The 56,947-nt window shown below is 36.1% G+C and overlaps 1 protein-coding gene across 1 annotated transcript; it reads right to left on the reverse strand.

Annotated features, from left to right (window-relative positions):
- Positions 1 to 320: 320 nt before the first annotated feature.
- Positions 321 to 52,815, reverse strand: DHX36 (DEAH-box helicase 36). Its single transcript, XM_041734054.1, has 25 exons — positions 52,514 to 52,815; positions 45,295 to 45,419; positions 44,344 to 44,575; positions 41,238 to 41,276; positions 39,098 to 39,268; positions 37,277 to 37,356; positions 36,424 to 36,498; positions 36,112 to 36,278; positions 34,661 to 34,742; positions 30,854 to 30,994; positions 30,524 to 30,626; positions 30,074 to 30,161; positions 26,459 to 26,514; positions 24,171 to 24,235; positions 23,324 to 23,467; positions 21,344 to 21,461; positions 20,497 to 20,595; positions 10,689 to 10,862; positions 10,440 to 10,526; positions 9,482 to 9,565; positions 6,392 to 6,491; positions 6,199 to 6,289; positions 4,016 to 4,136; positions 2,961 to 3,113; positions 321 to 2,555 (listed from the first exon to the last, which is right to left on the reverse strand). The coding sequence occupies exons 1-25, from the start codon at positions 52,751 to 52,753 to the stop codon at positions 2,370 to 2,372; spliced, it is 3,021 nt and encodes a 1,006-aa protein (XP_041589988.1). The 5' UTR covers positions 52,754 to 52,815; the 3' UTR covers positions 321 to 2,369.
- Between the last annotated feature and the right edge of the window lie 4,132 nt (positions 52,816 to 56,947).

Below are 56,947 nucleotides of genomic sequence, written 5' to 3' on the forward strand. Positions count from 1 at the left end.
TTAACGTCTTAAAATAACTACTACTAAATAACAAATAGTTCTTAGACTGGGAATAAATTCTCCACTCAGTAATACACTATTTTGTAAACAAAAGAAACAACACAAATAGCACCTTCAATCAAGATTTCCGTCCGGATCGGCTATACAGAAGAAAGAAACTGGGGGTGACAGGGACTGCTTTAATCGCTCTCAGGAGTTCCTAATTTAAACAATTCTTCAGGAACATTTTCCTCATTCTTCTGGAGGTTAAATACTGGTTTGGGAACATAGAACCAATTAACTAATAATCCCCCCCCCCATTTTTTTTTTTTTTAAGTTTCTTTAAAGGCTATCTTCTAAGAACAGTCTGGCCCACTGTGAATTTAAACTGGAGAGTAAAGGGAAGAAAACACACAAACAGACACATACTTACAGAGCAAGCAGGACCCAATGATCACCTTGAGTTTAGGGACAAAGCCACAATATCGTGATATGACTTGATTCAAGAATTCAGCGAGAGATCACTTTTGGGAGACTAGCTAAGAGAATGGACTTAGGACACACAGTACATTCAAAACCTTTAGAAGGCAAGGATAGGTTGACATACATTCCCAGAAGTGGGAGCAGTACCTGAACCAGTGCTGTTACATAAGATCATCATAGCATCATCAATATATCCCAGTCATTGTTTGACACTCTTCCTTTGGTTTCTTTGCATTGTTGGAAGGCACAAGAAAATCTGTATTTTTAAGGAGGCAGCAGGATGTTCTCTTCCTACATTTCTTTTTTGCAGTACGTTCAGGACTATTTTTATACCTTTTGTCAGACATGTGAGTCAAAACGTTAGATCACAAAAGAAATGGTAGAAACAGGTCTCAGCAAACACTCAATGATGGAGCTGATGTTCAGTTAATATGCTTTCTGCCAAGTTAAAACAAAACACACTACCCAAAAGTGGCCAACTCAATAAAGGAGGGTTTATTGTATCAAAACAAGTCCATGTGCAAAGCAGGTTTGGAACTGCGTAATTCAGCAGCTCACTAGCATTATCAAGGACCCTGGTGATTTACATCTTTCCACTGAGCCAACATCATTATCCTCTGTAATCCTAAAGTGGCTACAGCAGTGCCAGATTCAGAGAAGACAATGTCCAAAGGAGAAAAACTTGCTCCTCTGAATCTACTAGTGAAGAAAATCTTTCTCAGATGTCCTCTTGCAGAGCTCTTGTCAGTTGCAATCGACAACACACGTTCACATCCTGGTGCCTCAACAGTTACTTGTAAGGAGAGAAGACCATGCACGACTGGCTTAGAACAATCTGATTCACCCTTGGGGTAGAGTCCAATATCCCTGGGCACCAGGCTACACAGAGGAGGAACACTTGAATAATCAAGCAAATGAGGAGAGACAAATGGCTACTGGATAGCAACCAACAAACAATTTGTCAGTCTGATAAGCCTGAAAACACTAGCCTATTGCTCACTAGCCCCAAAATCACACTAACTTCCATTGTCTGTAGAGTAAAACAGAGCATGGAAATGAATATAATGGACTATTATAAAAAAATAAAAATTCAGCGACAAATAAAAACTATGATTTAGTGAGTACACTTTGTGTGCCAGACACTAGTCTACACATTTTACATCTATCAACATATTTAATCCTCACAATTGTTACCTATATTTTACAGATAAAGAAATCAGAAGCTGGGTAACTTGCCCATGGGAGCTGTTAAGTCATAGCTGAAATCTGAACTTAGGTGGTCAAGTCTGGACTCATTTTTTTCAACTGCTACATTATGCTGCACAGGGAAATGCAAAAGGGGTACAAATATATTCTAAAAAGATTTTAAAAAATCAAATAAGCCAAAGGATAGAGATGTAGAAACCAAGCCAAAAAGTTAGCTGACATTTATACACTGTACATTTTATTAAATACTGGGCTTTATTACAACAAATTAATTTACTTCTGATAGAAGTTTCATTTAAAAATGTGGCTGTGTTCAAATTTTTAACTTGACACTGCCTTTTGCCTAACCATTCTCTTTTTACTGGTTTCTATACTCAGTCACTGTGGGCAGAAAGATTAACTTCTCAGAACAAAGGCATTTCTCCAGTGGTACAACACTCAATGGATGTAAGAGCAGTCCTCCCAAACTGTGGACATGGCCACAACAGAATATATGATCAGAGAACATATTGCTTTTTATGGTATATTTATGATAGCTACAGATAACATTGTTAAATCATGCACATTACGTCTTTACTACTTACTGAAGGTTTCTACCTTACATATGGAAATTATTCATGTCCCATGGTTTGGCATCTAGCCCCAAATTAAACTATGATAGAAAATGGCTGTCAAATTGTCAGACCACCACAGAAAAGTTGTCAGCTGTAATATCCATCCTGGATTCGTGGCGGTAAGTTCCTGGGACTTGCTTTTTCCTGTGTTTTGATCAAGTCTATAATAGCTGACAGTACTGCGCAGTCTCTGGATTTAGTGTCCTTCCAATCTACAGGATGCGGACTTTCGATCTTCTCTTGCAGAAGGGTATCTAGCTCCTTTCTTAATTCCTAAGGTTGGGAAAAACCACATATGTTCAACAAAGACAGATATACTATTAAGCATCATAATAAATAAAAGTGACTTTAGCTGTTACAAAGAAATTTCATAAGCTATTATACACTGAAATATCTAGTGAGCAACTAACTAAAGTGTGGTTAAGAGAGTAGCCAACTCAAGGGTAGTAAAGTTAAAAAATTCAAACTTTAATCACACTGAGCCATTTAGAATGGGTGGTCTATAAATCCCTCAAAAAAAAATTTGAAAAAACTACACACAAATTTCTCAATACTTTTTGCTCCGCTGAAATAGAGCAAGAAATGTTCCATATAACATACATAACACTTGGCACAAAACCACAAGACTATATGCTAACTTGCATGTAGATTCAAAGACAATCATGTAAAGTCAGTCACCTTAACAAGATGGGCAATTCTTGCTGGAGACTGAAAGACAATCCATTCATCTACAGCAATAGTTTCCTGATCGTTATCCTTCTGGATGGAAATATCACCTCCAAAGAACAAGAGACAGTATGGAGAAACCTCTGTGCAGTCATACAAGTATATCTGTAATGAGAATTAAAGCAAATTAATACATTCACAAATCTGAAAGGATTATTGCCACATTAATTCACTAGCACCAGTGTTCATCTATCATTAGTGCTTTCCTTCTAAATTAGGTATTATCCTCCTACTATTGCAACTACGGAGACTGATTTTAAAGATAGACCATTTCATGTTTTTTTAAGATTTTTATTTATTTATGTGTGTGTGTGTATGAGAGAGAGAGAGAGAGAGCACACACAAGCAGGGGAAAGGGGTAGAGGGAGAAGCAGATTCCCCATTGAGCAAGGAGCCAGATATGGGGCTCAAGCCCAGGACCCTGTGATCCTGAGTGAAGGAAGACCTTAACCAAGACTTAGTCACCCAGGTGCCTCCAAAAATATGCCATTTTATTTATTATTTTTTTTTAAATATACCATTTTAAACTAGCCTGTATTCATTAATTCAGAGAACAAAGGAGTTTTATATTTTTGTTTCAAACAGCATTGTTCTTCAAACAAAATATTTTGATTGACAAAGCAAAAACACTAATGTATCTGCAAATTACTTTTATCTATACATAAACAGAATCTTAGTGTTCTCACCAGTACTAGTAAGGTACATTGACATATCCACAAAATTCTCCATATGGTGTAAACTCCTGTATACCCTAAATGCCAGTATTTCTTGAAAGCAGGCTCTGAAGGAAAACCAGGCAAATCAAATAACTGTCCCAATTAATTAAAATACAAAGATCCATCATCATGGACCAGCTGCACATTAAAAGTATAGATTTACTTCAAGAAGTTATAATTCATATCAGAAAAAAATACTTCAGGACAAATTTTAATTGTGAAAAGTATGTAACAGCAAAAATACATCAATACTGATGTTTAGATTCTGGATTACTTAAAATATTCACTTACACTACTTGTTCTCATCTTCAGATGATAGATAAGCCAGTTGTAGTGAAATTCTGTTTGCTCCACATTAACAGATTTAGGATGAATAGCAACTAGTCCATCAGTTTTTGTGTAAACCTTGACCCTTAAAAAAAAGGCAAAATGTAGTTTGTCAAAAAAAAAAATTCCAGGAGATTCCAAACCAATCCTAGAATCTAAAAAAACCTCCCCAGTTGAAGTCAGTTAATTTTTGTGAAATAAATGTACAAATCTGTATTTGAGAACAAAAAAATTTACTTCAGTTTGTAGGAGTCTTTAATTAATATAATTCAGCAGAGATGTTTGATTGTTTAAATAGTCCATGGTAATTACCTGTACTAAGTGACAGCATAAAGGCTGGTAATCTGTTAACCCTTTCTACATTTCTAAGAGCATCTTTTCCATAGTTCTAGGAATTCATAAATGCTTCTAACCAAAATCATGAATCAGGGTCATGAGTCATTATGCAGAATAAAATCATAAATTATTTTTCCTCGCCACAGTCTATTTAACCAATGCCACCCTAGAATCCTACATCACTTAGAGCGGCATCACTTGGAGGGTTTGGCAAACACTTTCCGTATCGGACCACAGAGAAAATACTTTGTGGGCGGGCTGTCACCGAGATCTGTCACAGCTACCCAACTCTGCTGGCGTAGCAGAAAAGGACACACAGACATGTAAATGAATAGGTGTGGCTGTGTTCCAATAAAAATTTGCACAAACAATATTTTGGCCAAGCACAGTAAAATTTGCTGAATCCTGGTCTAGACCAAAATAAAGCAACAAATACAAACAAAACTACATTTTTCCCATAAATCCTTCCTAGAAGTCAGAGAGACATATAATACATATTTCAAAGTCTCCCTGTTATACTACCTGTAAAGTCAGGGAATAGATACAAAAAGAAATGTGACAAGGACTGGTATCAGAGAAGTATCTGGATCACTTAGAATGAGGATAATCCAGCCACCATGATTAAAATTCAGGTAACCCACAATTTCATATGTTTAATAGGGTTTCTCGACCTCTGCACTTTTGACATATTAAACTGAGTAATCTTTGTTGTGGGTGCTGTCCTCATTACTGAAGGTTTGATAGCATCTCTGGCCTCTTATCTACTAGACGCTAACAGTACTGCCCCAGCTGTAACCACCACAGGATCTCCAGACAGAGCCAAATAAAATGTCCCTTGGCAGGTAAAGTCACCCCAGTTGAGAAACACCGCCCTAAAACATTGTCTGCACTTAGCTTATCTGAGATCTTGTACTTTTTCATGTTTATAATCATAGGGTATCCAAACTTTTTCATTTAATGAAAAATGAAATTACTTTGCTGAAATTATTTTGAAATTATTTTGTAAAACTATTCTGTTACTACTATACAGTAACTTTCATAAGCCTATGAGCTTAAATGCCATATGATATTATCAAATAATCTCCCCACTGCTACTGGACATCCATGTTCTTTATAGTACAGCTTTTAAAAAAACATTTGGAATTACTTCCTTAGGACAGAGTGCTCAAATTAACATACTCACTTATGACTCCATTGAGCCACAATTTAATGACTTGACAACTGATTCTATCTAGTGTGCCTCTAAAAGGGTGGTACCAATTCACATACTACTAGTCATTTGTGACTTCTAGTTTCTCTGTTCCCTCACCAGAATGAACTCATTTGTTAGGCAAAAACATGCCTTATACTCTCCAATTACTACTAAGGCTGATTATCTATATATACAGTAAAAGTTACAGCTTATTTCTCAAAATAGTGAAATCACCACAATTTTCATCAAAGGGTAAATTACAAAATTATGTCTTAGAAGACAAGAAATCCTTTAAAAAAAAAAAAAAAAAACTTCTCTAAGTAATATCCATCCACCTCTGATTTTTTTGATAGTTGGCTTACTTTCCTAATATTTACCTTAGTATTATATTTTACTAACATTTTGTGTGAATAATAGCTGATGCCAGGTATGCGCTATGAGGGGAAGTGATGCCTATATTAAAGAGTCGGCCTTCTCTTAAGTGATCAAAAGTAAAGAACAAAGAATAGGGTCCAAATATAAATAAGAACAGTTTACAATGTAAGTTCTGTTGCATTAAGAGTATTTCAAAAGCTTAAGGAGAGGAATTAAGTAACTCATAATAATCTTCAATGCTTACATTTTTCTTTTTTTACCCAAGTTTAGTCGGATTTTAGCAACTTTGGGATATAAACCAGCACAGATGACCGCTTTAATTATCTTCTCATTATCTATTAGGGGGTAGGAAGATTAAAAAAAAAAAAAAAAAGTAAAGTACAGATGCAACAATGGCAAATGGCAACAAGCTTTTTACACTGAATTTTCTGCTTTACCTGAATTTATATTAGATTTTGGATCTTTAGGATTTCTACTGCTTACAAATCCAGCTCCAAGAAGATGCTCAGCAAACTGTCCTTTCATGTTGTGCAGCATCTAGGGATCAATGGTAACAGACGGAACTAGAAGATCTTTCACACAGATTTATAGAGGCATATACTCATCAATAGCTAGTTCTCCTTGCTTTATAAACAATTGTAAAAATGTGTTTTTAGAGCAGAGGTTGCAAAAACCTGTTTTTGTCAATAAAGTATTATTGGACAAAGTCACATTTACCTATTACATATGCTTATTTTACACTATAAAGGCAGAAGTGAGTGGCTGTAATAGAGACTATATGGGCTATAAGCCTAAGATATTTACTGTCTGATTTCCTTTCAGAAAAGATCTACCTGCTATAGGGAATAACCACTGGTGTTTAACTATTTTTGCCAATTTTTGCAAAAAAAGAGCCACTAATTTTAAAAGTTGTTCTCCAATATTTTGAAACAAAAAATACAGAAAAGCATAAATAAAATAACATCTGTATTTCTACTGCTGAGAATGAACTACTGTTACACACTGGCACAAAGGCTTAAGGTCTGTTTGTTTTGAAGGAGAATTGTAATTTGAGTACAAATGATGCATTGCTCATAAAGCACATAAGCAATGCAGAAATGTACATATGAAATTTCCCTGAACTCAGTACTGTCAGAAGTAACCATTAACTAAGTAAATACTGTAGACACTTACACATATTTACTGACAGAAGAACTGAACAGAAATGCTACGGTAACAACGGGATAACAGTATAAAAGCTGTTTTAATAAAAGTATGAAAATTAATTTAGTTCAATTTGGGGGGGTGCCAGGTAATTTTAGTTCAATTTAAAGTTTGTTTTTTTCTTACGGGTGCCTGGGTGGCTCAGTCAGTTAAGCCCCTCCCTTCAGCTCAGGTCATGATCCCAGCGTCCTGGGATTGGGCTCCATGCTCAGTGGGGAGTCTGCTTCTCCTTCTCCCTCTGGCTCCTCCTGCGTGTGTGCTCTCTCACTCTCTCTCAAATAATTTTTAAAAAATACTCATTTTATCTTTTTTAAAGATTTTATTCATTTATCTGGGTCAGAGAGAAAGAGTGCGAGCACGAGCACAAATGAGTAGGAGAGGGAGAAGCAGGTTCCCCGCTGAGCAGTGAGCCCAATGTAGCAGACTCCTGGACCACAACTTGAGCCTACAACTTGAGCCTAAGGCTGACACTTAATCCACTAAGCCACCCAGGCACCCAATTTTAGTTCAATTAAAAAAAAAAAAGAAAAAAAAGGAAAACTAAATAGGGATAGAAATTAAATTGATGAATCCTAAATTTTCATAATTATAGTATAATAAAGGATCCCTGTAAACTTAAGAAATGATGAAACATAGTCGGTCTTATTTAAGTGTATGCCCCTTTTAAGAACTGTGTGACTTTAGCTTCCTCAACTAATTTCCTATCACTGACTCTCTAGACCACCTCATTTTTTTATTATATTGTTCAAGATAATCTTTATATTCTATTCTGGATCTATAATCCCCAATACTGTTTTGTATTCATTTTGTGTTTAAACAATATTAACACACTTCGCTCAGATTTAGCATGCACTCTCCATTCCTGAAATTCTTTTGATTTACCTCTCAATAGGCAGCATTTCACTGCTGGTGAGTTTTTCAACATCAGTTCATGGGTCTAGAATTTCAAGTGCTTGACCTGACCTGACCTCTGTCTTTATAGTTGAATTAATATGCTGACTGGATGTAATATTCTCAACACTTAAATTAGGCCACCTTTTCATACCTGTAGTTCATTTTATCTTTTCTATTTCAGGGAAATGTTCTTGCACGTATCTCTATGTACACATTTGTAAATACACCCGAATTTTCTTTGGAGAAACATCTATTATCTTCATGATGGATCAGTCCAATCTTCCTGTCTACAATTTTTTCTTTTGCAGCTGAACCTACAAATTGTGATTATCTAAAGCCTTTCTTCTATGCCAATATTTTAAAGGGACTTCCACTTTGCACCTTGTGATTCTCTTGGTCATTGTGTCTTCTTAGGTCTACCTGCAGTCTTTATATCCATTCTATTGGTTTTTTTTCTTTGTTTTACTGAATTCGGAATCTTCTTAAACTGGTTCCTACTATGAGAGAGTTGAAAGGTATTTTCTGTTACGATATGTCCTATTTCATTCTTTTCCCCCTCTGATTGTAGTAACTTTCAGAATTTTCTAACTCTTCAGTCTGTTCATCTTTGAGCAGTTTTGATCAGATTTGCTAGTTTCTTGATTATTTTACCTCCTTGGGAATTTGTTCAATGTCCAGTACCAGGGTTCATGCCACACAGCTGGAACGTACACGTAATAGGGGAAGGTGAGGAATTCCTATTCTTACACTTCTCCAATTCAGTATAGCCTTAAGTCTGATAGCTATCTGTCCTATTGATTATCTTCTGTTTCACAAATGCGTCCTGTCCAGTGTTTTCTTATGACACAAAACCTACCCCAAAATTAACATACAGACATTATCCAGTATTTTAAAATAGATCCTCGGAGGTTTTTGTTTTGTTTAAGATTTTTATTTAGTAATGAGACACACAAAGAGAGAGAGGCAGAGACATTCGCAGAGGGAGAAGCAGGCTCCCCACGGAGAGTCTATGAAGGACTCAACCCCAGGACCCCAGCATCATGCCCTGAGCTGAATGCAGACACTCAACCACTGAGCTACTACCCAAGTGTCCCTAGATTCTCGAATTAATGAAAATTTTCAGGCTAAATCATCAAAACAGCAACTAGGGAGTCGGGGAAAAATGGGGAGTCAAGCTTTACTACATTTTCCTGCTATACTCTGGAATCTTCGTTCTTTCCTTAGCTAATAGTAGCTTTATGTTTATTATAGTGTAAACCTTGTTTTGTTGCAGTTAATTTAATAGATTGCCTCTATTATTTTGTATAATCATTCAACTTCATATGACAAACTAACACAATCAACATTTTGCTACAAATCTAATAACTAAACAAAATGGATACATACATACTCTAACATATTTGGGAATCATTTCAAAACATCACCGTTACCTGCAATGTATTTGAAGACAAAAAATATTCCCAGCAATAGTCTTTTTCGTATCTGAAACCACGTCGCCTAGCTTCTTCCCAGCCCTATGGGGCAAAGAAATAAAGAGAACTATTCTGATATTTCATTTTCTTTGTAAAAGAAATTCAAAGAATTTTGAAATTTATAAACAAAAAAACAAAACTCAAGTTTTCTACAATTCTAATTAAGTGATAGCTATTTATTTTGAATTCCAGACCTTTTTTCATATAAACAAGTACAAGTTATATAGTAATATATTGGGTATTTTATACAAGATATAAACATACAGAGTATATATATACAATCAAAAAGAATACTGTTGGACAAATTCCAATGCTATTGTATATTTTTAACTTCATAAATAGAATATAAACTTTCCCATAATATGTAGTACAAAACTGGATCAAGAACTATAGTAAAAAGATGCTATCTCTAAAAACCAAATTACATTTAAATTTTGCAAAGATGGGTGATAAATGTTTTTCTAAAGCAAGCATGACTTTTGGGAGAAGAAACGATCTCTCTAAATAATGTACAGGATTATAATACTCTATCAAAATGTTAAATCTAAAAGCAGTTATAGTTTACTAATGAACAGAATGAGATTATCTTTCATGAAAGTCAAAGATACAAATGAATACTATCAAATAACATCGAATAGGTTTCTGAGACAAACTCTCCACTTGTTCTATTGTTATCAAAACAGACTTTCTTCCCAAAAGGATAAATATAACAAATTACCAGAAAATTGAAAAAACCTGTACAATTTTTTGAGTGTTCACCTAATTTTAAATACTCAGTAATTTAATCCTAATATCTATAATAATAGATACCTATAATAATATAGATTTTAAAAAGTGAGTATGTTCCTCTTCTACTATCAGCTTTTCACTTGAATGAATAGTCACAATCTAAGATAAGTCATTGTTTACTTTTTACCTCAAATGCATTTACAACTGTCAGGTGGTCACTTTTAGTGTCTTTTGCTAGTTCTTTTCTTCTTGCATCAGCAATCTTTTCTTTGCCCTTCAGAAAGGAGGGGAAAAAAAATTCATGAAGGCAATTTAAAAAGCTCTGATGGTAAACACAGAAAGGCATCCTAATAAAAAAGCTAATGAAAAATGGACCTAAACAACAACGATTCTGTGTATATAAAAATGTCCAGCCTTTTATTTGTATCTTTCTTACCAACGGAATAACAAAGGGATCTTTGAAGCTGAGACTAGCAGCAATGGTGAGTACTGGGTCTAAACAACAGAATAGAGCTCCAAAAAGAATCATTTTTCCAATGTGTGGCTCAACTGGTAATCGTGCTAAGTGGACTCCAAGGGGTGTTAATTCTTCTTGTTTATCCAAGGCATTCTGTAAAGCAAGGATTTATGTTTAAAATAGACATTATAAAGCATCATATTCAAAACTATTTTAGCTTGCTTTAAAATAAAGAAATAGCAGGAGAGTCCTCACTCTCTTAGGCCCAAATGCCCTAATATCATTCAATATTGTTTTCTTCATCAAAACTTAAGTTCTGAGGTCAGCAAAGGTTAGAAACTTAGATTAAAACAAAACAAAACAAAAAAACCCCACTTTACTCTAAATGTCAGAAGAGAAATACCACATTAGCAAACCTTCAATCAAATAAAGATTATCACTCACCAGATTTGTGGGGGAAAAAATGACAAAAAAGAACTATTATATATTTGGAATATATAATACAGAGCCTTGATTCTAGTAATTTAAGAGACATCAGACAGGAAGGGAAGAAATAATGGGCATATCTAGAACACGGAAAAATGGGTGTGGACTACTGCTCTGATGACCTAGGGAATTTGGTCCAATCATCCCACTGAGAATAGCTAGAAAAGCTGCTTGAAGACACTGAGGAGTTAAAAAAAGAAGTACAAGAATTATAAATATAGAATTTAGGGAATAGAAGTCCAGGTTGGTGAGCCCAGCATCAGGGCTTCTTTTCCTGGCAAAAGCAATATAAATCCTCTTTGGAGAAAGTTATCACCATCCCAGGCTTCAAATTTGTATCTACAAAGAACTATGTAAATACGATATCCAGTATATAATTAAAATACGTCTACAAGAAGGTATCAACAAAAAATTTTAAAAAATAAGAACTATAACACACATGTATCCCATTAGACTTCTACTACACGTTTATGGCAGAAATAACCTTAATCTTACAAAAACTTTCAGAAAATAGAAAAACAAAAAATATATAATGCTCCCAACTTGTTTTTTTGTCCCTGGCATAATCTTAGTCATCAAATGTGACAGGGACATCTGGAGAAAGGAACACTATTGAAAAATCTTACACATGAGAAACTAAAGGAAAATAATAGCAAAGTGAATCCCAGCAAGTCAGATTTGTTTCAGGAACGAAAGTTGGTTTAATATTTTAAAAATCAATGTAACCCAATACATTTGTCATGACAAATTAAGCAAGAAAAAAAGAATCGTATCATAATCTTATCAGAAGCAGAAAAGGGATTTGACAAAATCAATTATCCATGCATGATAAAAATCTTATAGTAAACAATAGAAGCTTCCTTAATTTGATAGTTTTCACAAAAAAAATCTTTAACAAACATGCGCAACAAATTGTTGACAGCTTTCCTGTTAAGAACAGAGACATAAGAATGCACACTGTCATACCACTTCAGCTTGGCATTGTACAGGGGGGGCCCAGATATTGGGAAGGGATGCATAAAACTGTATTACAGGGGTGCCTGGGTGGCTCAGCTGGTTAAGTGACCGACTGTTGATCTCACCTCAGGTCTTGAGCTCAGGGTAAATTTGAGCCTCGCACCCGCTTAAAAACACAGAAACTGCATTTATAAATATAACTGTGCATGCAGAAAAAAAAATCTACATATAATCACCAGAATAAGTGGGTTTTAGTGACTGATTACAAGATCAACATTCAAAAACCGATTTCAGAGGTGTGGCTCTTTCAGTGGGTGGCTCAGTCGGTTTTAAGTGCTTGACTCTTGATTTTGGCTCAGATCATGATCTCAGGATCCTGAGATCAAGCCCCTTGCTGGGCTATGCGCTTAGCGGAGAGTCTGCTTGAGATTCTCTCTCCCTCTTTTCTGCCTCTCCCACACACTTTCAAATAAATAAATCCTTAAAAACAAAACAAAAACCGATTTCATTTCTGTATGTCAGAGTCATAAGAAAACGAAAAATCTGCTACGTAGAATCCAAAAATACCAATGAAAAGTAAATCTTTAAAAACTCTCCTAAAACCCCTACAAAGAGAACACCAAAATACCAAGAAATGTTAAATACCTAAAAAAAAATGGGATAAATCATGTTCTTGTCTGGTAAGACTCCATACTGTTCATTAAGGCAGCATGGCACTGGTTCCACAAAGACATACAAAAGCATTATAGTAGAACAGAGTCTACAAATCCAGACACTAGATGTAGGACAAAAGCTGCAGAACAAAGAGGAAAGGATGAACTTTTCCATAAATAGGGCTTAAATTTTGCATCCTACCTTACTAAACACACACAGAAAATCAACTGATGGATTAAATATCTAAATGTGAAAGACTAAACACTAAAGTTAAATAAGTATTATCTTCATGACTCTGAGGTAAGGACTTACTAAAGAACAAAAATTACTAACGTAAAAAAAGACACAAACATGTGACTACATTAAAGTTGGAAATTTATTTATCAAAGCACAAACATACAGACACAGCTGACAAAGGCTCAGATCAAGAATACACAAGAAGGATAAAAAGAACTCCTTAAAACCTAACAGAAAAACAGGTATTGGCAGTTTATAAAAGAGGCTATACAAATGAGCAATAAACCTACGAAAAGTGGTTGGCAAATTAAGTCATGATAATGCAAATTAAAACTACCATAAATTAAAACTACTGCAAACCTACCAGCAACCTCAGAACAAAAGATTCCTAAGGGCTGGTGCAGCAACGAGAATTCTCACCTACCACTGGCACTGGAAGAATATAAAGTGGTTCGACAACTTTGGAAAACTGTTAGTTATTTACCAAAGTTGATATATATATGTCTATAAATACATACCTTAATAGCCAGTAGATTCACTCCTAAGTATATATCCATGAAAATACATATAAGTATGTGCATCAAGAAAGTGAATATTGAAGATTACTCATCTCAACATTATAGGTAATAGCCTCAAACTGGAAATAAGAAAATGCCTTTGAGTAGTTGTGTAATAAAATATGGTAAAGAAATAAAATAAATTTCAGCTAAAAGCAATAATGTGGATGAAATCCACAATATTAAGTCAAAGAATCCAGAACTCCATCGTCCCCTTCAAAAACATCCCCCATATCCTGTGTGAGTTCATGTAAAGTTCATGAAATAGACAAAATTAAATTGAACTCTTTATATATAGAAATGTACACTTATATGGTAAAACAATCAAGAAAAACTCACAAGAGATTACCATTAAGGTCAAGATAGAGGTTATCTTTGGGACTGAGGGACAGGGGAGTGCTTGGGAAAGGGTAGGAGGGGGACCTTTTAGGGATACTGGGAATGTTCTTCTTTAAAATGCAGGCTTCACCAGCAGAAGAAAGGAAATAAAGACTGAAACAGAAATAAATGACATAGAAAGTAACAACAACAACAGAACAGCTCAATGAAACTGGGAGCTGGTTCTTTGAAAAAATTAATGAAACTGATTAAATCTCTAGCTAGGCTTATCAAAAAGAAAAAAGACCCAAATAAATAAAATCACAAATAAATTACAGAGAAGAAATGACAACTATTGTTACAGAAATACAAACTATTATAAGATAATTTAATGAAAACTATACGTCAACAGATTGTACAACCTGGAAAAAAAAACTGATAAATTCCTAGAAATATATAAACTACAAAACTGAAACAAATAGAAAACTTGAATAGACGGATAATTAGCAAAGAAACGGAATCAGTAATCAGAAATCTCCCAACAAACCAATTCTACCAAACATTTAAATAAGAGTTAATGCCTATACTTCTCAAACATTTCAGAAAATACAAAAGAAAGGAAAACTACCAAATTCATTCTATGAGGCCAACATTAATTACACTGATACCAAAACCAAAGACATCACAAAAAAGAGAACTACAGGATAATATCCGTGATGAACATGGATGCAAAGGTTCTCAATAAAATACTATCAAACCAAATTCAACAATATTTTAAAAGAATCATTTACCATGATCAAGTGAGATTTACTCCTGTGTTGCAAGGGTGGTTCAATATTCAGAAACCAAGGACCATGATATACCATATTAATAAAAGAAAGGACATTAAAACCGTATCATTTCAACAGATGTAGAAAAAGCATTTGACAAAATATAACATTCATTCATCATTAAAAACCCACAACAAAGTGGGTTTAGAGAGAAGATATCTCAATATAATAAAGGCCATATACACAAAACTCACAGCTAATATTCTTAAAGGGGAAAAGAGAACTTTTCCTCTCCCTTCAGGAACAAAACAGAGATGTCCACTCTCACCACTGTTATTCAACATAGTACCAAAAGTCCTAGCCTCAGCAATCCGACAGCAAAAAGAAATAAAAGGCATCCAAATCAGCAAGGAAGAAGTCAAACATTTCACTATTTGCAAATGACATGATACTCTATATAGAAAACCCAAAAGATACCTCTAAAAAACTGCTAGAACTGATAAATGAATTCATTAAGGCTGCAGGATACAAAAATCAACATACAGAAATCTGTCACATTTCTATACACCAATAATAAAGCAGCAAAAACAGAAATTAAGGAATCAAAGCCATTGATGACTGCACCAAAAATGGTAAGATACCTAAAGAATAAACCTAACTAAAGAGGTGAAAGACCTGTACTCTGAAAACTAATAAAACAGTGAGGAAAGAAATTGAAGATGATACAAAGAAATGGGAAAATATTCCATTCTTATGGATTAGAAGAACAAACATTAAAATGTTTACACGTCCCTCTTCGCCGATGACATGATACTCTACATAGAAAACCCAAAAGCCTCCACCCCAAGATTGCTAGAACTCATACAGCAATTTTGTAGCGTGGCAGGATACAAAATCAATGCCCAGAAATCAATGGCATTTCTATACACTAACAATGAGACTGAAGAAAGAGAAATTAAGGAGTCAATCCCATTTACAATTGCACCCAAAAGCATAAGATACCTAGGAATAAACCTAACCAAAGAGGTAAAGGATCTATACCCTAAAAACTATAGAACACTTCTGAAAGAAATTGAGGAAGACACAAAGAGATGGAAAAATATTCCATGCTCATGGATTGGCAGAATTAATATTGAGAAAATGTCAATGCTACCCAGGGCAATTTACACGTTTAATGCAATCCCTATCAAAATACCATGGACTTTCTTCAGAGAGTTAGAACAAATTATTTTAAGATTTGTGTGGAATCAGAAAAGACCCCGAATAGCCAGGGGAATTTTAAAAAAGAAAACCATAGCTGGGGGCATCACAATGCCAGATTTCAGGGTGTACTACAAAGCTGTGGTCATCAAGACAGTGTGGTACTGGCACAAAAACAGACACGTAGATCAATGGAACAGAATAGAGAACCCAGAAGTGGACCCTGAAATGTATGGTCAACTAATATTCGATAAAGGAGGAAAGATTATCCACTGGAAGAAAGACAGTCTCTTCAATAAATGGTGCTGGGAAAATTGGACATCCACATGCAGAAGAATGAAACTGGACCACTCTCTTTCACCATACACAAAGATAAACTCAAAATGGATGAGAGATCTAAATGTGAGACAAGATTCCATCAAAATCCTAGAGGAGAACACAGGCAACACCCTTTTTGAACACGGCCACAGTAACTTCTTGCAAGATACATCCACGAAGGCAAAAGAAACAAAAGCAAAAATGAACTATTGGGACTTCATCAAGATAAGAAGCTTTTGCACAGCAAAGGATACAGTCAACAAAACTAAAAGACAACCTACAGAATGGGAGAAGATATTTGCAAATGACGTATCAGATAAAGGGCTAGTTTCCAAAATCTATAAAGAATTTATTAAACTCAACACCAAAGAAACAAACAATCCAGTCATGAAATGGGCAAAAGACATGAAGAGAAATCTCACAGAGGAAGACACAGACATGACCAACATGCCCATGAGAAAATGCTCCGCATCACTTGCCATCAGGGAAATACAAATCAAAACCACAATGAGATACCACCTCACACCAGTGAGAACCCTCCTGCACTGTTGGTGGGAATGTGAACTGGTGCAGCCACTCTGGAAAACTGTGTGGAGGTTCCTCAAAGAGTTAAAAATAGACCTGCCCTACGACCCAGCAATTGCACTGTTGGGGATTTACCCCAAAGATTCAGATGCAATGAAACGCCGGGACACCTGCACCCCGATGTTTCTATCAGCAATGGCCACAATAGCCAAACTGTGGAAGGAGCCTCGGTGTCCATCGAAAGATGATGGATAAAGAAGATGTGGTCTATGTATACAATGGAATATTCCTCAGCAATTAGAAACGACAAATACCCACCATTTGCTTCAACGTGGATGGAACTGGAGGGTATTATGCTGAGTGAAATAAGTCAATCGGAGAAGGACAAACAGTGTATGTTCTCATTCATTTGGGGAATATAAATAATAGTGAAAGGGAATATAAAGGAAGGGAAAAGAAATGTTGGGAAATATCAGGAAGGGAGACAGAACATAAAGACTCCTAACTTGGGGAAACGAACTAGGGGTGGTGGAAGGGGAGGAGGGCGGGTGTTGGAGGGGAATGGGTGACGGGCACTGAGGTGGACACTTGATGGGATGAGCACTGGGTGTTTTTCTGTATGTTGGTAAATTGAACACCAATAAAAATTAATTTAAAAAAAAATAAAATGTTTACACGACCCAAAGCAATCTACACATTTAATGCAATCCCTATAAAAATATCATGAGCATTTTTCACAGAGCTAAAACAATGCTAAATTTTGTATGATATTGGCACAAAAACAGATACATTGATCAATGGAACAGAACAGAAAATCCAGAAATTAACCCATAACTATATGGTCAGCTTATCTTTGACAAAGCAGGAAAAGAATATCCAATGGGAAAAAGTCTTCAACAAACTGCGTTGGGAAAATTGGACAGCAACATGTAGAAGAATGAAAATGGACTACTTTCTTACACCACACAAAAAACAAATTCAAAGCAGATTAAAGTCTAAATGTCAGACTGGAAATCATCAAAATCCTAGAGAACACAGTCATTAACCTCTTGGACACTGGCTGTAGCAACTTCTTACAAATAGGTCTCCCAAGGCAAGGGAAACAAGAGGAAAAATAAACTACTGGGTCTTCATCCAATAATTCCTTATCCTATACAGCAAAGGAAAGGAAACAATCACCAAAACTAAAAGGCAACCTTGAAAGTGGGAGAAGATAATTGGAAATGACAAATCTGAAAAAGGCTTAGTATCCAAAATATATAAATAACTTATAAAACTCAACACCCAAAAACCAAATAATTAAAAAATGGGCAGAACACACGAATACACATTTTCCAAAGACATACAGATGGCCAACAGACACATGAAAAGAAGCTCATCACCACTCATCATCAGGGAAATACAAATCAAAACTACAATGAAGTATTACCTCAGACCTGTCAGAATGGCTAAAATCAAGAACACAAGAAACAAAAGGTGCTGGTGAGGATGTGGAGAAAGGAGAACCTTTCTGTACCGTTGGTGGGAATGCAAACTGTACAGCCGCTCTGGAAGACAGTATGGTGGTTCCTCAAGAAGTTAAAAAGAGAACCACCCTAGGATCCAGCCACTGCACTAGTAGGTATTTACCCAGAGAATATACAAAAATACTAATTCAAATGGATACACGCACCATCTCTCACTGTTTATAGCACTATCTACAACAGCCAAACTACAAAAGCAGCCCAAGTGTCCACTGACTGATGAATGGATAAAGAAAATAGTGTGTATTTTATATCGGGGGGGGTACTACTCGGCCACAAGAAAGGATGAAATCTTGCCATTTGTAAGGACATGGATGAGCTAGAGAGTATTATGCTAAGTGAAACAAGTCAATCAGAGAAAGGCAAGTACCATATGATTTCACTCATATGTGGATCCTAAGAAACAGACCAAAGAGCATACAGAAAAAAAGAGAGGCAAACCAAGAAACAGACTCTTTAACTACAGAGAACTGATGGTTACCACAGGAGAGGTGGGGAGGTAAGATGAACAGGTAATGGGGATTAAGGAGTGCACTTGGGATAAGCACCAGATGTCATATGTTAGTGCTGAATTGCTATACTGTACACCTAAAACTCATATGACACCTGTATGTTAACTGTAATCAAATGAATAAATATATACATACATACTTACATACATACATACTTAAAAAACAAAACCAAACAAAACAGGCTTCAGACCCTACTGTTGACAAGGATTTATTTCCTGGCCTCTTCATGATTCTGTTGTCTGCAAATGGCTAAGACTGGCTCTAAAGTTCAGTTCGGAGAGAGGAAGTCACATCTACTTAAGCTTCAGAGCCCAGCTAGCCTCTGGTTGTCCATCTCTAACATAAATAGTAAGTTGGTTCTAATTGCCACCTAGCTCTATGCTACTAGATAAAAAAGCAGCAAAGCTCTATTAGATAAAAGCTTGGAGGGGAAGACAGACAAGTCAGTGGTAAAACTACACTACTCCCTAAAATACAAGTAACCTCACTAAATCTAATACAAATTCCGAGATAGATAATTTACAATACTTTTTTATTTAAATATATTATTACTCATATTAAAAGCTACTACAATGCTGATATGGCCCAAATTCTCAAAATTAACTGAATAGATGGCTTAAATAAAACTGAAGTATGTAAAGAACACCTTCAACAACCTCTAACAAAGAACTAATCAACAGAATTTGTGGCAATGACTAAAATGTTCTACTTCTGTGCAGTCCAATGTGGTACCACACCAGCCACATAGGCCTACTGAGCATCTGAAATGTACAACTGTGACTAGAGATACTGAATTTGTAATTTATTTCAAAATTTAAATTTAAATAGTTACATATGGTTAGCAGGTACCTTACCGGACAGCACAGCTCAAATCACTTTCTATTTTGAGCACTACCTCACAGCGCCCTTCTCTGGGCACGGACTCACAGCCAGTCCTGTGACTCTTGTCAACATGGTCTTGCGCAGGGATGGCTACCAACTAAGCAGTCACTTGCCTAAGACACTGAAACTAGTTTCTCAAAACACTGACTTCATCAAAACCAACTAAAACAAAAGAACGTTAAGGACAAAATGAAAGGCAGGGATATGAATATAAGGCACCTGTTAGTATTCTTTCAAAAACATAGGAGTTGCCTTTTTAAGATATCCACACTGTCACTAAATTACTTGGATTTGACATTACAGTAATCAGAAGAGTCAATAAACCAACCAAATTCATTTGAAGAATACAAATGAAAACAAAGACCAGTAAATTCAAAGATTTCAAAATTTTATGTAATTTTAAAACAAGACTGGAATCAAAAATTATGTCAGAAGGGCCCAGAACAAGAAAACCATCACAGAGGTATCATTTCCTATCTTTCTAATTAACATTTCATATACTAAACTGAACAGCCAAAGGATTTATCAAATTCAGCATGATGTATTCTTCAGTCTACCTTACAGTAATGAATAAAAATTTTAATGAGGTAGCTTACTTATTATTTTTTTTTAAGACTATTTATTTATGAGAGAGAGAGAGAGAGAGAGAGAGAGAGACAGGCAGAGACACAGGGAGAGAGAGAAGCAGGCTGCCTGCAGGGAGCCTGATGTGGGACTCGATCCCAAGACTCCAGGATCATGCCCTGGGCCAAAGGCAGGCGCTAAACTGCTGAGCCACCCATGGATCCCATATGTGCACTAACATTATATATCTAAGTTAGAGTTTTTAAAAATAAAGTAAAATTTACCAGTTCCATCAGGTGTTTTATGGACAGTGACACTGCTTCATCTGATGGTGGATCCATTAACCTACTCAGAAAATAAGCAATTCCACCTAGCCTTAAAATCTGGGGGAAGACAAATATCATTAAACAGACATATTGACATTAACAGTTTAGTCCTGCCTGTCAATCACTTGAATAAAGCATTAAATCCATACATGATTTTCAAGTTACTACTTTGTAAATTACTCACCAGCTCTATATTGATGGTAAAAGTAGCTGGTTAAAATCTCATAAATTAAGTTGATTACCAATTATCTTCAAAATAAGGTTAATTGTATTAGAATATATAGAAGGTGGTGAAAAATGGTGAGTAGTTTCTCATGTAGTAACAGTGCACAAAGCTAACATTTACTGAACACTTACTATATGCCAGCTACTGTTCTAAGAATTTTATATAAGCTTAATTCAAATAACTTGTCAACTAATAGAACTAGCTTGTCAAGGGAGGAGCTGGGATTCAAACACAGGCAGTACAGCTCTAGAGTGTACATGATAAAAAATGTGGTTAATAAACTTCTGAAGGAAGTTTAAAAACAGTACTAAACCCTCCCCCCCCACCCCCATTCCAGATGATATGGAAGGAACAGGGGCCTATGGCAGGGGAGGGGGCTGGTGTCCCTGAATCTCATGCATATCCAGAAAGGCCTGGAAACTTCCATTTTGTTGAGGCTTTTGGTTATCACACACACACAAAAACAAAAATGCATGGTAATAATTCTTCTTCACAGATTAATACGATACTTTCATCTCTATTAATGTTGAAAATTATAACCCTACCCTCCATTTATTTTAACTCTCCCACCTAATTTACCTTTATTTGTAAACAAAGTTCTTCTAAAGGAGTTCTCAAAATTTCTGGCAGTTGATAGTCATCCAGAAGGCTTGCTCGAAGCCCATTATACAGATGATAGCAATGACCAGGTTGAACTCTTAAAAAAAAATAAATAAATAAATAAGAAGAGCATTACTAATGATTTTCTAGAACTCCAGAGAGTAAGTAGGGAAAGTAGCCAATATCTATATTTCAGTAAGCTACACCATAACTTACTTAATACTTCATTTTTATTAATCACAAATTCTTTCTCCCCATTTGTTTAATAACCCTAGATCCACTACCCCTATATCCTAGTTTAAGAAACAGAAGATTTTCTCCTCCAAACAACTATCTGGTTCCCTATTTCTAACTTACAGATTCCAGATTGCTGCACTTAATAACAGCAGTCTTCTGAGGTTTACTTCTGTCTGCCCTATATTTTATGATTTTCTGTAACATATCCTAGCATTATGTAACCTGTCTGCATTATTTAAAAAGCTTTTAAGGATGTGCTTAGTGAACTCTCAGAGGGATGCTGGAAATTTTTTAATTGTTAAGGTTTTCTTTAGTGATGTGAAAGGACAATGTTAAGGATAGATGTGCAGGGGTGAGGGTATTCATTAATTTTCAAGCAGAATAAATATCTTATGAGCTCTTGCTGCTACAGAAGGGGAATGCCATTTTCCTATGTTAATAAAAATAAATTCTAAAAATCTTAGGTATTTTTGTCCCAAGTCTATAATGATCCATCATTCATTAATATAACATGCCCATAGAAACTAAGAGTGCCTTCACTGAGGACCATAGTTTGCCCTGGCATTTAAATAATTATCAATCAGGCTTTGCTAAACAAATTTACATCTATGGACCCTACAAGGAACTATGTTCCATCTGAACTAAAACACTTTAATTCTATAGTTAACTTCTATCAAGCTAGCAGGAATGAAAAATTAGATGAAATATAATACTTCAATTTCTCTAATTGTTTTAAGGATAAATCTAAGACTAGTATGTTTACTAATCACATAGAAAAGTGTACCAAACAGTAACTACTTCTTCAATCAGTATCCAGTAGTAGTAAGTCTGCAGGACAAAATCTTAGTCTTGGTGGATCCCGAAATCAAGTTATCCCCCGACAGCTGATTAGAAAAGTACAAATTCTTAGAGTAAGCCATGACTTTGCCTCAAAAGCACCAACTGTATAATCTAAATAAACGGTCTCCGAGTTATAATGGGATAATCTGCAAAGATTACAGGTGAGACAGCTTTACTACATACAAATATAAAACAAAGCACTGATAAAACGATATATAAAGTTTTCTTCCAAACAAAATGATCTATAAAGTTTTCTTTCAATTCTTCTTTCCTTACTTAAATCAGTATCTGAAGGCTGATGGAACACTTTAGCTCTAAGAGGCAAAAGAACAACTCTCTCCTACAACTCCAGACAAGATCCTACCAGAGTTAACAGCTGTGAAAATACTGTGAAGTATGCATTAAAATGAGTAAGTGCAGTTCTCTGAGTTAAGGTAAATCATTTTTCCACCATTAAGAGAGACGTTATTTCTTATGCCTACCACATCAAGGGGGAAAACGTATGTTCCCTGTGTTTTCACTGGTAACTGAGTAAAAAATCAGTATAGCTATAAAGTAAAAGACTAGGAGCCCAGACTGGAGCCAGACCAACTTTTAATTTCTTTATACCTTAACTTCCATACCCTTAAAAAGGGCATCATACCATACCTCACTGCACTGCAGTGAGAAGATTGGATATTCAAATATTACTCATTCTCATGATTATTAGTAATATGTGCTTTCAAAAAAAAAATACAACAAAATTACACATAACAGAGTAAGAATAAATTAAGAATAAAGAATAATTTTACTTAACTAGATGGAAGAACTAAAAGCAGAAGAATCATGAAATAGCAAAGAAATTATGACTAAAAGCACTTTCAGACAAATGTTCCATCTTACCTTCCAGCTCGACCTTTCCTTTGTTTGGCATTAGCTTTACTAACCCACTCAGCAGACATTGTACTGATGTTGTTTTGTGTGTCAAAGTGTGTTTCTTTTATTTTTCCTCCATCTATCACATAAACTACATCATCTATGGTAATGCTGTTTGGAAAATAGATATATGAAATATTAAAAATACATCAAAAGTACATAACCTCTAACAGGCCTACAGATAGGGATTTTATAGCATTTTCTTATTGGTCAAACTGATTTAGCAGTTTGGGATCTTCCCTATTGTTCTCGTATTTACCATTACAGGAATTAAGCAGTTAATTATAGGCAGCATCAGGAGCTGCAGTGGCAGCTAATTCTATAGATGACATGATAAATTTTTATTTGCCCACAAACTTCACAGCTTACTTAATGACTTTTGTATACCTAGCTCTGTGGGCCCCCGTGCCAACGTTTAGTATCAGCTTCCAGAGCAAAATTTGGACTGTATAGACATATTCGTACTTCCAAATGAATATAAAAAATTTTAAAGGCTATTCACAACTGATTCAAACATGACCCCCAACCAAAAAAGGTAAAAACAAAATTGACCTCAGCTCCCACACTTCTTTATTAAGAAGGCTTTAAACAAAAACACTAAAATGGCAATTTGTAAAGAGGGCTAAAACATTATGGGATTAAAAAACAAAAATCAAAACCTATGCTCTCTTCAATGCCATGACTAAATTAAAATGAAATTATGTAAAGAAATTATGAAAAATCTTTTGGAGATAACAAAGTATAAGGTATATTAACAATCTATGGGACTCAAAACTAACAATCATCAGTAGTTGATATTTAAAACAATCTTTACCTAGTCTCTGCAATATTAGTAGCAATTACTATTTTCCGAACACCAGGAGGGGTTTTTTTAAATACCTGTAAAAACAAATCAAAACCCCAAAAGTACATTAATTTCTAATACATTATTCTTGCAATTAGAAGAGTTACTTCACATAATATACTACTGACTTTTTAGCATTCTGTGTTCACTCATTTACATATGCATCTAGTATCTATAGATATATTTTATAGGTATACATCATTTTCAATACTATAGAATTCCCTTCTGGTAACACAAACTAAATCTCCTGGATTCTGGAACCTTATCACAAACAAAATTTCAAATGAAATACTATTTGGGCAACCCAGGTGGCTCAGCAGGTTAGCACCGCCTTCAGCCCAGGGCCTGATCCTGGAGACCTGGGATCGAGTCCCACGTCAGGCTCCTAGCATGAAGCCTGCTTCACCCTCTGCCTTTGTCTCTGTCTCTCTCTCTCTCTCTCTCTGTCTCTCATGAATAAATAAATTTTTAAAAAATCTTAAAAAAAAATCATTATTTAAATTTACACAATGTTTTTTAACAAAAGCTGAAAGTATATGTCTTTTTATGTAGTCAAACTTTTGAGAGAGAGGAGAGAGAGTTAGTTTAGCAGTAAGAATTAGGAATTATCCAAAACTATGAGTAAGGGCACCAACCAACCAGGTAAATGCCAAACTCATCAGAATGAATGTCTGGTTATACCATCACATATAAGTTTCTGAGATCAGACTGATTAAAAAAAAAAAAAAAGTCTACAAATACCAAATCCTACAAACAATGGCACCCTTTACAAAGCCAGCCAAGTAGCGATTCTCTCTCTATGTCTCTGCCTCTTTCTGTCTCTCATGAATCTTAAAAAAAACAAAACAAAACAAACAAACAAAAAAAAACAGCAGCCAAGTAGAAGGAAGACAAGACATATAGTCAAGTACCACCTGCCTATAATGCAAAGAAATGCATACATTCATCTCCTCATTTATACAAAACACAAGAGAAAATGTGTTTTCCAATCTAGTCATATAATCTCTAGCAAAGGAATATGTAATTTACTATTAGGGTGTCAGAGAGGAAGTACTTCCACCCTGGATACTTTTCTGTCTGGTCTTCTGAACTAAGTCTTTTCTCTTTCCTCTTGTCTTCCTTTAGGTATGTACTTTGTATCTAAATAAACTGGCAAGGCCTTACTCGGCCTATGGTATCAACAGAAAAGATATTAAAAGTCCCTCAATAGAGATCCCTGGGTGGCGCAGCGGTTTAGCGCCTGCCTTTGGCCCAGGGCGCGATCCTGGAGACCCGGGATCGAATCCCACGTCGGGCTCCCGGTGCATGGAGCCTGCTTCTCCCTCTGCCTATGTCTCTGCCTCTCTCTCTCTCTGTGTGGCTATCATAAATAAATAAAAATTAAAAAAAAAATTTAAAAGTCCCTCAATAAAAAACGTCTTTCTCACAACCCTGAGATCACGATCTGAGTCGAAATCAAGAGGTGCCTACACGACTGAACCATCCCAGGCACCTTGTCTTGATATTTTCTTACAAAGGAAGTGGAAAAGGTAGAAGGGAAGATGGATTTTCTTCTGATCCATCTCATCTTACCTGTGCCTACAAACACTGCAGTCCAGAAAACTACCTTGCCTTTGAGAATGTGGTGTTCATTCTAACTAGGGATATTCCTGAATCTGACGAGATAGAACATTCAAAGCCATAATAATATATTAATAAAAGAGGAAATCTCATACCTACAAATATACTAATTCTGTTAAATAAAAATCTCAAACATCAAGCTGTAGTATGTCACAGATAACTGAAACCCAAGCTAGTTATTGGTGAAACCAATCTTTAAACTTTTCCCTAGGAGCACCTGGGTGGCTCAGTGGTAGACCATCTGGCTTTGGCTCAGGTTGTGATCCTGGGATCGAGTCCCGCATGAGACTTCTTACATGAAGCTCCCTGCAGCAAGCCTGCTTCTCCCTATGCCTCTGCCTCTGTCCCCCACCCCCCGTGTGTCTCATGAATAAATATTAAAATTTAAAAATAAAAAAATAAATATTTCCCTAATGTTGACAAAACTATCATTTGTTAATTATCCTCGGTAATTAAAGTTTTTGTCCAATTATACCCCGAAGACTCATCTGCAAAAGTTCTTAAAGAACTACTTTTGTATAGATTACTACTTGAAAACTCACCTTCAAAAACATAAAAGATAATAAAACACACAACCAGCAGCCCTTAAAGCTCATCTCAATGTGAAAGACAGAGGTTGAATAAACTTAACAACATACCTGTGTCTGGTTAACTGTAGGCATCAGTGAATGTAGGGGTATAATAAGAAACCTGTCTGAAAATTAAAAAAAGAAAATTAAACTTTAAGATATATAGTTGCAGAAAAGCTCCAGCAAACAGACTTGGAACAATGAGATGAGATGCTAAGCCACATAATTCTTATATTCCTATGTATAATTAGAGTAACTTTATTCTTTTTATTTTCTTATTTCCTTAGTGCTCCAACAAATTCTTGCTCACGTTTTATGCTGTCAATTTATTTCACACTGATAAGTACATTCCCCAAATTCCTAAAGAATGCTTAAAGTTAGGAATATCTTTTCAAATTGTGATAGAAAAACATCATTAACTCCATTCCCATCACTTAACTGAAGACCAAAAAATTTTCCCTTAATATGAATCTAAGTTTATAGACTCTGGGTGATCCTTATTATTTTAATCAACAGAGAATATGTGAATTTTTAGAGCACATTACTTATGAAATTTCCACGTCCCCCTTTTCTTATTTATTTATTTATTTATTTATTTATTTATTTATTTATTTATGATAGTCACAGAGAGAGAGAGAGGCAGAGACAAAGGCAGAGGGAGAAGCAGGCTCCATGCACCGGGAGCCTGATGTGGGATTCGATCCCGGGTCTCCAGGATCGCGCCCTGGGCCAAAGGCAGGCGCTAAACCACTGCGCCACCCAGGGATCCCCTCCACGTCCCTTTTTAAGTTAAAAAAATAATGAAACAACACTGGGTAAATATAATGCATTCCAGAAGTGACCCACATTTTTAAACATAATTTCACTAGAAATGTAAGAAATCATATTCCTATTTTTAAGTTCCAAAATGAAATAGTCCATTCGTGATTTTAGCCAATAGGATTTGGTGTAGTATTCGTGATGAAAATGAGGGAGTGTTAATTAAGGAAGGGTATCACGTTTAGCTATGGTTACAAAAAAATGCAACCTGACTTAAATATCTAGCAAGTATCCAAATGACTCAAGATAGCTGTATTTCCCCAGGAGAAAACAAAACAAAACAAAACAAAACAAAACTATTTTTATTCAAAGGAGCTATGATGCTCCCCCACACTCTAGGACCCTCTGAATAAGGGTTACAAATCTTAAAAAGTAGTAAAAAGTGGTCAAGCAACTGATAGTACTAAAAGGATGCTCTGAAAAAAAAAAATAAAAATAAAAGGATGCTCTGACTTACTTGTCTCTGTGACACAATATGAAATACATCAAATCAGTCAATACTCAAGCCAAAAATATTTACCTTGAACTGGAACCGTAATATGTAACTTCCAGTTTATAAAAAGTACAGGTAGGAAAGGATCAAATGAAAGGACACTATAATGATTCAGATTCAGAAAAATCTAGAAAGTATAGGTGGACCTAGTCTTTTCCACAAGTCATTACCATGAGGAAAGTGAGGAGGGTATGAAAGTGATTATCTAGAGTAAAAGATTTATCTGGTTTACATTTTTCTGTAATTTGAACAAGTTAGCTCTAAAAGACACTTTCCAGGAAAAACTGGAATATAGACTGGGTAACTAGACAATGCTTAAGAGTTAGGTATGATAATGACATTGTAGTTATATAGAAACATTGTGGTTATATACAAAATTTTCTATTTTTAGAGATGCATATTTTTTGAGGATAATGTGACATCTGCAATTTACTTTAAAAAGGAAAAAATTAGAATACAAAAATAACTGCTGCAATGAAGTCAATGGAGTATGATACACATGATGATTCTCTAGCTGTCAGTTTAAAATGTTTCATTACAAGTTAAAAAAAAATCAGCTGCCAGGTAAAACAATGAAAGTAAAAATAATTCCACTGAAGACTATAACTGGGATAAAAATAGTTTATAGTGCTGATATTGTGAACTACAGTAGTTAATGGGAACAAAGTCTATACTCTTAAGAAATAAGATAGTTGTTAAGCATTTGATAAATTGAGTTTTAAGATTCACCTTTCAGTCAGTATAGAGTTAGACCAATTTTTTGCCCCTTCAACAATGGCTAACAGTGTAACCAAGTATTAATATTAAGGCTAAATTTAAAAAATAAGACTTGAGAAAACATTAAACTTTGGAAAGATTTTCTTTAAAAAGAATTGAGCTGGTAGTGAAAGTATAAAGTAGTACTTCCTTGAGAATTACTAAGTTAGAAAATTAATAATCGATTACAATAATCTATAGTATCACGTCCTTTTCCACATTCCCTCCGAAATTATAGTATTACACATTTTGGTATATCTGTATTTTTCTTGGTAAATACATACACATATACTCACATTTTTTTTTAATACTTAAAGTAGATCATACAGTAGCATTTATTTTGGGGGTAAGAGAGGCCAACATTAGAAGGTTCAGCCAAAAAAAAATCCAGTTATTTCAAGAAAAAAAAAATCGTTTAATCAAGACTATGCTTTTTCTTTAGAGAAACGTTATCACTGACCAGGAAAGAGAAATCAGCATTTCGTTACAGAGCAATCAAAGTAATCAAACAAGAACATTTTCCAACTAGAGAATAGTAAATAATTTCAATTTTTTAATAATAATTTCAATTTCAATGTAGAGGGCATTACTATAGCGGGATTTAACGAAGAATGAAAAATACAGCTCTACTATTTCAGCCAAGAAAATTAGATAGAAATATTTTTAGTGTTTTTGGAAAATATGTGTCAAAAGCACTTCAACAGATTAAGATTAGAAATTATAATCAGAACTATCAAATACTACAGAGAATATGCTTAATATTTTACTGACTTAAAATAATTACTCCTGAAAATGCTCTGGCTGAATTTTATGGGAGAACAACGGCCTCATGTATTTCTCTAAGAAGAGATTGTTTCTCAAACATGCTACTAAAGCATCAGAATCACCTGACGAATTTTTAAAAACTACAGATGTTTAAGTCACATTCTTAGATTTGGAATAAGGATAGGGTCTGAGTATTTGAATTTTATTTTTTTTAAAGATTCATTTATTTATTCATGAGAGACACACAGAGAGAGGCAGAGACACAGGCAAAGGAAAAGCAGGCTCCTTGCAGGGAGCCTGATGTGGGACTCAATCCCAGATCTCGGAATCACGCCCTGAGCCGAAAGCAGACACTCAACCGCTCAGCCAGCCACCCAGGCGTCCCTGAGTATTTGAATTTTAAAGAAGCACCACTAGCAACTCTGTTGTACAGTCCAAGATGAAAAACACTGGGCTAAGGGATAAATTCAACCTTTTCTGCCCAACTAAATGCAGCAGTGAGTGAAAAAAACAACCTCAAGCTCCTAACATCTTAACTTTAAGGGCTCAGTATTATTAGGCAAATTTAGGAAAAGAGGTAAAATACGCTTATCATCATACCAAATAAAGAACTTTACCATATACCTAACACCTTCATCTTGTGACTTAGAACTTTATTTTTAAAAGAGAAATGAAAGTGAGAGTGAGAGTGAGAGAGAGGGAAAGAAACAGAGAGATACTCAGCCTGGGCTTAAGACCATCAAGATCCTACAGTGAGGTAGCCTTAGAAGTTAATACAATTAAAAAGAACATAACCATGCTACATATGATTTAAATGCTGTTCTTGAAATTGCAATAAAATAAATTAATACCTGATTTAAACATCACTTGTGACATCAAGAGGTCATGTAAAGTGCTGATATTGTCCCAGCCTGGTAGAAAGACCAATATTGCACCATCCTGTATGGAGGGGGAAATAACCATTACAAAGGATCAAGTAACAAACACCCTAAAAGTAAACTTCTGTGCACACCTGAGTATTCATTAAAATTCTATTAGCTCAGGAAATTTAGTTACTGATTATAACTAAAGAATACAAGTTCAATTTTTAAAAATAGGATTTATAATCCAAGTATTTCCATTTGTTTAGTCTTTCCTTTAAACAGATCAAATGCCTAAATCTTGGTATTTTGATATTTCTACTTCTAGTGTCAAAGGAATTTCTTCTATATGCTATTTTTAAAAAACATGTAAGAAAATTATTCTTGTTACATTAATAAAATTAAAACTATTTCACCAAAAAAAAAAAACAAAAAACTAACCTCTTCTTCCAAAACAATGTGTCGGATAAGGGCAGCAATCAAATTCAGATCAACTTTATCATCATCTATCATTTCCATAACATCTACAGTACTTGCAGAATATCTATCAAAGTTAAATAGAAAATCATGAAATACCTAATAAAGTTTCTTAAGGTCCAACCTGCTATAATAGCTTAAAATGAACTCAATCAGCAAATGGGGAAAACATATAGAAAAGAATTACTGGAATAACAACAGTTATGAACAAATTCAAGAGGACAATCTCTGCCTTTTTGTTTTAGTCATTTATCCTCTGTGCTAATTAAAAAACAAAACAAACACCCTACTTACCTTTTTCGCAGTTCCCTTACATAATCTGGCCAGCGTTCTTTATAGATTGCTTCTTTTTCTTCTTTTTCTTGTCTATTTACATGCCCTTGCATGAAACCTCTCTTAAATTGAGACCTTTGTTCCTTTTGTTCTGGAACATATCTAAAATTAAAATATTCTTAAATAGCTTCACTTTTTGGAAACTCTCTGGTTTTAGCAGATATGACATTTTACATTCAAATTTTTCTTTACATTCAAATTTTAAAGAACATTTTCATTATGTTTTCTAGTGAATGCTATTAAATACTTGTTTATTTGCAACTATTCATTAACATACAAAATGAGATAAAATTTTTAGATAAAAATCCTTCTCTACCAAAGTATATAAAACCCTGTAGATCATTAGCAATGGAAATAAAAAAATTTAAGAGTCACTTTTTACCTTTTAAGTTTGCTCTACAAAATTAACATTAATGTAAGTCCAAAATAATAGTAAATGCCTAGTGGAAGACTCCGATTTTGCATATAGTTTCCAAACCTGAGTGCACATAAGAATCCCATAGAGAACTTATAAAATACAGAATCCTGAATCTGATCTCTGATGATTTGGATTCAGTAGGTCTGGTTGGGGTCTGCTATCTAGGAATTTTAATTAGTGCCCCAGGAAATTCAGATAGTTTATAAACCCAAACTTGAGAACTGTTTAATTCTGCTCAGTCCTACTGTCAAAGCTAAACAGCAGAGCCAGAATCAGTAATCAAGTCTCTTATGTGTCAGTCCAGTATCATGTCAGGACTCCGCCATGCTGTGGTGACTGCTAAAAATAGAGGGTGTATCTGCCTAAGAATGCCATCTCCTAATGTAAGTGGGTTTGGAGAGGCATGGAGGTGGGAAAAGACCAAAAAAAAAAAAAAAAAAAAAGAAAAAGAAATTAACTGCATTTGAACTCCAAAGCCTCTCAGACTTTGCCTAGGGGAGAGTACTTAGACGCAACAGGAAACTGTGGAGTGTGGGCTTTAGAATTAGACAGAACTGGACTGAGGTCCATGGTCTGCCACTGACTACCCTGTGTGGCCTTGAACCAGGTATAAATCTCTGTCCTCTGTCCTTTGGTTTATTTGAGAAATTAATACTCTTATAATAATATTGGCATGAAAATAAAAGAAAAATCCAATAAAGCACAGTGCCTGACACATAGTAGACACCCAAAAAAAGGTTAATCCCCTTCCCTATTCAGTACCTGTGACCCAGGATTCCCCTAAGTCTTCGATACATATAGAGGCATCAACTTGAGGTAGGACAACCTGAGACAGAGATTAGTCCTAGTCAGCAGGATGGACCCACAGTTGGCTCCCTTCCCAGCAATTCCAAGAACCAGAGGTAACCTTCAACCCTCCAGCCCAAGTGCCCAATGACAACCCTCTGTATCACCACACTCTGTTTCCTTTCCTCTTCCTTCCCTGTATTGCAGCTCTTTTGTGAAGGGAGAGCTGGGGGTTACTGCCTGAAAACTTCTGTCCCAAGGACTACCCTCTTTCAACTTCCCTCTTATAGCTGACTAGGGGATGAGAAGTGCAAAGACACCATCCTTCTGCTTCAAGAGACCCTTTAGCTACAGTTCCCTGAACATTCTCTGGCTTCTAGGGAGCTTAAGAAAGCAATTCATCACTAAGTAACTTTAGAGTACTGTTTCATGAAACTTCATTTTCACTGCTGTCAAGCTGCCCCCCGTTATTCTATCAGAAAACAATTTGTGCCACAGTAGGAAGTGAGATGAATGGTGGAATCGAAGAAGGAATGCATAATAGAACTTATTGATGACAAAACCAGAGCATGGAAGACCAAGATTCTCTCTCTCTTATACTTTCAGTATGTTCTACCCTGACATACCCTGACATACTTCCCATACTTGCCTTCTCTGAGTTTCACTGCCTTCCTGACTTGCCCAGTCTATCCCTACTATATAATCTCATTCCCAATACGTTCTTTACTTCCCCCTTAATGGGTCAGTCATACTTTATATGACAGCTTATGTGTCTCCTTGTCTACAAGTAAGCTCTGAAGAGATGTGCCAAGTCTTTCCTTCTTTATGCTCAGACCCCAGTGCACAGTGCCAAGACATAAAATTTAGTAAGAATCTGTTAAATACATGTTCACACAAAATTCAGCTGACTTTTCTCCGTCTAAAATATGCTACAGGGTCTTTGTTTTCACCTTCCCATTATCACTTCCTGTTTTTTTCACTTAACAAGTAGGCTGTGGAATACTGAAAGATCTCATCACAAATGTTTCTACATATGTCTATTTATTCACGTTTACTACAGGTCAGGCACTGTACTGTGCACTTGGTACAGAGATGAACAGGACAAAATCCTTGACACTGAATAATCTGCAATCTAGTGCAAGAGAAAAATATAAAGATTTATTACATGACAATATGGTAAGTATTTTGAGAGATGATAAAAAGTGCTATAGGAATCGAGATAAGAAAGCGACTCACTCTGTGAGAGGGAGGAGAAAGCAGTGAAGTTGGGATTTGTTCTTACAGCCCTGAATTTTTATATAAAAAAATGGAAAAGGTAGCATATGTAAGTCTAAAAAGAGAACACAGCATGTAATAAAGCACAAAGTCATGAATGAAAGAGAGCACTGGCTGGCATATTAGGGAACAGTGCATTTAGCACTGGGTAGGCCATGAGGTGCATAAGGCTAGGAAAAAAAAGGATGGGGCCAGACTGTAAAGACCCTCGCAATGACTAGCAAGGGACTAGAACCTGATCCTATGAGCTGTGTTTTCCCAGCCCTTCTCTCATCAAGAAATTCAAATATAATTTGGTTATAGGTCCCTGGAGGAGGCTCTGGTAGCTAATCAATAATTTGGTCATACCAGCTGAGGTATTTGGCAATAGATCATGACAAAGCATAGAGGTCCTTAAGTTTTAAAGGCACTCTCACATGTGACAGTGAAGACCTCAGTGACAAAAGAGGAAATATTAACCCAGAAGAGATAAAAAGGACCTTAAGTAGGAGAAATAAATATAAGACGGCAAGTTCAAGGAGAAAGATTTCAGGGTTTGCGTTGTGGGGGCAGGTGAGAGCACAGAATGATTTAGACTACATTAGTTACTAAGCACATAAAGCAGCTAACATAACCTGCTTGATACTAGCTCTTCTGATTCACAGCCTAGACACTGGGTGGAGGATAATACTAGTAACCTCCATTTTTTCCTTTTAAATTTGGATATAACAATTTTAGTTGGGAAAGATGTGAGGTTCAGGGTATCTAAGGTGTTAGAATGCTGCTGAGTATAGGGTTAAGTCCCAAATTTAATGTTCAGGAAGAGCTTCACTTCTGAAGCTGTGAAAATACAGAACTATGGTCCTGGAAACAGGACCGCACAGTGAAACCACAACAGACTGAGAAAAGGCTAATTAAGAACCCACAAGGGAAATCCTATTTAAAGGGTAGGCAATGGAAGCCAGCAAAGAAGAATAAAAAGCAGGTAAGAGAACCAGAAGAGAGGTTTTAGCGCTAAGGACAAAGGTTCCCAAACTCTGCTGCCCAGGGATATTTAGAAAACTCTGAGGTCTGGCTGCCAGCCCAGAATTTATAATGTAATTAATGTTGGGAGTGTGAATGGGGCATCTGGATTTTAAAAGGCTCCAGGTGATTTTAATGTGCAACCAAGTTTGGGAATTACCAATTTAAGGACAAACAATGTTGTAGAAGGAAGTGGTTAAAAAAGAGTTTCTGAGACTACAGTCTGACAGGACAAAAGGTGGCATATTAGTATTTTTTAACATTTTTATTTCCTAATATTTACTTACCTTATTTTTTCAATTATATCTTCCAAAAGATACTCCACAACCGGAAAGGTAAAACCAGGTATGTGTATCATTGGACAGTTACCTATTACGGCAGACAAAACATAAATCTGTACTCAAATGTTGAAAAAAAAAAAATCAGAAACTGTAAATAGGCCAGTAACGCTTTTCCTAAGTTCAAAAATGGTCCTGGCACTTTGAGATCTACCCTACTTTTTCATATGAAGAATTTAATGAGAACTAGCAGTCCACTCTTCCACTTGCTATCATTCTACTGCTACCACACAGTACACATCCCTCACAGTCCTACAAAGTAACCCAAAATATCAAAGAATAGAACATTTTATTGGACTTAAAACCTGTTACTGGAAATCTACTTCCTCTCCATCACTAGCCAAGATGGTACCATCAGAACCCAATTTTTATTGAAATTAACTTAAAAAGTACTACTATGTCACCCAGAATCAGGAAGAGAAAAAAATAGTTAAAACAAGACCTAATTAAATACTAAATTGTTCCTACCGTTCTAGAATCACTAGTTAAAATAACTGTCTCTAGTGCTTAGTTATTTACGCTACTACTTCTATTTCATACCAAGCAAACAAGCAGTAGACATGGTAAACAAAGATCAACACTGCCTCACAGATAAAAGTATCTGAAGTGGTATCACAGCTCTGCCTCTGACTTGAAAAAGTTTGAGGGAGTTACTCTGGATACCTCGTAACACACACAGAAAGATGAGACGTACAACTAATTTCATGGGTCTGAGGGTCAACTGGGTTGAATATAAGAACACTAAAATATAGCTCTTCTCCATTTCAACCCCCCACCCTGATTTTCCTCTACTTCCCCCATGAGTGTAAGCAAGAGAGGTGTAATTTAAAAACAAATCTATTCTACAGCTAGTCAAATTTAGTTTCAAATCCTCTCACCACTCTTATGCAACCATTATAAGGAATACTGGGAAATAGCTATACAAATGGGCATTATAGCACCTACCTCACAAGGCGTTGTGAAGATTAATGAAGACAAAGTGCCAAATATAGCACACCTGGTATACTGAAGGTGTTCCCTAAGTGGTATTATTATTATTGGCAAACTGCCACCCTAGTCTGTGAAAGTACATAAAGGCCACGGAACAATCACAAAAAAATTATTCAAACCTGTGCTCTGACTTCTGCGATGCCACCTTATCTGATAGCACCAAAAATTTACATGTCTTCATATAACACGTTAAAGATAATGCCACCTTTAAAAAAAATAGGCCCACTTCTCTAATCTGAGACTAGGATAGTCTCCACTATTTAAGACAATTTAAATATTTTTCTGAATACCTAAAAGAATTGCTAAACACTCATTTTAACTACTTTCTACCTAGCAATGTTATTTTTTTAGCTTTAAATTCAGTGGCTTTGTGACAACTTTCTAAAACAATAATCATAAAATTTACTCACCAAAATATTCTGAAAATTTCTCAGCATTCAAAGTTGCACTCATCAATATTACTTTCAGGTCAGGTCGAAAATTGAGAAGATCTTTAATAACAGTCATTAAAACATCTGATTGCAGATTTCTCTCATGAATTTCATCAAGCACAATATGACTAACACTGGACAAATGCCTAAAACAAAAGTGTGAAGTATGTAACTTAGTACAAAATTTGAAAACTGCATCACTCTACCTTACAACTAGTAAAGTCCAATTTAATAATTACATCTCTTGATAATGTTTAACTAAATGTCTGTCCTGAAGTGAAACATACTCACGAGTCTGACTGGAGCCACTGCAGGATGATTCCTGTTGTACAGTATAAGATAGAACCCTGCTTCCTTGGCAACCGGCTGGGAACGGAAGACATGAGTTAACAGATTTTGGTTTTCTTTACTAACAAATTACTTACTACCACAAAAATTTAAAAGAAATCTTCAATTTAAAAACTTACAATTTAAAAAAAATAAAATAATAAAAAATAAAATAAAAACTTACAATTTAAACAAAATTTTCAGTTAATTTTTTGGTTCTAGGAATGCCTACTGCAACAGAGTAATGTGAAATACTACATTCAAATGCACTATACATTACTTTCACGATATATGAAATGACACATTTCATGACATGATATAACTTTAATGTCTTTTTAAAGACATAACCATTAACATTCAGAAGACAACTTAATACTTAGGGGCTTAAACTCTTGGTTAGTAACTGGAAAGTCAGTTCACTTAAAAGAGGTAAATTGAATCTTAAGCTCCAGAAAAGGACCACAGAAACATGGTGGAGTGAATGGGGGTAAAAATACCAAAATCAATAAAGTCAGTGGGGGTGTTGGTACCAAAAGATACGAGACACCAACTCCTTTTGAGTGTAGTGATGGTCTAATAATGTACATCCCAGAAAAAGTAATTTCTCTTGTCATTTCATAATGTAAAGTGTATCTTAAAAAGGCAATCCAAACATGAATTTGGATTTTAAAAAGTTGCAAGCCTCCTCTGCTGTAGTTACTTTTAATGTTAATTTTAATTGTAATCAACATTAAAATGGGGGACATATTTCTTTTGAATATCTAACTTCAAAGTTTCACTGAAATCTACCTGTCCACAACAGGTGAACATTCTTTACCTCTGGAGACGAATCTGGTATCCAGTACTGTTACCATTGCCACACGATTCCGCCCTTTCTGCAGCCACTCTCTCTGCAACCTTTAATCAAAATGAAACGCATTTACAAAGAAAATAGTTTCCTTTAGGAAAAAATCTTGAACAACCATGAAATCTGAGATTGTTGAAAAAAATGTTCATCAGATTTACCTGAGTTAAAAAAAGAGAAGAAGATACTAAAATCCCAGGGATCTAAAACTTGTTTCTTAAAAGCTGCAGACTACTTCTTAAATTTACTTTTCACTTCTTAGAAAGCCCTCCAAGGCCAATTCTCTCATCATTATTTTCAAAGTGCCTTTCTAGAGCATCCTTTCATTGATTCTTCCTTTCTTTGGACTATTCTATAAGAGTTAATTAAAATCATGGTCTAAGCTTATAATACTTTTGTGTAATTTGAGGGTAAATACATATTGATACTTTTTTTTTCCCTCCAGTTTTTTATTTGTTTCTTCTTGGTATAGATTGGTGTTGCTTAATTACTGGTTCTTGGTTGTGTTCTAAAAGTTATGGCTGCCAAAGATGAACTTGGAATTGATGAAATGTTATTATAATCCAATACCGATTTATGTAACTAAAAGTAACCCACAGTCATTTTATAGAACAGCGGATTTATGAGATTAGAAACAGAAAAATCGGCACAATTAAGAAACAATACTTCAGAAGTAAAACTTTCCCATCAGCACCTCTTGTATTCACAGACTTAGATCATTATTTCACTCTTTATTACGTTACCCATTCAAGTACTAACAGATCTTGGAAAAATACACAAAACACAACCTAGTGCACTTATCTTCCTACTGTCTGTATATTGAAATCCTGTATTACTGAAAATGAGATTGTATTTTTAATTTACTTAAATCTAGCTATATAATTGTATTATGACAAAAGTGGTTATTTTTCACTGTTCTTTGATTTTATATAATTCCTAAGAATATGACTCTACCAAAAAGATTGATATTGTACTTCTTTAAAACAGAATTTCTTAGAAATTAGTTTAAAACGTATACTCTATTTCCTCCAAAACACTGCCATAATTGGTAATGCAGTTCCTAACCAGATTCTGTATTAATGAGTTAAAGATATTAAACAGCACCATCATATAACTAAACATAATCATAAACCTTTATAATTGAAATCTGCATATAAAATTATGTAACACTGAAATTAATTTACTATAGTCATCATATGCTGCCAGAAACCCAAACATCTTTAAAGAACATATACCCATATATTAACCAAATCATCTAACTAAACAAAAATGCTGTTTGCACTAAACATGTAATTACAACTGTGAAAAGAATTAACTGCTAATTTTTTCATGATAAATTCCCTCTTACTGAATAACTGCATTAGAAAAATTTTTAAATGCAACTTAAAATACTGCAATGCTTCCTGCTTTCACACCACAGTACTCATGTACCGAAAAAACAATCAGAAAGAACCAAAAAATGATACTAAATGAGTTAAGCAGTAAAATTTAAAGCATCTATATGGATGGACATTTCTTGGAACTTATAATCCTATAAAAATTTATCAGTTTTCTATTCTTCTAGTTTTATACTACAATTTGCCTGGATTAATAATTGATCTTAAACTCAAACACCTATTATCAGTAAGAGGTCATTTAAACTTTTTGTGTTTACTACCAAGTACTTACTTTCATAACAATATATCCTAAACCCAATTAAGAATCACTACAAACCTTCAAAATGAGTTTATTTCTAGCAAGACTAGGAGAATGGAAAAAAAAAAAGGGAATTTTAAAAAGTGAGACATTACTTACTGAAATGGCACTAATTCTTCTTGGCTGGGTGCAAACTATCCTGCATGCAGATCCTTTTCCTCTTTCAATGTAGTCATCCAAAATGAATTGAGTAACTTGAGTAGTTTTTCCACAACCAGTTTCACCACTTATTACGGTCACTTGATGGTTATCAATCATATTTACCAATTCCTATTTCAAAATGGAATATAAGTGAAGGATATCACATGGTGAAGAAATTCGATAGTGATCACAATTCTGTAATAACTGAAGCTAATTACTTTTAACAAACATATTAATGCTTTTAAAATTTAGTTAAATGCAATGCTGGCAGTTTGGATATCCAGGATCTACCAGTTTTCAAGAGAAAATCAGCACTGGAGATCCCTGGATGGCTCAGCGGTTTAGCACCTGCCTTCTGCTGCCATGATCCTTGAGTCCAGAGATGGAGTCCCACATCAGGCTCCCTGCATGGAGCTTGCTTCTCCCTCTGCTTGTGTCTCTGCCTGTCTCTGTCTTTCCCCACCCCCCCCCCAGGTGTCTCTCATGAATAAATAAATAAAATCTTAAAAAAAAAAAAAAAGCAGCACCAAATTATAAAACAAAGCCAGGTGCGGTTAAAGAAAAACACACCAACAGGAACAAGAAGAGAAAGCAGGTAAGTTTTATGCATAAGAATAAACATTAATTAAAGAGAATGTTGATTGTCAGGCTCCCTGCATGTAATCTGCTTCTCCCTCTGCCTGTGTCTCTGCCTCTCTCTCTCTCTCTGTCTCTCTCTCTTGAATAAATAAATAAAACCTTAAAAAATGGTGGGGGTGGGGGGGGCAGCCCAGGTGGCTCAGCGGTTTAGCACCGCCTTCAGCCCAGGGCCTGATCCTGGAGACCCGGGATCGAATCCCACGTCAGGCTCCCTGCTGCATGGAATGCTGTTGATATGTAGGATACTGAATAAAGATAAATCCCAATACTTAATTAACACTAAGGACACTAAGGAGTTATATCATAACTCATACAATATGGTTTTATCTGCAGAACAACTTTTACATACTGTTTTAGAGATCAAGAATATGATTTACCTTAAGATTATTTCCTCTCAAGTAATTATAATAAGGATTTTAAATAGCTAAATATTTTAATATCTAAATTGGTAAACTTCAATTATCTGGAAAATCTTGTATTTGGGAAAAATCTTTCTTAAAAATTTTAGATAAACACTAATTTTTAATAGTAATATTCACTGTATTAATAAAACCATCCTACTTCTTCAAAGAGATAAGAGGTTTTATGTACAGACAGTATTAGAAAACCCACCTTTAAAATTTTTCCCATCTACTCTTAACACATTATTTATACGAACACTAAATTATAGCTTATAAACACAGAGAAGCAGCATGTGCCTCATTCATTCAACAAGTATTTACTGGGGGTCCACAGAATGTCAGGTATTGTTCCAAGTAACACACAGAGAACACTCTGTCCTCAGGAACTTACAATGGCCTAGGAGGGAAAGACATTGTGGCAGGTGGTGGTTAAGTGCTTTGAAAACCAAACCAAAATCAAATTAAGGCTGAGACAACAGAGAGGGATGGGAGACTATATTCTCCAAGATGATCGCATAATAAAGCACAATGAATTAATTTAAGCATTACTTTCAGTAGAGCCTCAATTTTAATTAAAATGTTTGGTCTCATATTAAGAGCAAGGGCATTTACCTAAGTAATTTCCTTTATAAAGACTTTACTTATTTATTTGAGAGACAGAGAGCGCTTGCAGGCACAAAAGCAGGGGGCACAACAGAGGGAGACAGAGAAGCAGGCTTCCCACTGACCAGGGAGCTCGAAACAGGGCTTGATTCTAAGACCCTGGGATCAGGACCTGAGAGGAAGATGCTTAACCAACTGAGTCACCAACTGAGTCACCCAGGGTGCCTCTACCCAAAGTAACATCTATATAAAAAATTCAACTACAGACAGAAAGGAGAAAACTTCAGGAAAATTGTTTCATGACCATTTTTTACTTTTGGGCTTCCAAAAATTCAAGACTAAAATGAACTTTCAATAATACCTTTTAGGGGAAGGTTGTTTATTTTTTTTTCTTCATACAGAGGTTTAAAAAAATTATTTTACAAATCAAATTAAATAGTGTATATTCATTTTACCTTTTGCATTCCATATGAAGGCAGCTTTTCCCTGAAATGCTGCAAATTAAAAATAGTTTTTAATTTTCACAAAAGCAATTAATCAAATTATAATCATGGTAATCAGAATATATCATAAATATGCTAGAATCCCCAAAAACTTTATTACCCCACAGCTTATGACAAGTATCAAGACTTAAAAAAGAATTTTTATAAAAAGAACTAATGTATTTGGCAATCCCCTTTATTTCTGAAATACTGAATTTTATTATATTCAATAGAATGGAGACACTTTCTTGAAAGTGCCAGTAAAATGAAATCTGATCTGTCATTTAATAGCATTTTTATAATCCCCATTTTTTTTCATTTTTTTGTTTCTTTTATATATGAATCTTACATTTGTTTTCTTTATCACATTCATTTTCCCACCCAATGACCCACCATTTACTAATCTATTAGGCACTGGAGAAGATTAATTATTTCTTACTTGCTTTTGAGAATAAAACTTTAAACAAGTAATATCTCAAACAGGAAAATCTGCTAATGCCATTTAAGAACTGTGATCTTAAATCCAACTTGGATCCTACATCCTTCAAAAGTTTTATCTCATACGGTTGCCATGAAATCTGAATGAAAAACCTTTATTTAAATTAAAAAAAAAGCAAATAGCAGTTTTTAATACATAAAAGCTACTCAACAAATTTTTCATGAATTGCAACTGGAATACCAAAAAGGAAATGATTAACTCCTGTATCTTTTATTTGATAATGTCTAATTTTGAAGACTATGGAATCCCAAACCTACGCTACATAAAAATGACATACATTTAGGAGTGCTATGGTTTATAATGACCTACATAAATGAGAAAATTTCAACGGTAAAAAAATAAATAAACCACAGGTTTAACAAACTCCCTTTATTTAAAAGAAAAAAAAACACACAAAATTAGAACTGTCCTAAGTAATCTAGTATAACTGCCATATTTTTCTTAATTTTTATTTAAAACATCATCCTTATTTTTTGCCTATTTGTCAAAATAGAAGACTGAAAAAAGTCCTGATTTTTTAAAATTAAGATATAATTAACATATAACATTATATCACTTTCAGGCGTACCACCATAATGACTCAGTATCTTTGTATACTGTGAAGTAATTATCACAGAAAGTCTAATTAATATCCATCACCACATAGTCAGCATTTCTTTTCCTTGGGATCAGAACTTTTAAGATCTCTCTTAGAAATTTTCAGATATAAAGTGCAACATTATTAACTGTAGTTACCATGCTGTATATGCCATTCCTGTTATGGCCAATCAGGTAATTCTTAACAGTACCAAAAATATTGAGAGTCAATGTGATGATTTTAATGAATTCTAGTAATTTAAAAGATCAGGTTGCCATTATTTTCTTAGTAATGTCTTTTATTTTAACATTATTTAAAACCATTTAACAATTTCTAAAAGTACTTCATGTACTCAAATGTAACAATCTCAATATTTAAGTATATATAAGCTAACCCATTAGATTTGAAACATTAATCAATTTGCTTTATAAATATGTAAAGCTGATAAGGACAGTAATAACCCGATATTCTTTCTCAAGACAGACAAACCTAAATTTTAATTTCCTAATTTTAGGCTTAACTCTGAGATAAGGAACAATGAGATTACAATCTGAGGACACGTCTTTTTTAGTCTTCAGAAACACAGCACAATAACATGCATCTAGTAAGTGGAAAATTAACGTTTGTTAAATGAATGTAAGCAAAAAAGAAAAAAAATGGAACATTACCAAAAAGGATTAAAAAGTTGAGCTCTTAAACATCTGAATTTTAGGCCTGATTCTTTTACTAACTGTACAACCTTTAGATTGGTCACTTAACCTAAGGTTCTTTTTCCTCCTCTGTAACGGAGGCATAATCTCTTACAGAGTTGTTGGGAGGCTTAAATGATGTAGCACAAGTGAAGTGTTTGCAAGTGTCTAGTCAACAGAAAGATCACCAACTTTTTTTTTAATGTTTTACACATTTCTTCCCCTAACTTCTTTTGACTTTGATCACTTACTCATTTTCAGTATTTGAGTTCTGTCCTCTATACAAAGCAGATAGTAACTAACTCTCCTTCTTCCAAAGGCTATGAAAGAAGCTCTTCTCTCAATCACATTATGAAATAACTCAACTTGAAATTTCCTCTCCTCAAATCTTATTTTCACTAAATAGGCACCAAAATCTACACAATTCCACCCGTGGACAACCTCACCTCACCTGTTCTGATATCCAATCTGATCATCAGCGACAGTCAATGGATCCTTTCTTTCTTATGGAAGATGTGATATCCTGCCTTTTTTTTTTTTTGTTTTTACAAACGGCAGCACATATGTGCATATTAAAGATATGGCCCTCAAAGTTTCCTCAGTATTTTTCTCTTAAAAGAAATACATGAACATTTTATTACATCTATCTCTAGAATGTCCACAAAACAAATTTTATGTGTTAACAGGAAGAAACCTTAAAATATCTTGTCTAGGGCAGCCCGGGTGGCTCAGCGGTTAAGCGCCACCCTCAGCCCAGAGCCTGATCCTGGAGACCCGGGATCCAGGGAGTCAGGCTCCCTGCATGGAGCCTGCTTCTCCTCTCCCTCTGCCTCTCTTTCTCTATGTCTCTCATGGATAAATAAATAAAATGTTTAAAAAAAAAATCTCGTCTAGCATGGAAAGAACATAAAGCCTCCATGAATATCTACTCTTGTCGCAGTCCTGTCTTTAAAGTGTTGAAAATAAGCACATCATAATTTGGGGGGATTTAGTATTATCATCTATAAAAGGAAGGAGCTGGATTAAATGGCCTAGAAACCTTACAATTCTAACTACCTTGTTTATGACATCTCACAAAACTGGCCTAAAAAACTAATTTTTTCTCACTATATAAGCTGCCATAGATGAGACAGGCTACCTTAGGTTATATTGTGCAATCCCATTCCCACTGCTTTTCTCTAGTATATGAGAAAGAATTCCCACAGAGGATGGTCTACTGAAATACCACTCATCTTTATCATGTAGTACCCTCTAAACACAAATGTGAGAAGAAATGACAAGTAAAAACTTTTTCCACATCTTGCTTTCCATTACCTGCATTTCGATATACCGAAGGTCACTTTTTTTCTTTCGTAAGTCTTCCAACAGCTGTTGGTCTAAGGCTACATCTGGTTCATTTTCTTGCAAGAGATACTCAGAATCTCGGTCAATATATTTGTCCCTGATTCTAAATGTTCTCTTTTCTTGACTTATCAATTTCTTTTCCTGGTTCTCCAGCTTCTTCTCTGAGTTTGGTTTGTTCTCTGCAGGAATTTCAGTACCATATCTATTTTGACAAAATAAAAAAATGAGCCGCTAGAGCCCTGAAACAAAATACGCTATTTATTTAAAAAATCATCAGCTTTTTTCTTAGATCAATTAAGGAAATATTTAGATTCTTACATTACCAGATAAGTTATTCCTTGTGATAGTTAAAAAAATTAAAATTCACACAAGAATCATCTCTCCATTGCAATGAGTTACAGTATTTTTATTTTTCGGATTTTCTGAGCTTTGTTTTATTTCACAACTTTATCTTCTTCCTGCCACCCTTTCTGAGCACTATAAACCGGCTGCTATAGAGGCTGCTCTAAACCGGCTGCTACTTTACATAGTTCCAGAAAAACCACTACTACTTTTTCCTCTAAATGATACAGTTCTTGTGATCATCCTAAAAACATCAACAATTTAACTTCTTGCAGATCTCTCTCACTGGAGAATTTTGGAAATACAAAGAGGATGAGTAGGAAAGCAATAAATAATAACTTAATAAATCTAATACCCAAATAGACTGTTCTTACCATTTAGCTTTCTGTGTAATGAACATGTTGTTCAATCTTTCACCAAATATGCTCAGTCTACATAAGGAAAAAAACTTACTTCAAAGTTGAATTTCACTTACTGAAGAGTCTAAGGATGTTACTTTCATTATCAACCTTTCCCTAGCCACTGCTATGGAAGAAGTGTTACTCTGTCCATTCTGTAAAAGAATATGTTTTGTTTTACCCATGATCTTCGGGAGCAAACCAAGAGATCTGTGCTTCTGAATCTTTATCATTCTTAGCTTGGACTGAATGTAGCAGCTGCACAATCTGTTCTTCTCGACGTTCATCCATGTGTACTACAGCTCTCTGTTTTGTGCAAAGCAAAAAGTATTCTGATCAACACTAAAAAGCATGTGCAAAATTATTTCATAACAAGAAGGTAAATATATGTCCAAAAAACACATAAAAGTTAAAATTACCCCACATTGCCCTCTAGCCCAATTTCACTTCATAAACCTAATTAATGTTAACATTTTTGTATATCCTTCTAAACCTTTTTCTGCTATCTATAAAGTTACTTCTAATATGATCGCAAAGAAGGTACATTTATGTCCCTTATTAAAACTTTGGTTACTTTATCTTCTACCCTCTCACACACTGATTATTTCAATTTTTCCCTATCTTAAGTTTTCAAAGACACTCATAATTAAAGTTATTAAAACACAAATGTTTAGCTCATAAAAGAAATCAAAAAGGCCAAGTTGAAAACTGGAAATAATATTTTGCTCACAATGAGCATTTTAAACGCTCACACTAAAAGGATGAATATTTGGGGAAGAAGGTGGAGCTGAGACAGAATAAATAAAACTGATCAACACTCATGCAGATGGTCCAATGGGCCTCATAGTTGCTTCACAGAATGAGAAAAACAAAAAAACCAGAAGATAGGAGTTACACTGTACACAGTAGGAATAAGATTTACTAAAACTGTTCTTTTACAATTGTATGTTATAATTAGTTGAATTTAAACCTAGTAGTTACGAGAGGGTAGATTTTTCTTTAAGTGTGCAGACAGAAAAAAGGACTAATATATTAACTGGAAAAAAGCCAGCTGCAGAAAATACATGCAGCAGGATCTTATTTTCATTATTATTGGTATTAAAATAGACTATTCATTTTACATTCTACATTTTTGCAGTATTCCTTCCAGTTATATTTATGAAGCATGGTAGATGCTGCAGTGAACTTTGTCAAATGGATGAATGGTTGAACCTATCTTTTACAACGAGCATGTGTGACTTTAGTGTTAAAACCATTTTTCTCTCAAAAGAAATACACAAAAATACAATCAGATCTCTGGGGGAATTCCAGAAGACTTCGGCAATTTATCAAAGAGTTTACAAAAACCGTCTTTATCATACAATTAAAAGTCCAATATAGTAAAATTCTGATAGCCTTATGAAATTAGAGATGATAGCAAAATACGCTTATTGACAGGCACTAAAGCCCTTTCTCTTTTTTAAATGTTACAGCATGAAAATCTTTTTAAATTGGCTTCTAGATCAGACTAATGTATCTCTTCTCATGGCATAGGTACTTCACTAGGACTAAGAGCTTGTACCCAGTTTCTCCTAGGCTCTCCCCTATGTAGCTTTTTTACCTATGATGACTTTAATCTGTAATCATCTATTAAAAAAAAAATTACTGTGAGAATACCAGAATTTGCGAATGGTCTTGGGGAAACCCAACATACAGGATCATTAGAACATTTTTGTCCAATACTTTAAATTCTGTAATGTTTTCAGCACTCCTTAACATTTATTGCTTTCTGTACCTACAAGAGATGATTATCAAGTAAGTTTTTTCTTGGTAGTTAGAATCTACAGCGACACTTTAATGATTAAAGACTACTCTGGGAAAGAGGCCCCAGGACATAAAGTCATTATCAAGCAGTTTCCTTCATTTTTCCAAACACCTCAAGGGCCCAAAGGCACTGTTTCTATCATTTACTTTCAAAATGGGAAAGACAAGATTAAGTACTTTTTATCCCGAGAACTATTTATTTCCAACTGAAATTCACACTTACAGCTTTACTTCAACCTACCAAAACCTTATTTTGAAGTTTTTACCTCTACTAACAGAACACAAGCTCTCCTCACCCTACAGTATGAACTTTAGATATTCACAAAAAGGATGATTAAAAAACGAAATAGCCCCTGAATGCATAATTTACACCTTCTGTAAATTATTTTTAACAAGATTCCTCCCACAATGAGGCTCCAGAAGCTCCGGGCAGTGGAGAATTTAGGAGTGCCAAAATTCCAACCCTGGACCTAGCCTTTTTTTTTTTTTTTTTTTGGCGGCGGGGGGGGGGGGGGGGGGGGGGGGAGGAGGTCACCTCCCCTAACCTTCTAGCTGTGTCACCCTTCACTTTACCTGGCCCCAGCATGGAGAATAGCAGTCATGTTTTGTGTTTCATGACTATTTTATCATGATATTTAATTTTGTTGTTTTTCCCTTTTTTGGACATCCTTAAATATTCCTCCTGCAGCCTCGAGTCACAAATTCCTGGCAAAGGAGATCCTGTGATTGCCTGCAAATTGTCTATGTTTATCAGCTTCTAGTTATCTGCAAGTATTTTAAACCCATACCACCTTTCTGTTCACATTTCACGAAATACAGTAGTCACAAAGAAAACAAAAACCCAAGGAAAATCAAGTGCTTGCCACCAAACCTAAGCCCACCATTATCAGAATCTTTTTGCTCTCTTCCTTCCTGTTAAAAGGGAAGTGGAGTCAGTTTTCCTGCTTAAGGCTAATCTCACCACCTAAACTCTGCTGCCCAATCCCTTTCATCTCCTGAGGGCTAATCCTATCGAGATTTACCTTCCTTTCCTAAATTTCTCTCTCTGGTAATCATTAATGTGCTGATCAATATTCTGGTTTGCTTCTTTCCAAATATATGGTAGAACTGGATTTTCCCACCCATGAGTTAAGCATGGCCTTGTGACTTACTGGCCAGAGAAACATGACTGAAGTCTCTAAGAATCAGGGCAATGTACTGTATTCCTTCCCACTGCTACCAAAATCTGCTGCTTCTCAGATGGGTAGAGTTCTGTGAGCCATTCTCTTAAGGAGGACTCTCAACCTAACTCCCAACGGCCTAGTGAGTAGAAAAACCAACCCATTAAGACTTGGAGACTATTTACCACTGCAGCATAATTTAGTCTACCTGACGTTTCCTCTCCACTGACTCCTTACCACAGGTCCATGAACAAGACTATAGTCGAATATCTTACTTTTAAAATAAACAAAAAATCCTCTTTTGAATTCTCCCAACCCTACCGGCTACTGCCCTTTCTTCTTCCTCTTCACAGTAAAACTACTTTAAAAGCATTCCACTTCATCTCCTCACTACCCACCCCAATGCAACCTGGCTTTTACCTCCACTGCTCCACAGAAAGTGCTCTCATCAAGGTTACCAATGACTTTGTTGCTACATTCAATAGACATTCTGAGCTCTTACCTTACTTGACCTCTCTGTACCATTTGCCATCACTAACGACTTTCCCTTTTTTATATACTTTGCTCCCTGAAACACTGCCCTTGGATTCTAAAGGAACACCCACCTTATTTTCTTCTCTGGCTGCTCCTTCCTAGTTACGAATCTAAGAATCTTCTCTTAATCCATCCCTTAAGTTTTCTTGTGCTACAATGAACAACACTAGTGATCCACAAGCTAGCAACTCTGACACCATTTGGGTGTCTGCAAGGAAAACAGAATCTTTGGCGCTACCAGAGTCCACATTTTAACAAGGTACCAAGGGCAAGTTTGAAAACAATAGTCTATAGAATTAAGGCTTGCACCCACTCCTTATATTCTCCAGTCACTGGCTAGTATTCAAAGGACCATGAACTGCCAGTCTAGATTTTTCTAGATATCAGATCCACATGGCCTTCTACCTCCCTGAAATTCTCGCCTTTTTTTTTTTTTTCAGATCTGAGAGCGCGCGCATGCACATCCACACCCACACCCACACCCACACAGGTGGGGGAGGGAGAGAGGAAGAGACAAAATCTCAAGCAGACTCTGAGCTGAGCACAGAGCCTGACGAGAGCCTAGATCTCAGCTAAAATCAAGAGTTGGATGCTTAACCAACTGAGCCACACAGGTGCCCAGAAATCCTTCTTTTTATGCCCTATAACAAAAATCAAACTCTCCTTAAGCTGAGGTCCATCATCTTCCTTCATCAAGTCTGTTCCTTATAGCCATAAACATGTCATTTATTAATACCTGGTTTTCCCTGCCTCCAGATAAAAGCACTAAATCACTTTAACCTGTCCACTTTCCTCCATCTCTCTCCCAATGTCCTAATTCAAGCTATCATTCCTCACTTTAATTACTGCAAGGGCTACTCAACTGGTTCCCCTGCCCCAGGATTGTCTCTTATCAACTCTTTCTCTATACTGCTGCCAGAATGAATTTAAACACAAATTCAATCATTAAATTTTTTTTGTTTCAAATGATTTAATGGGGTTATAGGAGTTCTTAGGGAAAAGTTAATGAATTTCAAGGCTCTGCTTATTTTTCTAGTCCTAGGCTTTTCATATTGTAATTTTAGAATTACAAGATCATGACCAGTATTAATAAAAAGAGCAAAACAGGTACCAACAACACACCCTGACCAACATACAGATAATTAAGTATTATTTCATGAAGATTTGGTTCAATTATATGCATGTGTGTAGTGGGTTACAAATTAATATATACTCCTTTTCGTGGGAAGTAGTCAACATTTTGAAAGCCACTGCTCTACCTTCATCTCAGGACATGCCATCCCCATGCTCTATTGGTTCCTCTGGAATATGGAATTTTCATGAATACGAATATGTTCCTCTTAACCTCTAAACTGTGGCACATGCTGCTGCCTCTGCCTGAAAATCCCTTTCCAAATCCCTCAATTCCAAACACACCCACGTTTTGCTATCTTTCAACTTTCTGCTTAAGGGTTACATCTTTGGAAAACCTAGAATCTTCTTAGTTTGAGTTAGGGGATGGCCCACATTCTCATTTTAATACTTTAACATTATATTCTATCCCTCTAACGGCCCCTAACACCACAATTTCTGTAAGGTAATGACTACATTCTATTAATACAGTGCTTAAGGCTGTGTCTCAGATATATCAGATCCTCAATTTAAAAAAGAAAAATGAAAGTTGGAAGGAAAAGGGCACATCCTTAGAATGCAATAGCTTGGCAAACAAAGGAATTAATTAAAAAGTAACTGAAGCTAAGGAAATTGGGAAGCAATCACATATGGGCTGAAGGTGGTTAAAAAAAAAAAAAAGGTGAGCCAATCATTGACAAGTGGTCTTATTTAGATTAAGATGGAGATGCATTTCAGAGAGAATGGTCTGAGACCTGTAATAAAAAGCAAAACTGGAAGTATATCTACAAAAGCTGTAATTACATCAGATCGGGGACACAGGCTCAGTACATGAAGAAGGAAACCTGGTATACTGAAGCTATATTACCAAAGTTTCCTGTAAAACATGTTAGGATCCAAGTGAAATGTATTCAACTCAGAAGTGATCTGGCTTCTAATTCTCAGGTTGTGAGTTAGAGAATGAGATGATCTAATTTTTGCTTTTGAAAGCACCACAAATGGTTCTGCAAAGGACAGATTCAGTAGAAAGCAGAGTGGAAGCTAGAAGATTTCGTAGGAGGCCAAGAACGCCGAACAAAATAATGGCTTGATCTATGGTAACTGCTGTGGAGACAAGTGGTTGGATTTGGGATATATTAAGAAGGCAAAGCAGGCAGATTTTGCTAAAATCAAAGAGAAATATCAAAGATAAATCCAATTTTGGCCTTGTAAGTAAACAAACCGTAGTAACATTTACTAAAATAAAGGTGTGGGGAGAGGGTAGAAATCCAGAGTTCCATTCACAATGATCCATCACACAACTAGCTTTAGATGGAAATAACAATAAACGACTTTTCCTGATTAAACTTTTCATCTGTTTACGTCTTATTTTCCCAGGCAATGTCATATTTCTTCAGATCCCCATCGCATCATGTGGGAAATGGGCTAAATAAAATGTGAGCCCATGTTAACTTTCTAGTTACTGTGCACATCCTTTACAGCAATCAGCCAATGATTCTCCCAATTTCAAGATGACTTAGATGAGCTTCCTTTCGTTAAAAAAAAAAAAAAAAAAAAAGTTCATCCAATGAACAATTTTGGGCTCACAAATACACACACACACACACACTTTTTTTCTTTAAGAGAAGAATGTGATAAGGTGTGAAGATAGATGGATGATACCAAAAACACACTTGGAGGGCAGCCCGGGTGGCGCAGCGGTTTAGCACCTGCCTTTGGCCCAGGGTGTGATCCTGGAGACCCGGGATCGAGTCTCACGTTCGGTTCCCTGCATGGAGCCTCCTTCTCCCTCTGCCTGTGTCTCTGCCTCTCTGTGTCTAAATAAATCTTTAAAAAAAAAAAAAAAAACACTTGGATAAAAATGACACGGGTCAAAGAAAAATAAAGAAATAGGGACGCCTGGGTGGCTCAGCCTGAGGTTGGGCACCTGCCTTCGACTCAGGTCGTGATCCCGGGGTCCCGGGATCGAGTCTCACGTCGGGCTCCCTGCATGGAGCCTGCTTCTCCCTCTGCCTGTGTCTCTGCCCCTCTCTTCTCTCAGTCTGTGCCTCTCACGAATAAATAAGTAAATCTTTAAATAAAGAAAGAAACAGAAGCCTAAGCGAGGATTTAATCGCATACATTCTGTGTCTAATACGAAAGGTGCTTCCAAAAAAGTCACTAAAAAGCTTTCCACTCCTGGTAAGAAAGCTTCTGTTTAACAAAGAAAAAAAAAAATTTTTTTTTCAAAGACACTTATGCTTCCCTCGCTACAGATCTTCGAGATACAAAGCCTGAAGAAACTAAATCAAAACATCTTTTAGAATTTGGAATTTCTTCCTTTTCTTTTTTTTTTTTTTTTCCTTTTTTCTAGGATCCTAAGTTTGATGCCCAAAGAGGAGCCTGCTGATGAACCGGAACTGCCCCCGGCCAGACATAAAAACAGACAGACAGGACAGACAGAACACAAAAGCCCTGGATTTGTGGCTATTTTGATACCGAACGTGAATGAAAGCTGGACCATTTTTCTCTCAACGACCTACAAGTGCCGACGGCGCTTTGGCAGCTTTGACTCTGCGCAAACCGATGAGGGAGGAGGCCGCGGTGCGGGCCGCAGCTCCCGCGGGGCAGCTCCCAGGGCGCAGCCCGCCGGGCGACGCGGCCGCAGCCTCCGCACCGGAAGTCCCCGCCGGCACCTCGGCGCAGGCGCAGAAACCACAAAGCAACCAGAAGCCAGGGGCTGAGGAGCCGGGGGGGAGGGGGGCCCAGAGTCGGCCCCGTGCCCCCGTGTGCGCGACCGAGCCTCAGGGTTACCTCCTGCCTCTCCGCTTCCTTGTTCTTCTGACCCTGCTTCTTCGCGTACCACAGGCCGATCTCGCGGCCCTTCAGGTGCCCGGGGTGTCGGCCTCGGCCGCCTCGACCGCCGCCGCCGCCGCCTCCTCCGCCTCCGCCGCCGCCGGGGCCTCGGCTCCCTCCGTGGCCTCCTCCGTAGCCGCCGCCGGAGCTGCGGGGCCCGCCATCCCGGCCCCAGCTCTGGTGGTAATCGTAGCTCATGGTCCCAGCCGACCGCAACTCGTGAGAACCTGCAGCCGCTAGAAATGGCGCCCGGGCCCGGAAGCGGGTGCACGTCCACTTCCGCTTTGCTTCCGGCGCCCGGCGCGAGTGGGAGGGCCGTCGGGGCGTCACAGCACCCACTTCCGGTGACGTCACGGGCGGGCGGCCGCGGTGGCCCGCGAGGTGGCTCGGGCGACGGCGCGTGCGTCCCCAGGTGTCTGCCTCTGCACCTGCGGACGGAGCGCGAGCCCAGCGTCGCAGGTCCTTTGCCGACGCCCAGCGTGTGAGGAAGTGGGGCTCGCTTTGTACTTTATTACCGTAGTGAAGTCTGCAGTTTGCTTCCAACGAGGCGCTGGACAGTAAGACATCTCGACACCATAAGACAACCTGTGCATGGTTCCACTTTCTCCTAAAAGTCTCCAAAAGAAAAAAAAAATGAGTTCTCCATATATATATATTTTTTTTATGTAGCTACCCCCCAAAAATGAGCTCATCATATGTATATTTTTTAATTTAGCTACCCCCCCAAAATGAGCTCACCATATATATATTTTTTAATGTAGCTACCCCCCCCAAAAAGGAGCTCACCATATATATATATATATATATTTCTTATGTAGTTACCCCCCAAAAAATGAGCTCACCATATGTATATTTTTTATGTAGCTACCCCCTCAAAAAATGAGCTCACCATATATATTTTTTTAATTTAGCTACCCCCCAAAATGAGCTCACCATATATATTTTTTTTAATGTAGCTACCCCCCCAAAAAAGGAGCTCACCATATATATATATTTTTTGTAGCTACCCCCCCAAAAAATGAGCTCACCATATATATATATTTTTTTTGTAGCTACCCCCCCAAAAAATGAGCTCACCATATATATATTTTTAAATTTAGCTACCCCCCAAAATGAGCTCACCATATATATATATTTTTTGTAGCTACCCCCCCCAAAAAATGAGCTCACCATATATATATTTTTTAATTTAGCTACCCCCCAAAATGAGCTCACCATATATATGTTTTTGTAGCTACCCCCCAAAAATGAGCTCACCATATATATGTATTTATTTTCTATAGCTACCCTCCCCAAAAAAGAGCTCACCATATATATATTTCTTATGTAGCTATCCCTCAAAAAATGAGCTCACCATATATATATTTTTTAATGTAGCTACCCCCCCCAAAAAAGGAGCTCACCATATATATATATATATTTCTTATGTAGTTACCCCCCAAAAAATGAGCTCACCATATGTATATTTTTTATGTAGCTACCCCCTCGAAAAATGAGCTCACCATATATATTTTTTTAATTTAGCTACCCCCCAAAATGAGCTCACCATATATATATATTTTTTTGTAGCTACCCCCCCAAAAAATGAGCTCACCATATATATGTATTTATTTTCTATAGCTACCCTCCCCAAAAAAGAGCTCACCATATATATTTTTTTTAATGTAACTACCCCCCCAAAAAATGAGCTCACCATATATATATTTTTTTTTTGTAGCTACCCCCCCAAAAAATGAGCTCACTATATATATGTATTTTTTTATGTAGCTACCCTGCAAAAAAAATGAGCTCCCTATATATATATATATTTTATATATATATATATATATATATATATATATATATATTATGTAGCTACCCCCCAAACAAATGAGCTCACCATATATATATTCTTTTTATGGTGCTACCCCCCAAAAAGAGCTCACCATATATATATATTTTATGTAGCTGCCCCCCCAAAAATGAGCTCACCATATATATTTTTTTATGTAGCTACCCTCCAGAAAAAGAGCTCACCATATATATATATTTTTATGTAGCTACCCCCCCAAAATGAGCTCACCATATATATATATATATATTTCTTATGTAGCTACCCCCCAAAAAATGAGCTCACCATATGTATATTTTTATGTAGCTACCCCCTCAAAAAATGAGCTCACCATATATATATTTTTTAATTTAGCTACCCCCCCAAAATGAGCTCACCATATATATATATATATATATATATATATATATATATATATATTATGTAGCTACCCCGCAAACAAATGAGCTCACCATATATATATATTTTTCGGGGGTAGCTGCATCTTGAAAACAGTTCAACACTTGTTTCAAATAAGTATAAGACTCCCTGCGTCTCTTACAGGACTGTCATTATTTATTGCCTTTATCCAACAGCATAACAAGGAGGGTGGATGCCAAAAATCAGTACAGAAACTCTTAGGAAATTTGAATAAAAAGGCAGCCGAAGATTCACATGTTCCTGTGAAGCCATGTACGGTTGGTTGACTAGGCCACTTCGTGTTGAGCACAAACTCTTCTTGAATGAGTCAAGCGACTGGGCCACATAGGCCCGGATGTTCACCAGAGGACATCCAGTTCATTTGACATATTTTTAACGGGTTTAAATTAAAGGTGCCAGGGATACTGAACAAGACAAGTGTGGCATCAGCTTTCATTTGTTTATGCTCTTGAGACGGTAAAGGCCAAAGAAGTGACTGTGCGACGAGCAAAGAAAGGAAGATGCTGTATGCTCTGAAGGGGTCCAGACTACACCCCTGTAGCATACAAATTATTTTGAGCAGAGGCATTTGAGTTCCTGAAATATTTTAACTGCCTAAAAGCAGAGCCTCCCAAAAGAATTCCATCATCATAAATCCCTTCCCCTGAGAGCTTGCAAGATTGACTCTTATCTCTGGAGACTAGAAATCAGCATCACACCTGAGCAGGAATTGTCACAAAACTATTGTATATTCCATCTATGCTCATAAGAGCCCATTTTTCCTTCCTAGAAGTCATTTTCCCATGAGTACTTTTCTCCTCCTCCCCTTCCCCTATTAAGACAGTAGATCAGCCCCAAGTACCAACCATCTCCTTGAATCACATTTTTACGTGAAGTCCCACAGGTATGTGATTAAATCTGCCTCTTCTTTTGCTAATCTGTCTCTTCTTGGTTTAATTTGCAGGCCCCGAGAAATAAACCTAAGATCGTGGAGGAAACGATTTTCTTTCCCAACAGCCATAAGAGGTTATGGCAAAATAATTTGATTTTGATCAAATTAATGAGAGATTAAGCAGTGACTTTTGAGCAAGGGAGACTTTAGCCAAACTAACCGGGAGGTGAAAGAGATGCTTAGCGGTGGAAGGAACAATGTATAAGAAGAGAAATAAGAATATATTGGAGAGTGAGAAAAGTCTACTCTTAACATCAACACTGTTGGAGAAGACCAAAGAGGTAGGAAAAAGCCTAATCATGGAGACCTTATATGCCACATAGAGAACAGCAGTAAACTTTAGGCAGGAGAGTGATTATTTTTGGCTACTTTGAGGAGAAAGGAATGGAGGAGGCAAGAGTGGATATGGAGAGACTAGTTAAAAGGCTCTGGTTTAGGGGAGGCAAGATGGCATATGGAAAGAACTAGAATTAAGAGATATTGACTGATAAAAAGATTTGATGATTCACTGAATGTGGACAATTAGAGGAAAGCATCAGGTAATTCTTGAGTTTAAGATTTGATTGACTACCAAATAAAGAGATACCATAACCAGAGATGAAGAACACAGATGAGGAGGGTTTGTTTTTTTTTTAATTGGGGAAGGGTTGAGTTAATGCATTTAAATAATACATGTGGAGTTTGAGGAGCCCATGAAACAAAAAAATTGAGATGTCTAGATAGTGGTTGATGATGTGAGTTAAAAGCACAGAGAGAGCAGACTGAGATATATTTTGGTTAGTCCTTGACAAATAAGATTAAGACTATAGGAATGAATAGTTCCAATAAATGTATTGAAATTCACTGGACATACCTGATATGACAAATATGTTAATTATTCAACAGGTAAGATTGAGTAGGCTTATTGGGGATGGTCGGGGCAAAATTCGAAGGAAATAGTGTGGATTGTTAGGTGAGAGTGTTATGAACTGAATGGGTCTCCTCAAAATTTCTATGTTGAAGACCTTACCCTCAGGGTAGCTGTATTTGGACATGGGACCTCTAAGGAAACAAATAAATGAGGTCATCACATTGGGGCTCTAATATTACAGGATTAGTGTCTTTATAAGAAAAGATACCAGAGAGTCCTTCTCTCTTTCCTCAGAAGAAAGGCCCTGGGTGGACAAAGAGGCTGTCTATAAGCCAGGAAGGGTGCTCTCACCAGGAGCCA

This window comes from Vulpes lagopus, chromosome 19 (genome assembly GCF_018345385.1).
Source record: "Vulpes lagopus strain Blue_001 chromosome 19, ASM1834538v1, whole genome shotgun sequence".
In the NCBI taxonomy this organism is placed as follows: domain Eukaryota; kingdom Metazoa; phylum Chordata; class Mammalia; order Carnivora; family Canidae; genus Vulpes; species Vulpes lagopus.

Bases quoted from the DNA above. Each gene is read 5' to 3' on its own strand.
- DHX36 (XM_041734054.1), bottom strand. From the start codon at position 52,753: ATGAGCTACGATTACCACCAGAGCTGGGGCCGGGATGGCGGGCCCCGC. The intron at 34,743-36,111 runs GTGAGTAAATTT...CTGCCGTAATAG, and splicing joins GAAATTTTCAGAATATTTTG to GTAACTGTCCAATGATACAC. The intron at 30,995-34,660 runs GTAAGTAAATAT...TTTTAATTTTAG, and splicing joins GATATAATTGAAAAAATAAG to ATATGTTCCAGAACAAAAGG.